The following is a 51,416-nucleotide window of genomic DNA, read 5'->3' as shown; positions in this document are numbered from 1 at the left end:
CTGCAGGGTTGTAGACAGGAAGGTGCTACTGTTAGGGTTGCCAGCTCCAGGTTGGGAAATATCTGGATATTTGAGGGGTGGAGCCCGAAGAGGGAAGGGTTTGGGGAGGGGAGGGGAGGGACTTCAATGGGGTATAATGCTATTGAGTCCACCTTCCAAAGCAGCCATTTTCTCTGGAAGAAGAAGGTGAGTTGGATTTATACCCCACCCTTCACTCGGAGTCTCAAAGCGGCTTAAAGTCTTCTTTCCCTCCTCACAACAAACACCCTGTGTGGTAGGTGGGGCTGAGAGAGCTCTGAGAGAACTGCTCCTGAGAGAACAGCTCTGAGAGAACTGGGACTGACCCAAGTTCACCCAGCTGGCTGCATGTGGAGGAGTGGGGGAATCAAACCCAGTTCTCCAGATTAGAGTCCTCTGCTCTTAAGCACTACATCACACTGGCTCTCTCTCCAGGGGAACTAATTGCTGTTGCCTGGAGATCAATTGTAATCCCAGGAGATCTCCAGCCACCACCTGAAGGCTGTATCAATATAAAGACACTCTGTGAATGAATTGCGAACAAAAGCAGAAAGATTATATTGTGCAAAACAGTTCAAACAGTTTTAAATCTTTGTTAAAGTTCAACAAACCCTTATATATTCTTAAGGAGCTAGGATCAAAAAGTGCTTGATACAAAGGGAAAACTCAAAGTCCACAAATCCTTTGTATAAAGACAAACTTCAGGAGAGCAAAGGTGCTACGTCTTGTATGAGCAGCAGCTATACACAGCTGGCTTCCCGGCCGCGTTCACGTTTTGCTCCTTCAGATAGCTGGTACTCTTTAGCTGTGAAACTGAAAATATACTTTTATGTCACATCCACTAAATTACAACATAAAAGTTTCAACAATTCTCCTTCAACTAGTTCTCCATTCACTCCACTCTCCTTTTGATATACCACCTGAAGGCTGGCAACCTTAGCCACTGTTGCTTGTATTAACCCTGATTTATACTGATTTCCAGTTGTTTCCAAACACAAGTAAAAATGCTGGTTTTGACCTATATAAAAGTTGATCTATAAACAGCCTGGACCCAGGACATTTCCTCCCAGGCTAACCTCCCCATGCACTAAAGGCCCTTTTCTGAGGCCCTGCTGTGGATTCCCTTAGCTGAGAGTCAGTTTGGTGTAGTGGTTAAGAGCGTGGACTCTAATGTGGGAGAACTGGGTTTCATTCCCTGCTCCTCCACATGCACCTGCTGGTGTGACTTTGAGTCAGTTACAAGTTCTCAGAGCTGTTCTCTCAAGAGCTGTTCTCAAAGGAGCTCTCTCAGCCCCACCTACCTCACAGGGTGTCTGTTGTGGGGAGGGGAAGGGAAAGGAGTTTGTAAGCCACTCTGAGGGAAGGGCGGGGTATAAATCCAATATCATCATCTTCTGTGAGGCAAGGCAAATTTTATTTCTGTCATATCCCTGCCCTTCTCCCCTACGAGGACCAAAAGTAGCTTACATCATTTTCTCCATTTTATCCTCACAACAACCCTGTGAGGTAGGTTAGACTAAGGATGTGCGACTGTCCCAAAGTCACCCAGCAAGTTTCTACAGGTGAGTGAGGATTCAAACTTGGGTTTCCCAGATCTAAGTCCAGCTCTCTAACTGCTACATCACTCTGGCCAATATGGAGAGGGCCTTTTCAGCTGTGGCACCATGTTTTCAGACTGTCTAACCATCTCATCCTTTGCCGTCCCCGTCTTCTTTGACCTTCAGTCTTTCCCAGCATCAGGGTCTTCTCCAGTGAGTGCTCCCTTCTCATTTGGTGGCCAAAGTATTTGAGCTTCAGTTTCATTATCTGGCCTTCCAGGGAACAGTCAGGGTTGATTTCCTTTAGGATTGACTGATTTGATCTTCTTGCAGTCCAAGGGACTCTCAAGAGTCTTCTCCAGCACCATAGTTCAAAAGAATCTATTCTTCGGCACTCGGCCTTCCTTATAGTCCAACTCTCGCAGCCGTACATGACTACTGGGAATACCATTGCTTTGACCATATGGACTTTTGTTGGCAGGGGAGATAGATGAATCCGCATAAAGGGGCCAGTCACACCTATGATTTAGGGATCTGCAAATTGGGGGGGGGGGGAAATCCCTGATTTGAAGAAAAACCTGGCTTTCTACAAAGTTAATAGTGGCATCTATTCATGTGCAGATTCTTTCTTCTTCTTCTTTTGGCATTAGTAATAACATGAAAAAGCTGACAGTGGCCAGCAGAAGGAAATGACCGTGGCTGTTAGAAGGCACAGGCTAGAATGGGGGGGGGGGGCAGTGTTTCCTCTAAGCTGAGTTAGTGTGAGCCAGCTCACAGTTTTTTAGCCTCTGGCTCACACATTTTTGCCTCAGCTCAGGCAGGAGGGCTCCAGAGCAGACTCATTTATGCAGGAGCCAAATCATTCGCTCACAGCTTTAATGCCAGTAGCTCACAAAGTAGAATTTTTGCTCACAGGACTCCACAGCTTAGAGGGAGCATGGGGGGGGCGAGCTGGCAGCAGAGATCTGGCACAGGAACTGCTGGCACTGGGGGGAGGCGAGCTGGTGGAGGGACAGAGGTGACCCAGATGTAGTGAATGTGACCCACACCTGAGGGATGAGAGCGCATGGGATTTCCCTTCGCTCCAGGCATCCTGGCAGGTCCTCTCTTGTTACTGTCTGGTTTGTTATTTTTATTCCATCCTGATTTCCTTTTACATGTGACCTGGAGTATTTCCCCCCCCCTAGCAAAAAAGGGCAAGAAAGAATATGTTGAGGAATAGCAAACCAAGAATGGTATTTTTTAAAAAAGCCAAGTTCACAATTTAACTGCTACTTTTTTTTCAAGGCCAGCCAGAAAAGCTTTCAGCTGTGCTAAATGCCACTTAGATCTGTAACCAGAGACAATAAGGGTTTGGTGTCTGTTGAAAGAAAAAGAAGACTTTGGCTGGCCAAAAATAGCCGCCTTTCTCATTGTCCCTTATCTTTCCAGACTTTTTTTCCCATGCATCAACTATATCCTTATTATTTATTTGGTTACTGGCAATCCAGACATGTTTCCTTGAAGAGCTTTTTTTTAGTAAGGACTCAACCCTGATTTCCCGTGCCCCCCCCCCCATTGCTGGGAAAATGTGGTTTCCACTACCAGTTTGGTGTAGTGGTTAAGAGTGCGGGAGAACCAGGTGTGGTTCCCCACTCTTCCACATGCAGCTGCTGGTGTGACCTTGGGTCAGTGACAAGTTTTTTCAGAGCTGTTCTCTCAGGAGCAGCTCTTGAAAGAGTTCTCTCAGCCCCACCTACCTCACAGGGTGTCTGTTGTGGGGAGGGGAAGGAAAAAGAGATTGTAAGCTGCTCTGACACTCCTTTGGGTAGGGGTATAAATCCAATCTCTTCTTCAGTGTGTCCATTGCAGTTTTATCTGCTGTGTGTTGTATACTTGAGTGTCACAAGCACCTATTGGACGTCTGTAAAGGGGGAAACCTGCCCTAGCCATAAAAGCTCAGTGAATCTTCCAGTGTTCAGAGGCACTATTACCTCTGAATACCACCTGTTCAGGGGGAAGCTGCTGCCTCTGTGGTCTGCTTGTAAACTCCCCAGGGATATCTCCATTGCCGCTCTCCGGAACAGGATGCTGGATTAGATGGATCCTCAATTCAATCCAGCAAAGCTCCTTTTAAAAGCAACATTCAGCGTTCTATGTTATCTCTTTTCAAAGTGTTACTGTCCATTGTTTTAGAGACTGAATGCTTATCTGCTGGACTCACTCCATTAGGCAAGTGCTTAAGAGTACCCTTTTCTAAAGAAAAAAAGACTGGCTGAATGCCAACAAGACTACACCATTGTGTAAGCCCTGTTCTTGATTTTTGATGCCTACGCAGTACTCTCCCAGCTCTCCAGCACTGAAGCTCACAATTTTCCCTGATTTCTCTTCAAGAAGCAGAGCAACTGGAGTGGGGGAGACGAGGGAACGAAACTCCATAGGCCCTGACTGTACATCCTTCTTTTATATTTATATTTATCCTTCTTTTATATTTATATTTATTTTATATATATGTTAAAATATATATATAAAGGAAAGCGATGGCGAACCTAAACAGCATGATAAAAAGTAGAGACATCTCCCTGCCAACAAAAGTCCGCATGGTCAAAGCAATGGTATTCGCAGTAGTCATGTATGGCTGCGAGAGTTGGACTATAAGGAAGGCCGAGCGCCGAAGAATAGATTCTTTTGAACTATGGTGCTGGAGAAGACTCTTGAGAGTCCCTTGGACTGCAGGAAGATCAAATCAGTCAATCCTAAAAGAAATCAACCCTGACTGTTCCCTGGAAGGCCAGATAATGAAACTGAAGCTCAAATACTTTGGCCACCAAATGAGAAGGGAGCACTCACTGGAGAAGACCCTGATGCTGAGAAAGATTGAAGGTCAAAGAAGACGGGGACGGCAAAGGATGAAATGCTTTGTCATCGATGCAACGAACATGAAATTGAGCCAACTTCAGAGGACAGCGGAAGGAGGGCCTGGCAGGAGCTGGTCCATGGGGTCGCGAAGAGTCGGACTCGACTGTGCGACTGAACAACAACAAAATATATAAATCTGTAAGACCAGGGAACCAACACAAGAAGAAGAGGCAAGGTGTGACCTTGGGCCTGTGACAGGGTTGTTAGAATAATGTGCAGGGGACCATGTGTTCTCCCCAGAGCTCCTTGAAAGAAAGGACAAAAATGTGAGGAATGGAATTTCTAAAAAAACTGAGTACTCTGAGAGAGCCGGATGTTAGACTGGGGCAGTGCAGCTAGGAAGAGAGCCAGTTTGGTGTGGTGGTTAGGAACTTCTAGTCTGACACAGTAACCACTACACCACGCTGGCTCTTTCTTTGGATGGGTCCGTGGCTCAGTGGTAGAGCATCTGCTTTGTGTGCAGAAGGTCCCAGGTTCAATCCTTGGCTCAAAAGGACCGGGCAGGAGGTGACGTGAAAGGCCTCTGCCTGAGACCCTGCAGAGCTGCTGCCAGCCTGAGTAGACAATACTGCCCTTGATGAGCTGACGGCCTGATGTGTTCATGTGTTGAACTGATGGCAGCTTCCTGTGTTCATGTGTATCGCAGCAAGAGTGCAGTATCCAACTGTGTGTGGAGGCACTTGATGGGGAGGGGGAGGTCCCACGGGGGTTCCTTGCAGCCCTGTCAGGAAGCTGGTAATAGGATATGGCTATCACCCTAAAAGGTTGCCTCTCCCATTTATTACGTAGGGCTAGAAGAAGAAGAAGAGATTGGATTTATACCCCGCCCTTCACGTGGAGTCTCAGAGCGGCTTACAAACTCCTTTCCCTTCCCCTCCCCACAACAGACACCCTGTGAGGTGGGTGGGGCTGAGAGAACTCTGACACAAACTGCTCTTTCTTTCTTTCTTTCTTTCTTTCTTTCTTTCTTTCTTTCTTTCTTTCTTTCTTTCTTTTTTAATTTTTTTTCATATTTTCAACTCACAAGAAAATATACATAGATCTATTTAGTATTTATACAATTCTTAAAAATAATGTTCCTCTTTCTCGTTCCTAATCTATTAATTTTAACTAGCATAATCTCAGAACTATTCTATCTTCTTCAGTTTCAGCCAGGCATAGATAATCTTCCATCTGTCCCAAAAGATGTCCTCTGGCTTGTTGTTCAAAGCTACACTCAATTTGTCCATTTCCGCTATATCCAGAATCTTGTATTTGAGTTCTTTTATAGATGGTATGGCTTTCGACTTCCAACGTTTAGCTATCAAAATTCTTGCTGCTGTTAATACATAGATTATTATATGCTTGTGGTCTTTTATATTATCCAGAAACTGCTCTTTCAAGGACAGCTCTTGTCAAAACTATGGCTTGCCCAAGGCCATCCAGCCAGGTGCAAGTGGAGGAATGGGGAATCAAACCCGGTTCTCCCAGATTAGAGTCCGCACACTTAACCACTACACCAAACTGGCTCTCCTTTGGTTATCTCATTTGGGCTAGGCTATCATTTTCCTGTTGGCAAGTGAGTCTGCTACATTTGGTAGAAAGGGCTGTGAGGTCGCAGCCGGCTTATGGTGACCCCATAGGATTTTCAAGGCAAGGGTGTCCCTGCTGTGGAAGTGGAGCTCCAGATAAGCCACAGCCCCATCGGAGTTCCTTGCATCTTGGAAGGGAGTGCTTCACTTTGGACGGAGAGAGGAGGCGCCGCCGTGGCATCTTCTCATCAGAAGAAGGTGATTCACGCCAGTTTGGTGTCGTGGCTAAGTGGGAGAACCGGGTTTGATTCCCCACTCCTCCACTCGCAGCTGCTGGATGACCTTGGGCAAGCCTTAGTTCTGGCACAGCTGTTCTTGAAAAAGAGCAGTTTCTCTCAGAGCTCTCTCAGCCCCACCTACCTCACAGGGTCTCTGTTGTGGGGAGGGGAAGGGAAAGGAGATTGTAAGCTGCTCTAAGACACCTTTGGGTAGTGAAGGACGGGGTATAAATCCAATCTCTTCTACTTCTTCTTCTAAAAAGGGCCAGGGAGCGTGCAGCTTTTTAAAAAATGTTGGGAAATGATATTAAAATCAATTTTGAGGGGAATCTGGTGGGGCTGTCCCTCTAAGGGAGGGAGCAGAGCCCCCAATAGTCCCACCATAGCCACAGGCCAGCTGGTGCTTCCTGGGAGAAGGGTGGGATCAAAAGGAGCAGATGTAACATGTTTAGCCCCTGTACCCGTTACTGCCCCCAGGCCCATGCTAGTGAATGGTTGCCAGTGTTCCCTCTAAGCTGTAGAGTCATGTGAGCAAAAATTCTACTTTTTGAGCTACTGGCATTAAAGTTGTGAGCGAGTGATTTGGCTCCTGCATAAATCAGTTTGCTCTGGAGCCCTCCTTCCGGAGCTGAGACAGAAATGGGTGAGCTGGAGGCTAAAAAACTGTGAGCTAGCTCACACTAACTCAGCTTAGAGGGAACACTGGTTGCCACTCATTTTTATGTGGGAAACCCAACAGATAGGAGTCGCCATTCCTATGAGAAACCTACCGTTTACTTCTGGGTGGGTTACCAAGAGGGGGCCATAGGGTAGGCTTAGCAGAAAGGGGATACTTTGTATGCCTGCTAACTTCATGTCCTGTCCTTCCCACAGCAGAAAGTCACGGCCATTTTGCAATGTGCTGTGGGAACAGCCACTCGTGGCTCAATTTTAAAGGCCTGGCTTTATTCTTAGAAGTCACCGTGTTCTGTTTGGTGCTTAATGGTCCCATCATTCTTCATTGCTGTCCCCAAACTTCACCTAAATCCTCCCGTAGAATGTATATATAGTGAGCCCAGTCAGTTCAAGGTACACTGCTCCTGGAACTCTCATTAATCTCAGTGCCTACTGTTGCGCCGCTCTGCCTTTGCGGGAGCACAGAAACTGACAAATCAACTTTGTTGTGCCATCTTCCAAAGAACTAGGGGTTCCCCCCCTTTTTTTTAAACGACTGAGGCCTCGTCTTCTACAGTCCTGAGATCCCAAATGGCACAGTCTCCTGGCATTTGCTAAAGTATTTGTAGAATATCAGTGTGAAAGACTTATCTTTTAAAAGTATTAGAAAAAACAGTGACCTGACTTGGATGGCCGAGGCTATGCCTGATCTCAGAAACTCAGCAGGGCTGGCCCTGCTTGGTGCTTGGATGAGAGACCAGCAAAGAAGTCCAGGGGTTCCACGCAAAGAGCAAGAAATGGCAAACCACCTCAGTCATCTGGCACATGGTATTTCTGGCCACTGTGTGACACAGGGTGTTGGACTGGATGGGCCTTTGGCCTGATCCAACATTGGCCTACTTCTGTATCAGTCCACCCAAACTTCAGCCTCTGTTTTGGGGAGCCTTGCTGAGGGGTCCCCTGCCTTTAGGAATTAGGTGTTTGTGGAGTGGGGAACAGAGCCTTCTCAGTGGTGGCACTAGTGGAAAGTATTTAGGTAGCAGGTAAAGGCAGTTTTATTCTCCTGTACTTTTCATTGAATTATATATTTGTACCTGTGTGTGTGATTTGGGGGGGGGGGCTATGTTTTTGCTATGATTGTTGTATTAATGGTGGGCATGCTGCATTATTTTGTTGTTGTTTAATTCCTCTTGTTTAGCTGCTTGGGAACTAAAGGTGAAAAGTGGGCTGGAAATTAGTACATCAAGAGCATGAGGCCTCCCCTGAGGAACACAGGGAAATGACTGTCTCCACTAAAGTGGCCTCATTTTTCAATGTGGATCTTCTCTCTCCTACTGCCACACCATTTGAGACTCACTGAACAAGATGTGGAAGTGTGAACTCTAGCCCTGTCACAGTGAACGCATGTATATACATCTATCTGTTTGGAAGAAAGAGCCAATGGATGATCACCTTACAAATAAAACTGGGGGGGAAGAAGAAAAAGAAGAAGAGATTGGATTTATACCCCGCCCTTCACTACCCAAAGGAGTCTTAGAGCGGCCTACAATCCCTTTCCCTTCCCCTCCCCACAACAGACACCCTGGAGGTAGGTGGGACTGAGAGAGCTCTCCCGAGATCTGCCCTTGAGAGAACAGCTTTGAAAGAACTTATGACTGACCCAAGGTCACACCAGCAGCTGCATGTGTAGGAGTGGGGGGATCAAATTCGGTTCTCCCAGATTAGAGTTTGTGCTCCTAACCACTACACCAGACTGGGAGGGGTAAGTACCTGGATAAATGTAGGGTTGGAATCACACTTCAGCTACATATGCATTGAAGTGAGCTAAGAATTATTCAACACATGTGTAAAGAAAAATCAGGCGTACAACGTATGTGGACTGTACGTGTGCTTATTGGCACATGTGAACAGCTGGTAGGGATGCCAGCCTCCAGGTGGGACCCGAGGATCCCCCGGAATTACAGCTCATCCATAGACTACGGAGATCAGTTCCCCTGGAGAAAATAGATGTTTTGGAGGGTGGGCTCTGTAACATTATACCCCACTGAGTTCCCAGTCCTTCCCAGGCTCTGTACCCAAATCTCCAGGAGTTTCCCAACCTGGATCTGTCAGCCCTACCCCCCCCCATCTCCTGGCAGTGGCCAGGGGGGACCTGGCAACCCTAGGAGCTGAAGGGCATAGGCATAAACTCCGGAAAGGCTTTGTGTACTGCAGACTGGCAAAGGCTGTGGGAGTCGTACACCCTGTACCCATGTTAAGAACATAAGAACATAAGAGAAGCCAATGTAGGATCAGGCCAAAGGCCCATCCAGTCCAACACTCTGTATCACACAGTGGCCAAAAACGCCAGGTGCCATCAGGAGGTCCACCAGTGGGGCCAGGACACTAGAAGCCCTCCCACTGTTGACCCCCCCCCCCAAGCACCAAGATGACAGAGCATCGCTTGCCCCAGAGTCCCTGCCAGTTCAAGCCATGCTTTAAAAGCTCCCGTGTAAAAAACACACTCTTGACTCAGCCGTAACAGGCCTCAGAAATACAAGTGGAATGGAGTCCTCTAGGATTTACACGGAGCAGCTGCAACAGGCAAATCCACATTAGGCACTGCATTGGGAGTGCGCCGTCAAGTTCATTCTACTGTGGGCCTCGGGCAGCGCACGTTACCATCCAGTCGTTTCCTTCTTCGGGGTTTGAACAGCCAAACCTGCTGTCAGTGAACCCCAGTTTGTCTCCGAAGCATGCTTCCCCCCTCCCACCTTGGGGTGAGGGAGCAATTTTGCTCCAGACCAGTTTGGCCAGGGATGGTGGAGATTTTTTTTCATCTTCCAGAGCAGGAGTCACTGGGGGTATGAAGGGTGAATTTCCTGCATTGTGCAGGGGACTAGATCAGTATTCCCTCTAAGCTGAGTTAGTGTGAGCTAGCTCACAGTTTTTTAGCCTCCGACTCACACGTTTTTGTCTTGGCTCAGGAAGGGATGGCTCCAGAGCAAACTGATTTATGCAGGAGCCAGATCGCTTGCTCACAACTTTAATGCCGGCAGCTCGCAAAGCAGACCTTTTGCTCACCAGATGCCACAGTTTAGAGGGAATATTGGACCAGATGACCCTGGAGCTCCCTTCCAACTCTATGATTCTGTCTCAGCCAATTGACAGTAACTAACATTACGGGCATTTCTGTAATCTGTGTCCGTGAAACATAGCCAGCCCTCTTTGCATCCTGCTTCTTTAAGCCCTTTCTGACTGAAGCGTCATTAAGGTGGATTCCAGAGGATCTTTTTTCCCCCAAGCAGTCACTAAACAGTGTGAGAAGATAAGCTGGTCGTCTGAGCCCATGCAGGCAACCAACTTTGGGACAAGCTCACCGTACCATAACCTGGTCATCTATCAGCTTCCTACCCACTGATAAAGAGGATTTGCTTTGCAGATGGGTGGTCAACTTGTGGTGAGTTTTAGAGCTACTGTTTATTTCAGGACACTGAGGTGTAAAACGGTTGGCCATGATGTCTTAGAGAGGACAGGAGTCCTGTGTACTCTTTCAGCTTGAAGTTTCTCACACCAAAAATTGACAACTTGTAGTTGTGCAAGATCAGTACTTATCAATGGACCTTTGTTTCAGAGGAAGTGTGCTCCCCAGTAGAGACTATCATAGATGGAACTCATAAAATATAATCCGATGCCTCTTGGCCCATAAAAGTAGCCGGGGGGAGGGATATAAACAGACATCTCGAATAAGTTAGTGGTCCTCAACTCATCCCAAGCTTGGTGAATAAGCAAGCTATTGACCTATGGTTTTGTTGATTAAGGTTACAGATAGCTACGATCATTCAAAGCAAAATCCAGATACAGAAATCATGTACTGAGGTGATATGAAATCAGTGTGCAAACTCTTGAGTTTGCTGGAATTGTTCTTTAGGTGGGTTATTAAGCTGCTCAGCTGTTAATTGTCTCCGTAACCTATAGAAAATGGGCACCTATGGCATCCAAAAAAAACATAATCCAGCAACCTGTGAAAAGAAAAATACCAGAAACTACATATATTAAAGGACCTTTTACACAGTTTTAGTGGCCAGGTTCAGCTTGTTTCTCCTGGTGTTAGAACAGACTTTAGCTCACTCACATACTTTAGTTGATTGTACCTTCCAGAGTGTACTGCTTTGTACCTTTGGTACACCAAATCAAGTATACCTTACCAAACAGGGTACAGTAGCAGTACATAGCCATGTCGATGGCCCGAAGAATCCAAACAGCTATTGTTTTGCATAGAACAGTATTTGTACAGTGCCCAAGACTTGAATTCCTCCCATTCATGGTTAGCTCAATGAAGATATGTCTACAGGAGGCCTTGCCCGACATGGCCTGTGCCTTCAGTAACAGTGGATGGTCACTAGGGACATGGCCTTTTCTGTAGGGGCCCCTCACCTCTGGAACGTTTCTATCTACAACTGTTCACCTAGCCTAGGTATCAAGTGAAAGCCTTCCTTATTTGCCTAGGCTTGTTACCAACTTCTCTTTCAAATAGTCCATGTTTTTGCTCATCCACTTACGTAGAAAGCTGTAAGGAATTACAGAGGACAGAACACAATTTCTGGGTATCAAGAAATGTATCAGCAGGAACCATGTTGCTCCACAGATACTAGACTGGAGATCTCCAGCCAAGGTTTTTGCTCATCCACTTAAAGCAGAAAGCTGTAAGGAATTTACAGGGCACAGGACCCATTTTCCAGGCACCAGGAAATGCATCCGCAGGAAGCATGTTGCTCAACAGATTGGATTGGTGATCTCCATCCCTAAAAATGACTGACAACTGGAGACTTGTGTTAAAAAGCAGCCACAAGGTCATACCAGACATTAGCTCACTTGGCCCACTGAGTTCTTTGGGGAATGAACTGTGGCTTAGTGGAAGACCATCTGCTTGGCATGCAGAAGGTCCCAGGTTCAAACCCCATTAGCTCCAGACCCTGGAGAGTCACTGCCAGTCTGAGTAGACCATCCTGAACTTGATGTACCAAGGATCTAAGTTACCATAAGGCAGCCTCATACATTCATGTGATGAAAACAGCTACACACAGCCATGTTTGGACCTCTTCCCTCCCACACAAGGCCCCAGTCCAAACCAGGACTGTGTGTGATTGTATGTGGGCTTACAAAGTCACGGGGAAGATCTGCTGACGGGTCATCCAGTATCTTTTCCATTTGAGCTTGTAACGTAGCTCTGTCTCTCGTCATCCCCCAGAATCCAGTTCTTCCACATGCACACAAAAACACACCCTTTTAAGAATCCACTGCAACTTTTGGGTCAGGCCAAACAATGTTTTTTATTTCAGTTTTGTCAGTGACATCTCAGCCATCAAAAAAATAAACTCTAACACATATGGATGGAAGACTTTTCTACAAGTGTTACTAAGTGGACGTTTTCTTCTCTTTTTTTGACTCCCAACAGGTGTTTGTTTATTGGAGCATTTCATTTTCTTTTGATTATTCATCCAATAAGTTAGGAAGAAGCATGGGCGGCGGCGGAGGGGGGGGCAGGAGGGGTTAAAGTGCTTTTCATTTCTGAGCTGGGATGAGGTCATCGATGGGCTGGCCCTTCTCCAGGCATTTCTCCATCTCGATCAGCAGCTTCACCCCGTCGACCACCATCTGTACTAGCTCTACCTCGGAGAACCCAAGGCGGTCGGCATTCGAGACGTCGAAAACACCTCCTACGGCAGCTGTATCGACACCGCCTAAAAAGGGGGGGGGGAAGCAAGCCAGAATACAGATCAAGTTGACAGGCAGAGTCATTACCATATACAGCTGTCTCTAGAGACTCTTTGCGAGAGGTGGTGGAGGGGAGAGAAATACGCAGCCAAGTTTTAGAACCAACATTCCGAGTCAGAAGAGTTTTGGCAAGATTAGCGGGATCTCTGGGGGGAGTTTTATATGCTCCTGTCGTCCTGCTTGCAGATATATTTTTTTCTAACAAGGCAGAGATCTGAGAGGAGGGAGATGGCAGATGGAAAAAGATCTTTTTCACAGCCCCGAAGCTTATCTCCAGAACCTATTGATTGCCAGAAATTAGCTTTCGGTTACATTGAAATTAAGACAGCTAAGAACATATGAAGAGCCGTGCTGGAGGTTCATCTAGTCCAGCATTCTGATAACGCAGTGGCCAAACAGCTGCCTCTAGGAAGCCCGGGAAGACTGCAAGAGCATCATCTTGCCTGTGCTCCCTACCAACTGATTTAAGGAGGTATACGCCCTCTGCTACTGGAGGGAGTAGAGATCCATCACAATTAGTAGCCATCGATGGCCCAGTCCTCCGTGAACTTGTCCACTCCTCCTTTTAAAGCCCTCCAAGCTGGCGGCCAGGACCACATCCTACGGCAGCAAGTTCCACAAAACAACTCTGTGCTGTGTGAAGGAAATACGTCCTTCCAGCTGGCTCCTGAGTTGGCCACGCCCAGCAGGAACTTGTTAGCATAATAGGCCACGCACAAGCCAATCATTAGGATTGGCTACATTAGGGGTGTGTGGCTTAACATGCAAAGAAGTTCCTGCTACAAAAAAAGTTCTGGGTTTTGACAACAAACAAGGTAAACAGAATAAGAAGCAAAAGATGCGTGTGGCTGGATAACCACACTTCTGGTGACGTGGGGGTGCCTATTATGCTAATGAGTTCCTGCTGGGCTTTTTCTACAAAGAAAGCCCTGCGTCCTTCTGTAGCAATTCATTGTGAGATTGTGCTACTTTTTTTCTGCAGGGGCAATCTCAACTTCATGGCTCCCCCACTGGGCATTTATGATTACCATTATGATTCCACCAGGCGTTCAATTGCCATCCCCCCGGGGGGGGGGGGGGGTTGCCTTGTTCCCTGAAATATTGAGGCAGCCTGAACCACGCACACAATATCAGAGCGAGATCGACCACCAGGACGGCACGGAAGGCTGAGCGCCATCTTAAATGCAATCTGTTCGATGGTTTTACTTTTATTGTTAGCACCTTTTAACGTATTGTCACATGGTTTTATTATTATATTTGTCGCTGGTTTGTCCTGTTGTGAGCCAGCCATGGCTAGGAGGGCAGGGTATAAATGTAATATATAAATAAATACATGCTCCATGGGTCTGAGAAACACCACAGCGACCACAAAAAGCTATGGTCAATGTTCCTTGAGGAACTGGGAAAGAATACTCCTGCTAGCCAATGCTCCCTTTAAGCTATGGAGTCTTGTGAGCAAATACGGTAATCTACTTTGTGAGCTCCTGGCATTAAAGTTGTGAGCGAGTGATTTGGCTGCTGCATAAATTAGTTTGCTCTGGAGCAATGCTCCCTCTAAGCTGTGGAGTCTTCTGAGCAAAAATTCTACTTTGTGAGCGACTGGCATTAAAGTTGTGAGTGAGTGATTTGGCTGCTGCATAAATTAGTTTGCTCTGGAGCAATGCTCCCTCTAAGCTGTGGAGTCTTCTGAGCAAAAATTCTACTTTGTGAGCGACTGGCATTAAAGTTGTGAGTGAGTGATTTGGCTGCTGCATAAATTAGTTTACTCTGGAGCCATCCTTCCTGTGCTAAGACAAAAATGTGTGAGTCAGAGGCTAAAAATCTGTGAGCTAGCTCACACTAACTCAGCTTAGAGGGAACACTGCTGCTAGCCATCTTGAAAAGAAAAGGCAATGAGCTTTTCAGGTGAAAGAAGCTCTTAAGAATATTAAGAGTCCTGCTAGTTCAGGCCAGTGGTCCATCTAGCCCAGCATCCTGTTTCACACAATGGCCAACCGGCTGCCCTGGAGGACCAACCAACAGGGCATAGAGGCTGAGGCTTCACCCAAAAATCCCTCCTAGCACTGGATTCCAGAGGATTGTTACCTCCACGTATGGATGTTCCCCTTATTTTATTTTTCATATTTATAGCCCGCCCTTCCCACAAGCGGGTAACAGCATATCGGCAATACAATAAACAGAATTTAAAATTTAAAACACCATCGTACAACATTAAAATGGATAGACACAGCCCAAGTCAGAAATTGAGTCGTTGGGAGAGGTTCTCTGGCCAGTTGGTACAAATAAGTATAGACTGGTATTAATGGACGGAAGGTTGGAGACACAGACACCTCAGAGAGGTCATACATGAACGGCTCCATCTTACAGGTGTGCGGAATTGAAGATGATCGCACAGGGCCCTGATCTCAAGGGGGAACATATCCCATCAGGCAGGGGCCAGGGCAGAAAAGGCCCTGGTCAAGGCAAGACAGACATCCTTTAGGCCAGGGACCAGCAGGAGTCGTTGATCCATAACCAACATGGCTAGTAGCCACTGATGGGGCAGTTCTTAAGGACAGCTCATCCTATTATTCAGATAAAGCAGTACATCTTTTAATGCACCACCCACATAAATAAGAGCTTTTTGTAGCTAGTTAACTGGCACAGTGCAAGAAAGCACACACGTATCCAGTCTGGAGAAGCACAGACAATAATTCCCCCTTTTCTATCCAGGGAATGTACAGAAGAGCTCCTAATGAGTTTTACTGACAGGATATCCCCAAGCTGAAACCTGGTGGCTTGGTCCCAGCCGTTCCGTGAGTTCAAGGCAAAGCCAAGGTTTGAACGGGGGTGGGGGGTTCCAGTTCTGAACCTATTAGGATACACCAGCGCATCTTGCAGAAAGCAGCATAGCTCTTTCGTCTCAGGCCCAGGTACTAGGCCACTTGACTGATGCTCAACAAGAGCTTCCCGACAGATACAGAAATTAGATACGGTGCTAAGATGGAAAGCAAATGGCCCACACAAGTGCCGCATGGAAGCATGACAAAAGCTCTTCAGTCTTACTGTTTTGGCTAGCGTCTGTCAAAGTCCCACACAGCGAGGACGACGGCCACACCACCAAGAAGGAGCATTAAGCTCCTCGCAAAATATCTAATCATCTCTGAAGGGACTTCCGTTCGAAGACAACTGGGGTTTAACCTGCTTTTGTCTCATTAAAGCTTCACCCTCTTTGTCTCTTACGCTGGCAATGTGGAGCCCGTTAGCTTCATGTAACTTGTTTTTTTAAAGGATCATTTATGTTTGCCAGCTTTAACAAGTATTAACTCTTTATTCCCTGGCTAGTCCAACCTCACCAGATTTTAGAAACTAAGCAGGGGTCCTGGTCAGTACTTTGACCGGAGACCAACAAGGAACACCAGAAGAAGAGATTGGATTTATGCTCCACACTTCACTTACAAACTCCTTTCCCTTCTCCTCCCCACAACAGACACCCTGTGAGGTAAGTGGGGCTGAGAGAGGTCTTTCCAGAACAGCTCTGACAGAACTATGGCTTGCCCAAGGTCATCCAGCAGCTGCAAGTGGAGGAGTGGGGAATCAAACCCGGTTCTCCCAGATTAGAGTCTGTGCACTTAACCACTACACCAAACAGGGTCCCTAAGCAGAGGTAGGCAATGGCAAACCAGCTCCAAAGGTATCTTTGCCTTGAAACGCATACAGGGTCACCATAAGTCAGCTGCAACTTGACAGCAAAAAACAAACAAAACCCCAAACTCTGCATCCACCACACACCACGGCCACATCTCAGATATGCTTTCATTTTTGCGCTTTGTGTCTCAGGTATGTATCATGGAGCAGAGGTCCATCAGTGGCTATTAGCCACAAGGTATAGATAGGGACTCTGGGGCAAGGGATGCTCTGTCTTCTTGGTGCTTGGGGGGGGGGTCAACAGTGGGAGGGCTTCTAATGTCCTGGCCCCACTGGTGGACCTCCTGATGGCACCTGGTATTTCTGGCCACTGTGTGATACAGAGTGTTGGACTGGATGGGCCTTTGGCCTGATCCAACATTGGCATCTCTTATGTTCTTATGGCCAAGAGGTGCAAGCCAGAAGGCGCTTGGTCCTTAGATCTTAGCCTGTGGCCCTGAAAAGCAGCCAAGAACATGCTATTGAAGCCACAAGAAAGTGTGCACAAGATGGCGGATGGATGTTTTGGGAAGTTTCTAGAACCTTTGCTGTTCTGGTCTAGCTCTGCCTTCTTATCAGGCTCTGCTGAGAGCAGGCAGTTTTGCCATGTCTCTGTGTTCAGAATCTGCCACACCCTAACAGAACCACAGGAGCAAGGCCTAGTCTCTGGAAGCTGCCTGTTGTGTCTCTGGTCCATGGGGCCAAGAGGTGCCCATCCAGATCAATAGTTCCTGCAGCAACACTAGTGGAATGAGAGCAATCGTGGCCTTTGCGGCCTGGATAATTTGCTTCTACAGTGTGAGAGAAACAGGCCTCCCATTTTTTTTTAGTTACAAAAACACGCACTGGAAAGCTTGGGAAGCAGTCCAGAAACAAAAATCCATCCATGCCTTTTAAGCATCTCCAGCACTGAATCAACCAAAGCCCAAAATAAACCATCTCCATGGTAATTTACTACACTGGTCTGTAGGAATCCACCCCTGTGTTTATGCAACGTCCTTGCAAACACCTCTTAGGTTCCATATTTATCTCTGTTAGTAAAATTAGCATTGTCCTGATGAATTTCGTGTGTCCTTCTCTGAGCTGAACGGATTGGCCCAGCTAGGCTCCACTTCTAGAAGTGAAACAATTTCACAGCACTTTTCCAGATGCCTGAAGGAAGGCTTCTCTTCCTCAACTGAAGAAGAAGAGAGGAAGAGATTGGATTTATACCCCACCCTTCACTACCCGAAGGCGTCTCAGAGCAGCTTCCAATCCCTTTCCCTTCCCCTCCCCACAACGGACACCCTGTGAGGTAGGTGGGGCTGAGAGAGCTCTTTTGAGAATTGCTCATGAGAGAACAGCTCTGAAGGAACTTGTTAACTGACCCAAGGTCACACCAGCAGCTGCACATGGAGGAGTGGGGAATCAAACCCGGTTCTCCCAGATTAGAGTCCGCGCTCCTAACCACTACACCAAACTGGCTCACTGGAGCAATACAGGTGGGGCCTTCAACTTGAAAGCGAGAAGGTACCTTTAGGCATTTTACAGATAGCAAAACTACATCCAAGAGCGGGGGGGGGGGAAGCCTCTTTGAGCCTGTGGGCACCTTTGGAATTTTGACCTAGTGTGATGGGCACAACCCCAAAATGGGTGCTGCAACTTCCCTTCAGTCACACAGCCAGGATCCCTGGGCTGTAATGGCAGCTGCTGCCAAAGCAGGGTTTCAAAAAACATGCATGACCATCAAATTTCCAATGGCCAATCAGAAGCCTTGCTGGGCAAAAGCCCCACCCACTCGTGCCCACTTTCTAAAGACACTTGAAGAGTGCCAGGAAAAGTGTGGGTGGGCACCATGACACTGTGGGCACACAGGCACTGTGTTGAGGACCCCATCCAAGAGAAACTTTGTCACTAGACCTATGGTGCAGGCAACGTCTTAACCCAGGTCTCCTGATACAAGACTGTAGCCACCAAGCTTACAAAAGTAAATGAACCACCCTTAGAGAAACAATAAGACACAGCAGCCTCTCTGGACATTATTTAACACACTGGCAGAAACATAAGAACATAAGAGAAGTCAATGTTGGATCAGGCAAATGGCCCATCCAGTCCAACACTCTGTCACACAGTGGCCAAAAATACCAGGTGCCATCAGGAGGTCCAGCAGTGGGGCCAGGACACTAGAAGCCCTCCCACTGTTGACCCCCCCAAGCACCAAGACTACAGAGCATCCCTTGCCCCAGAGTTCCTATCTATACCTTGTGGCTAATCGCCACTGATGGACCTCTGCTCCATATGTTTCTCCAATCCCCTCTTGAAGCCATCCATGCTTGTAGCTGCCACCACCTCCTGTGGCAGTGAATTCCATGTGTTAATCACTCTTTGGGTAAAGAAGTAGTTCTTTCTATCTGCTCTAACCTGACGGCTCAGTAATTTCATTGAGTGGTCGTGCTACCTCCGTGCAAAGCACCCCGGTTCTTTTCACCCTGAAAGGCCACGCACAAAGTGGGCAGAACCCCCCCCCCCGGATGTCCGACGACTCACCTGTGCCCCGTTTCTGCAGCCTCAGCCGCTTCAGGATGTCACCAAACTTCTCATGCTTGCCAAGGTTGGGTAACTTAATGTGAACGCCGGCGCGGAGGCCCGTCCCGAGGTTGGAAGGGCAGGTTAAGACGTAGCCAAGGTGGGGGTTCCACATGAATTCATAGTTTTTGGACTTGAAGAGCGTTTCGATCTAGGCCCAAAGGGAGACACACGAGTGTGAAGAACCAGTTCCTTTCCCCACAGACGGACCCAGAGATCCTCCTTGTTCAGTTTACGGCAATTTAAACTCCACCTCAGCCCCAGAGATTTTAGGGGGGGAGGGCAGAGTTGCTGCCCCCCTTTGAGAACAAGGCAGCCTACATTGTGGAATCAAGACACATGCTGCAGTTCTCCTGAAAACAGCTTGGGAGCCAACTTATTTCTCCTACTGTGCAGGTGCAGTTTGATGCTCCAAGTTAGGAATACCACTGGAATGTTTAGTCAGTATAGAATCATAGAGTTGGGAGGGACCTCCAGGGTCATCTAGTCCAACCCCCAGCACAATGCAGGAAATTCACAAATCCTCCCCCCACACTCCCAGTGACCCCTGCTCCATGCCTAGAAGATGACAAAAAAAAAATCCCTCCAGGATCTCCAGCCAAACTGGCCTGCAGAAAAATTGCTTCCTGATCCCAAAGTGGCAATTAGTAATTCCCTGGGCATGTAAGAAAAGGCCCTACAGCAGATGATGTATAAGCCAAGGTAGAAGAAGAAGCCATCCGAGCTAAAGCCAGCTGGTTTAGCCAATGCCCTGATAGCCCAGAGGCCACACAGGCAGAATGCTAAACTGGAAACTTGAAAGGACGTCATCCCTTGTTGAATAAGGCAACTTCTTACACCTTCCTGATAACCCTAGCAATGTGGGGGGAGGGAGAGTATGGCTTTGCAGGCCGTTGGTGGTCCCCGATCTTTGGCACCAATTGCTAGGAACAGACCAATAGAAGAAGAGGTGATTGGACTTATACCCCATCCTTCACTCAGAGTGGCTTACAAACTCTTTCCCTTGCTCTCCCCACAACAGACACCCTACAAGGTAGGCGGGGCTGAGAGAGCTCTGAGAGAACTGGTCTTGAGAGAACAGCTCTGAGAGAACTTGTGGCTGACCCAAGGTCACCCAGCCGGCTGCATGTGGAAGAGTGGGGAATCAAACCCGGTTCTCCAGATTAGAGTCCGCCACTCTTAACCACTGCACCAAACTATTGATGCAAAGTCTGGCAAAACGTGTCAAACATGCCAGTGTGGCTTAGTTAGAGCACCAGACTATGATTAGGGAGACCCGGATTCCAATCCCCATTCCACCATGGAAAGTTTGCCGGGTGACCTGGGGCCAGTCACACATGCTCAGCCTTACCGACCTCACAGGATTGTTGTGAGGATACAATGGAAGAGAGGAGAACAATGGAAGCCTCTTTGGACCCCCTTACGGGGGCAGAAGTGTGAACATAAACAATGCAGATAAATTATCCTTCGTGGACATGTGCCTTAGGACAACTGCTTCTGTGCACTGAATGGGTATATACAACAGGGGTCACTGGGGGGGGGGGATAGCTGTGAATGTCTTGCATTGTGTCGTGGGTTGGACTAGATGACCCCTGGCTTCCCTTGCAGCTCTATGTTTCTCTATATACATGCGTCTTACTCTAGCAAGGAGTGCTATACAACTCCATTCCTTAAACCTGCAGAATATGCTATAGTGGCTGTTTCAAGATTAAAAACCCAACAGGGAATTCAAGGCAAAATTAATTTATTTGTTAACAGGAAGATACATGGCCAGTGTTCTTTGATCTCTGCTGCTCCCAATCCAAACGGGACAGAGAAGACACAAAGGTCAGTATTCCCACGTCTCTGCTCCTCCCAGTACAAACGGGACAGCGATTCCAGTCCTAACGGCCAGGCTCTGTTGACCGGGAAGATCCCCTTTGGCTCACTGCAAGCGCAGTGCACCAAAAGCTCCATCCAAAAACACAGCAGCTTCAAATCCCCAGTTATTTTAGAGTTGAGACTAAGTCAGCATTTTAAAGGCTGCTGCAGGCAGCTCTGCAATGCACAACTGAGCCCTGGAATGCGCCTTCCCCGCCCGCCCCGCTCCGCTCACCTGCGTTAGTCCAGTGCAGAAGCGGTTGAAGACTTCCTTCATGTTCCCCCCTTTCTGCATGGAAATAACTCTAATGTGGTCCTCCTCGTTGATCCACACAAGGAAGGTCTTGTTGTCGTTGTGCCTGGAGGAGAGAGAAACCGAGACAGCTGTAGATCTCCCCCGAGTGCTTTTTATCCAAGCATTTTAATATCCATACCAAACAGGTTTCCTCTTTTGAAATGTCTTCTAGTCTGGCATTCTTACCTTGCAGTAGGGGTGTGCAAAAAAAAAAAATTGGCCCGTTTCGGATTCGGCCGAATTGGGCAGAATCAATTTTGGCCGGCAGAAAGACTCCCACATGTCAGTTTTGGCAGTTGGGGTTGACTGGGGAGTCCAATGTTTTTGACACTTGGTGGGTATCTTGGGGAGAGGCTCCAGCAGCTACCCTGCAAGTTTGGAGCCTCTCCCTCAAACCCCCTTCCCTCCAGCCCCCAGAATATACCTTATGTTTTTGCCATTGACTTCAATGGCCCACAGGATATAATGGGGCCGAATTGCTGCCGAAATTCGGAGAATCTGAATCAGCCTGCAGCAGTCTGAAAGGGGCCCGAATGGGCCATTTTCGGGGGTGCATTCGGTTCATACGAACCGAATACACATCCCTACCTTGCCGTAACGGTAGCCCAGTGGAACCATCCCAAACAGTTTTGAGCTGCCTTCCTTAACCAGAATGTTGCGCTGGCCACAGGTTTCAACACTCTGCTATCATTTCCCAGCACAGAATAGGTTTCCTAGCGCTTGACCCATTTGGACCCATTCAGTGTTGTAACGGTGAGAGTCAGAGACTAGGACTGCTTTAACCCACGCTGGATAATGCACTCTCTTTTTTCTTTGGGGGCAATTACTTTGTGAGTGTGTGCATGCACTGACATGCCCGCAAGTCTGGCGACCACTAGTGCAGCAAAGATGTTTCAGATGGATGACTTGATGTTGCCTGCCTCCGCCTCCCAGCCCTGGTATTCTCTGGAGATCTCCCATCCAAGTACTTGCCAGGGCTGGCTCTGCTTAGCTTGTCTGAGCTATCCAGGTCACAGTTTTTTGGGGGGTGAGTATTGTGTGTGTGTGTGTGTGTATAAGCTTGTGTGCTTGAAAGTCATGGAGACTTCTGGTGACCCCCTAGTGGGGCTAGGATGTTTCAGAGAGGTGGCTTGATATTGTCTGCCTCTGCAACCTGGCCCTGGGATTCCTTGGCAGTCTCTCATCCAAGTACTTGCCAGGGTCGGCCCTACTTAGCTTCCAAGACCTGACGAGACTGGGCTTGCCTTCTTAATTGGGGAGTTAGCATTGTGTGTGTGTGTGCGTGTGTGTGTGTGTGCGCGCTTGCGTGCCTGGAAGTCATGGTTGACTTCTGGCAATGCCTAGTGGGGCTTGGTCATTTCAGAGAGGTGGCCTGATATTGCCTGCCTTGGTATTCCTCAGCAGTCTCCCATCCCAAGTATTTGCCAGGGTCGGCCCTGCTTAGCTTCCGAGATAGGACAAGACTGGCCTTGCCTGAGCTACCCAGGTCAGGGCCTACTGGACTTTCAGTGCACTCCAGCAATCCTTTGCAAGTGGATTTTCCTGTTTCACACAGGAAAATTGAGTCACAAGCCATTCCTAACATGCACTGAAAGCGCATTATCCAGCATGGGTTAAAGCAGCCTAGGATCCAGAAGACCCACATTCGAATCCCCACTTGGCCATGAAAGTTCACGGGGTGGACTTGGGCTGGTCACTCCCACAGCCTAGCCTACCTTGCAGGGTTGCAAAGACAAAGGGGGGGTGACAATGTAGGTCACAATGGGTCCCCAATGGGGAGTGAGGCAGAAGGAGGAGGAGGAGGAGGAGGTGATTGGATTTATATCCCACCCTTCACACAGAGACTCAGAGTGGCTTACAAACACCTTTCCCTTCCCCTCCCCACAACAGACACCCTGTGAGGTGGGTAGGGCTGAGAGAACTCTGGCACAAACTGTTCTTTCAAGAACAACTTTTCCAGAGCTTGTGACTGACCCAAGGTCATCCAGCCAGGTGCAAGTGGAGGAGTGGGGAATCAAACCCGGTTCTCCCAGATTAGAGTCCGCACACTTAACCACTACACCAAAATAGCTACTAAATAAATGCCAACCTTATGATTCCAAAGGCAATCCCCTCCTGCCTCAGTACGGTGACAATGAAGTTACTTCCGTGGGACAAAAGACTGGCAATCAGCCATTGGGCTGTCAGCCAAGGCCCACCCATCTGGTCTCTGTCATCCATCAGTAGTGCATGGCCCATCTGATCCCACCAGGAAATGAGCAGTTGCCACAAATAGGGTGACCTCCCCTTCCTTGGAGGGAAGTCCACAGCGATTTTCGATCACCTTAGACTTGCAGGGACCCAGCTGACAAGCGTTCAGTGCCCCACTGGTGGACCCTCCTGATGGCACCTGGTATTTTTGGCCACTGTGTGACACACAGTGTTGGACTGGATGGGCCACTGGCCTGATCCAACATTGGCTTCTCTTATGTTCTTATGGGCCAGCAGCACCGTGCTGGAGGGGGGAGGGAAGATCGGCTCCCCAGCATCTCTCCAAAAACCAGAGACAGCCCCAGGGTTTGCACAACATTCCCGATGATGCTTCTAGCACAGCTCAGTGCAAGCAGAATACAGGTAAACAAGGAAGGCGCACATCGTTTGGCCCCACTGAGAAACCCTGAATTCAGAAAGTTCTCAGACTACTTCCAGCTCCTCAGACCACCCCTTGTGCCTTGGCTTAGCCAGCCTGTGGGTCCTTCAGACATGCCTATCGCTGCTTGCGAACACCAGAGGTGGATCTTGAAACTCTCTAGTATCCGAAGCTCAAATACTTTGGCCACCAAATGAGAAGGGAGCACTCACTGGAGAAGACCCTGATGCTGGGAAAGACTGAAGGTCAAAGAAGACGGGGAGGGCAAAGGATGAGATGGTTAGACAGTGTCATAGATGCAACGAACATGAAGTTGAGCAAACTTCAGAGGACGGCGGAAGACAGGAAGGCCTGGCGAGATCTTGTCCATGGGGTCGTGAAGAGTCAGACTCAACTGTGCGACTGAACAACAACAAAGCCCTTTCCTGGGATGCTGCTGAAGCTGGCCTCCCGCTCTGTAATTTCAGCTACCATGGACAGCACTTGCCAGCACACTAGCTTGGTGCTAGAGAGATAAAGTTACCAAGGAGCACACTGGAAAAATTACACCCAGGCAATGAGAGAGATTGCCAGCTAAGGATCTCGTACAGGGTGGTTGCATAGTTACAGAACCATCTAGAGCCTAGATTCTTGGCTTTCCCAGAATATATATATTTTTTATCATATATATGGCCAGGGAATCAAAGGCTTCAGATAGGAGGCAGCCTGAAACTCCTTTATGTATTCAGAACCAGAGCCAGCATGGCATAGAGGCGTGGGGCTGGACCGGAGCCTGTATTCAAATCCTGAATAGACAGCTAGATTAGAGTCCAGTAGCGCACCTTAGAGACCAACAAGATTTTGAAGGTATGAGCTTTCGAGAGACAACGTTCACACCTCAAAAATCTGGCTGGTCTCTAAGGTGCTACCAGACTTGAGCATTTCAGCCAGCAAAATATAGAAGGCTATTGCATCTAGTTGGAGAAGACAAGAGTTGGCTTGAAATAGAACCAGAAGTTAAAAATCATATTATTATTTTTAAATTTAAATGTATTAAGTTTAAAAAAGATTAAATTATAAAAAACAATATTCCATTCAGTTTCATGTTGCTTTTCATTTTAGATAACCAGGGCTTTTTCCCAGGACAATTTGAAGAAAGTAAAGAAGTTAAGCACTGCTTTGTTCCTAACAAAATAATGAGCTGTAGCAAGAGGCTGACGCCTTTCAATATAACAGGGTTACTCCTGAGGAAGACTGGGACGAAATGAACTTATATCCAGGTGCTCATTGAGAATGATGGACTTTTCCTTGTAATATTGTAAAGTTTCATTTATAATATAATATGATGTTTATCTTGGAAAGATTTACTAAATGTCCTAGTGGTGTCAAACTCACTGGAAATGTGTTAAAGTTTTTAAAAAATCTTTAATTGTGTTTGTCTGTGTCCTTTATAAAGTTTATATCTCTGCTACCTGGCATTACCTTTTATGACACGCATGGCCCAGCCCAACAAGGACTCATTTATGTCAGATCCAGCCTCCATAACAAATGAGTCCGACACCCCTGTTAGTCATTCACATCACTGTATCTGCTTGTTTGGTGTTATTTCCTATATGGATAACTGTGATCCCTTCTTGGTTTAAAGGTAAAGGTTCCTTTGCTCGAAAGCCAGTCGAATCCGACTCTAGGGTTGCGGTGCTCATCTCCGTTTCAAAGCCGAAGAGCCAGCGCTGTGCGAAGACATTTCCGTGGTCATGTGGCCGGCATGACTAAACACCAAGGCACACGGAACGCTGTTACCTTCCCACTGAAGTGGTACCTATTTATCTACTTGCAATTTCTTGCTTTCGAACTGCTAGGTTGGCAGGAGCTGGAACTAGAGACGGGAGCTCACTCCATCATGCGGCACACTCGGGTCTCGAACTGCTTAACTACCGACCGTCCACAGCCTGCAGTTCAGCGTCTTAACCTCTTGAGCCATCGCAGCTTCTTAGTTTACTCAATCGCAAAAGGGTAGTTGAAAAGGGGTGAGGGCTAAGTAAGTAACCGTTTGTATGCCAACCCAAATCTTAGTACCATTTTTAGTCTTGTAATCTTTCCCCCCCAATATTCACGTGCCATTGCCAAGTCACAACAGATCAGTGCTAGACGAAGCACCGCCCCTGCCCCCATGATTGGGATACAAATTCCTTTGTGCCTGGAACCGGTATTTCTGGCTACAGACTTAACTAGACATTGTACAGATCAGGTTGGAACCAGGGAAGTGTGACATGCGAAAACAGTCTCGTCAAGCAAAAACACAAGAACAGATTTAGAGTCCAGGGGCACCTTTAAGACCAACAAAGGTTTATTCGAGGTATGAGCTTTCGTGTGCATGCACACTTTGTCAAATGCTATTTGGAAAAACTGGGTATTACTGGATGGGACCATTTGACAGTAGACACCATTTTAACTACCCAAAACACCCAAACCTACTAAAACTAACTACTGAATTCAGCGGCCACTCCTGCAGATGTATCCACTTTCAACAGGGAGGGATTCTTCCTGAGGAATGTTACTCACCAGATGCCCCGGGCATCAGGCCAGTCCCGTGCCATCCCAGAGGCCAAGAGCAGAGGGGAAACGGGCTTGTCGAAGAGGAAGTGGTCGTCGATAAGCTGCTGCTGCTCCGCATCTGTCATGTTCTTCAGAGCATAATACTTCCCGTTGAGATCTCCTTCCAGGCTAGCCAGAGCTGAAAGGAGGACAGAGAACGTAACATCCAAATCACAAGATGTCATAGTCCCGCTCAATGTTCCCTCTAAGCTGTGGAGTCCTGTGAGCAAAAATTCAACTTTGTGAGCTCCTGGCATTAAAGTTTTGAGCGAGCGATTTGGCTCCTGCATAAATCAGTCTGCTCTGGAGCCATCCTTCCTGAGCTAGGGCAAAAATGTGTGAGCCAGAGGCTAAAAAACTGTGAGCTAGCTCAGATTAACTCAGTTTAGAGGGAACACTGGTCCCGCTGTACACTGCATCGGTCAGGCTGCACCTGGAATACTGTGTGCAGTTCTGGAGGCCTCACTTCCAAAAGGATGTGAACAGAATGGAGCGGGTGCAGAGGAGAGTGACGAGGATGATCAAGGGCCTGGAGACCAAGCCCTGTGAGGAAAGGCTGAGGGACTTGGGACTGTTCAGTCTGGAGAAGAGGAGGCTGAGGGGGGACGTGATTGCTCTCTTGAAGTCTTTGAAGGGCTGTCACTTAGAGGAGGGCATGGAGCTGTTCCTGTTGGCAGCAGAGGAAAGGACTCGCAATCATGGGTTTAAATTAAGGGCGGGAAGGTACCAGCTGGATACTGGGGAAAACGTTTTGACAGTAAGAGTTGTGCAGCAGTGGAATCAGCTGCCAAGGAGGTGGTGAGCTCCCCCTCTCTGGCAGTCTTCAAGCAGCGGCTGGACAAACCCTTGTCAGGGATGCTCTAGGCTGACCCTGCATTGAGCAGGTGGTTGGACTAGATGGCCTGTATGGCCCCTTCCAACTCTGATTCTAAGATTCTAAATTGAGGTTGGTTGGTTGGTTTTCAATAGTTTGCCTACAGAAGGGCACAAGCAAAGCCCTAGTTTCAGTCCATGGGCTTGTATACCAGGAATGTGGCACAATGAAGCTCAAGTATGCCTCCCAAGAAGTTCTGCATCTTAGGATACCTCTGCAGGGGCATTCACCAGTCAGCTCCAGACCCAGTTTATCAGCAGCTTCCTCTCCAAGAACTCCATAAATCAAATCAGCATGACTTCTTAAGGCTCTCTCACCCCTCTAGCATGGAAAGGGTGCTGGTCAGTTAGCCATCTGTTCGTTGACTATAGGCAAGTATTCCATGAACCTAATGATGCCACTTGTTTTGGGTGGCATTTTAACTTTTTGATTTAGAAGTTACCATTCAATAGCAAGGGCAGGAAGGGGTCCCGTATTTACCAGCCCTGTGACATTCAAGGGTAGACCTAACAGCAAAGGTTCTTCTACTGGTTGTAGCATCAGGCACTACTCCAAAAAGGATAAACTGGCCGGCAAATATTTGTAACCAACCCTTCCCTTGCTTTATTCAAGTTCTAAATTCCATTCCCTCACACACACACACAGAAACATTTGAAACTGTCGGTGCTCCTAGTGTTTCAGGACAAAAACAACAGAAAACTATCCAGCAGGTTGTTTCCATTGATAAAATAAACACCGAAAGCTGTTAAATTATTTAAGGACATTTGTTTTGTAACTTGCTTAAGTCTCATATCCATTGAGGTTTTAAGAACCATTCTATCAAGAGGAGGAGGAGGAGGAAAAGGAGGGGGATTTATACCCCGCCCTTCACTACCCAAGGGAGTCTCAGAGCAGCTTACAAACTCCTTTCCCTTCACCTCCCCACAACAGACACCCTGTGAGGTGGGTGGGGCTGAGAGAGCTCTTGACAGAAACTGCTCTTTTTTCAAGAACAGCTGTGCCAGAACTATGGCTTGCCCAAGGTCATCCAGCAGGTGCAAGTGGGGAATCAAACCCAGTTCTCCCAGATTAGAGTCCGCGCACTTAACCACTACCCCAAACTGAAACATCCTTTTGCTTTTTATGAATGGCTGTAAACATATTTTCTCTTTGTATTAAGTTGCTATGTACAATAATTGTCTGCAGTACTTAGAATGAAAATTTGAAATGGTTAACTTAATAGAATAATGAAATATGTTTGAGCAATATTTGACTGGTCAAGTCGTTTGACAGTTGTGCAACGATGCCCAAAACAAAAGATACTTTTTGCCTTCTGCCAGGAGGTGGAAGTTCCCAGTGGAACACGTGCTGACCTCTCCCAACACACGTACAAATACAAGCCAAGAATGACTTCTTTCTCCTAACGGGAGCCCCACGGCCCAACTCCTGGCCCGGATATTGCTTGGATTGCTCCATGTTAGCCTTTACTGAAAGAGAAACTTCATCTATCACCCTCTGAATATTAAAGATGCCGATTAAAGTGCCTTGGATTAAGTACATACCAGAATTTTCATCTTTATTTAAGACGCTTGGTCCGGCTGGAGTAATAAAACAGCCAGACCAAATATATTACACAGGAATATTTATAACCCACTTTCCCCCATGGCTCAAGGCAGTTTACAACCCCAGATTTCAAATATACACTAAGCCCCCTAAGTAAGCCCTCCCCCTAAAAATTGCCTGCTTCTGGACACCCCATTAAGAGCCCTGGCAAAGGAAGAGGAGGAGGAGGAGGAGATTGGATTTATACCCTGCCCTTCACTCGGAGTCTCAGAGTGGCTTACAAACTCCTTTCCTTTCTCCTCCCCACAACAGACACCCTGTGAGGTAGGTGGGGCTGAGAGAGCTCTTTCCAGAACTGTTCTTTCAAGGACAGCCCTGACAGAACTATGGCTTGCCCAAGGTCATCCAGCAGCTGCAACTGGAGAAGTGGGGGATCAAACCCGGTTCTCCCAGATTAGAGTCCGCACACTTAACCACTACACCAAATCACCTTTGCAGGGGCACCTAAACATCCCTAGAGGTAGCACCTCCTCCATGCACACAGCCCATTTCACCTCCTCCCTTTTTTGCCATTGGGTTGCAGCCAACGTATGGTGACCCCCTAGGCTTTTCAAGGCAAGAGACATTTAGGGTGACTTGCCACTGCCTGCAAAGCACTTCCATGATAGATCTGAGTGTCCCTATCCTGAAGTGCTTGTGGACCACGAATATGTTAAAAGCCAGTTTGGTATAGTGGTTAAGTGCGCGGACTCTAATCTGGGAGAACCGGGTTTGATTCCCCACTCCTCCACTTGCAGCTGCTTGGATGACCTTGGGCAAGCCATAGTTCTGATAAGAGCTGTTCTTGAAAAAGAGCAGTTTCTGTCAAGAGCTCTCTCAGCCCCACCTACCTCACCGGGTGTCTGTTGTGGGGAGGGGAAGGGAAAGGAATTTGTAAGCCGCTCTGAGACACCTTTGGGTAGTGAAGGGTGGGGTATAAATCCAATCTCTTCTCTTCTTCTTCTGTATAGCAACCCTGGACTTCCTTGGTGGTCTCCCATTCAAACACTGACCAGGGCTGGCCCTGGCTTAGCTTCTGAGTCCTGAGGAGACTGAGGAGGCTATTGTCATGGAATTAGGGCATGGATTGAGCCTCAGTTCTCTGTTAAACCTACGTGACTTTAATTTCTATAGCAATTGACCTCTAAAGTTGAATCTTTGGTTCTGTTTCCCAGGAGGCTTCAGGGCTCTGCTAAGCGCTGTGGCCTTCTGGTACCAATAACCCTATACGTGATTTTTGCCTCACACGGCTTTTACCTTTTGGAGTGTTTATACATTATCAAATTCTAAATAGATCTGTAACTAGTTTGACTCTGTTGAGTGAGCCTGACTTAACCCAGCTGTCCTCAACTTTCCTGATCCCAGACATAGAAAGGGCTGAGCTTTGCTGTATACATCAGAGACGTCTCTCAAATGCTTGTCACAGACTTGACTGACAGTTACATTAGCATCTGTGGTTGGGAAAGGGTACTTAATGTCTGAGTTGTTCTGGCTGGCCCCCCTTCCGTTGTTGCCCTTGCCAGAGCAACCAAGGATATCCTTTCTAGAATTAAAAGTGCCCTGTTTTACGCATTGGGGGGTTGTGCTGAAATATCCTGTGTTGAATACTGAAATGCTGTAGAAGTGTTTTCTGATTTAAGAGTGTGTAACGGAATTGAGCTTCGGTTTAGAACAACCGACTGTCTCTCTCTCTCGATGCGATTGGGAAGCCAGCTTCTCTCCCTCCCAAAATGAACACAGTCGGGACGGGAGTGCGTGAAAAGGTTCCCGCAGCCCTCATTTCCCCAACAGCTGACTTATGGAGACTCCGTAGGGTTTTCAAGGCAAGAGATGTTCAGAGGTGCTTTGCCATGGCCTGCCTCTGCATAGCAACCCGGGACTTCCTTCGTGGTCTCTCATCCAAACACCAACCAGGGCTGACCCTGCTTAGCTTCCAAGTCCTGACGAGACTAGTCTGGGCTATCCAAGTCAAGGCATTCCTCATTCCCCGCCCCTGTGAACCTTCAAGCATCCAGTCATCCCCAAGGTTACACAGCCACATTTGCCACAGAGAGCAAGCAACGGCGTCCTTTACCTTCCACACACAGCTTCTCGATCGCACGCCTCTCTCCCCGGCTGCAATGGGGGGGCAGACAGTAGCCACGGATGCTCCTACCGGTTCGAACTCGTGAGCTGAGGACATAGTTGGGGTCCAGGTCATCACCCCCCTACAAGAGAGAAAGGGGGGGAAACTTGAAGCAGCGCCACCCCAAGACTCAGAACCACATCCTTCCCCTGAGCCAGCTACTCGTGGGAGGCTCTGGGGAAGGGAGCCAAGGAGGATTTGGCAAGGCCTGAAGTCACCCGGCTCAGCTTTACGGCTGAAGATTCCCTCACGGCTCATTAAATCGCAGGTCAGGTGGCAGAGCCCTCAGCCCACGGCTCACAAGTTCACCACTGACTTCTCGGGCTAGGGTCGCTTATGAGGGAAGAAAAACCTAGTATTTTGCCAGCAGCAGAGCCAGGTTGCGGGTAGGGGACCCTTCCCTTCCAGAGCCTTTAAAGCAAGGCCAGCTTCTAGCCAGTGCTAGGTATGTAGTCCTGCAGAAGGCCACATTCCTGAGCAACTTTGTTTATATTCCCACAGAAGGGGAAGGACATAAGAAGAGCCCTGCTGGATCAGACCAGTGGTCCATCTAGGCCAGCATCCTGCCTCTCACAGTGGCCAACCAGTTCCTCTGGAGTGGCATCAACAGTTCACAGAGGCTGAGGCCTTCCCCTGATGTTGCCTTCCGGACATGGGATTCAGAGGTTGACTGCCTCTGAATGTGGAAGTTCCCCTCAGTCACCACGGCTGGTAGCCACAGACAGACTTATTCTCCCAGATTAGAGTCCGCACACTTAACCACTACACCAAACTGGATCACTCCTGTGTTTCTTCTATGCAAACAATGACATCAGCCTTCCAGGACTGCTCTTCCTTACAAGCCAACTACACTTGGGGGCAGGGGAAGAATCAATGAGTTGGAAGGGACCGCCAGGGTCGTCTAGTCCAACCCCCTGCACAACGCAGGAAATTCACAACTACCTCCCCCACACATACCCCGAGTAACCAAACTGGCCTGGAAGGAATTACTTCCTGCCCAAGGCTTCCTCTAAGCTGTGGAGTCTTGTGACCAAAAATGCTACTTTGTGAGCTACTGGCATTAAAGTTGTGAGCGAGCGATTTGACTACTGCATAAATTAGTTCGCTCGGGAGCCATCTTTCCTGAGCTAAGGCAAAAAATGTGTGAGCTGGAGGATAAAAATCTGTGAGCTAGCTCACGCTAACTCAGCTTAGAGGGAACACCGTTCCTGACCCCAAAGTGGCGATCGGCATTTCCCTGGGCGTGTAAGAAAGGGCCATGAGAACTAAGCACTGATGCAACCCTTCCTGCCCTCCCTTCTCGTGATCTGCCCACATTCACACAATCAGCATTGCTGTCAGATGGCCATCTAGGCTCCGCTTGAAAACCTCCAAAGACAGCCCACCACCTCCTGAGGAAGCCCAAAGACAATGGTTCATGTTGCACCCAGTGTTTGTTAACAGAAGAGTCCAACGCAAGGAGGCTTCACTCCCTCCGGTCTCTCTCCATGGGCATCACATGCCCATTTAAGAGGAACTATTCAGGGAAGACGGCGACCAATGGCCCCTGGCCAAGCACCCACACCACAGACAACGCAAAGACCCAGTATTTGCACCCACCCTTGTCTGCTGACCTAGGTCAGGGATTTGGTCTCGTAGACTGGTGATCCTGGGGGCAGACTCAGAGGTGAAAGATCAGTTGTGCTAACTGGTGACGGCCTCGGCCCCCCCGCACCTTTCGACGGGGTTATTTCCAGCCAACCTAGATGCTGATGAGATCAGCTAGGCGTTGGTACGGATGCACCGGAGCACTGCTGCAGATAAAAGGAGCTCTGCTCACAGAGTACGGCTTTCTTGCCTGCTCTTCTCCCCCCCCCCATTGCAGCCCCAGAGGCCCCCCAAATGCTGCTCTGGGGAAAGAACTGCCCTCTGCCAGCAGAAATCCTTCCATCTGCAAAACATCCCCCCGGCAGGCCTAAGCCACACTATACAAAACTAAGGCCAGAACAAAGTTTGAGGCCAGTGGCACCTTTAAGGCCAATGAAGTTTTATTCCGGGTCTAAGCTTTCCTGTGCGTGCCCACTTCTTCAGATACCATGCACACACAAGCTTATGAGAGCCAGTTTGGTGTAGTGGTTAAGTGTGCAGACTCTAATCTGGGAGAACCGGGTTTGATTCCCCACTCCTCCACGTGCACCTGGCTGGATGGCCTTGGGCAAGCCATAGTTTTGACAAGAGCTGTCCTTGAAAGAGCAGTTTCTGTCAGAGCTCCCTCAGCCCCACCTACCTCACAGGGTGTCTGTTGTGGGGAGGGGAAGGGGAAGGAGTTTGTAAACTGCTCTGAGACTCCCTTGGGTAGTGAAGGGCAGGGTATAAATCCAATCTCTTCTTCTTTTTCTATTATCTCACAGGGTGTCTGTTGTGGGGAGGGAAAGGAGTTTGTAAACTGCTCTGAGACTCCCTTGGGTAGTGAAGGGCAGGGTATAAATCCAATCTCTTCTTCTTCTTATGCCCAGAATAAAACTCTGTTGGTCTTATGAGGTGCCACTGGACACAAACATTGTGCTGCTGCTTCAGGCCAACACGGCCACCCACCTAAAGCCAAGGCCTGTCTCGTGCTTGCCGAAGAGCAAAGCACTGACGGTTTGTGCCATACAGGACTTTGCCAGAAGTCAGCCGTGTTACTAGAAATTGCAGACAGGAGCAGGACTAGCCAAGATTTTGTTAAGCGCATGCTATTTTTCCTGCGGATCAAACATGCACAGCTTTTCAAAGAGGCCTCTCTACCTTCAGGTGATCAGGATTCAAGTCCGTCTTATGCTGGTCCGAAGGCTTGTATCCCCCGTGGCGGTCCTCGATAATGGGATCAAAGAGTTCATGAAACACTTCGTAGCACTCTTCGTCGCCAGCCACACACCCAACGGTCATAATGTAGGGATGGCCTTTAGGAAGAACAACCCAGGAGAGAAGGATTTGGGTAGATGCTCAGGAACAAGTCAGGAGGACGCTCCATTCCCAGAGGGTAACACCACCAAGTGACAGACACACCACACTTTATACAACTGACACAATTTACAGTTTTTACATTAGAAGCCTTACGAAGTGCAAATAAGCCACAATCTGGTCAAGTAAAAGCCCAGTCTGGTAAGATTTTGCCATCAGAAAGTCCATTTAGGACTGAGATTCTTGGAAAACTGTTTTGTTTTGAACAATGAAAAAATGTTAAAGCAGCAGAAGGCTCTAGATAGCTATACTGGATAATGTTCAAGCCCCACAATTTTGAAGATGCTTCCTGTTCCCACCATACTAGCTTGCTCATGTTGACAAGAATCTTTTGCTTTTGGGCAAAAGGAAGGGCTTTGTAAGGTCATTTGGACAATTTGTCCACACAAGAGGCTATGATCTGGTAAAAAGACATTACTCAGCTTCCAAAAATCCCATAAAGGCTTCTTTTCACAATTTCCCCCAAAAGCCTTTTGCCTGCTTGTGCATATCCAGGGCTACATACACTCTGCCAAGAATACAGTTCTGCCCTGGACGATCCAAGTTCCTCCGCTAGTACACATTATACAAGTAGACCAAGACTCATCCCCCACCAAAATCTGGTTTTTTTGCAAAATAGTAAAAATGGCAAAAAGAACAAAGATGGGAAGGGAGCTACACCACCAGGCACGAAAGCCTTCTGAGATTTCAGCAGATATGGCCATACGGACTAGAAGCTTTACTCGTTTTATTTTTTGCCGTCAAGTCACGGCTGACTTCTGGTGAGCCCATGAGGTTTGCAAGGCAAGAGACTGCCAGAGGTGGCTTGCCATCGCCTGCTTCCACACAGTGACCCTGGACGTCCTTGGCGGTCTCCCATCCAAACACTAACCAGGGCCGACCCTGCTTAGCTTCCGAGATTTGATGAGACTGAGCTGACTGCCCAGGTCTCAAGCCTGAAACAAACTAGCCAAGTTCCTTAGAATTCCACTCTCGGTTCTCTACTAGGTACATTTTCTGCGCTCGCACAGAGTTGTGGTGTTCCTTAAAACTCCGCTCTGGTGAGGCAGGGCTCTGAGGGGGACTCGCTTCTGTTGGGAATCCACAAGATCTCATTTACACAGAACTGTTCCACAACCAGGATGGTAACTTACAAGAAGGCTTCTTTGGGAAGCTGAACGTCTGGAGGCCCGTTCGGAATTTTGACTCGGCAGTGATCTGACTACAAGACAAAGTCTCTCCCACCACCACACAGTGGTGTGGGTCGGGGTTCAACCCCCCCCCCCCGCTCACACAATTCCCTGTGCATGACCATGCCCAGGGCTTTTTTTGTAGAAAAAGCCCAGCAGAAACTCATTAGCATATTAGGCCACACCCATGACAGCACAGCTCATTAGCATATTAGGCCACACCCCCATGTTACCAGAAGTGTAGTCATCCAGCCACACCCACCTTTTGCTTCTTATTCTGCTTACCTTGTTTGTTGTCAAAACCCAGGGCTTTTTTTATAGCATGTTAGGCCACACACCCCTAATGTAGCCAATCCTAATGAGTTCCTGCTGTTGGGTGTGGCCTATTATGCTAATGAGTTCCTGCTGGGCGTGGCCAACTCGGGAGCCAGCCGGAACTCCATTCCTGTGCGTTCCTGCCCAAAAATAGCCCTGACCATGCCAATGCCTACAGGCCAAGGCAGACAGGGTCCATTTAGCTTACCATCTTCTTTCCAGTACTCATGACATCAAGATAACATTCCATCCCCTACTCCTTTCCTTGGTAGTGGTGTAAAGTACCATCAAGTCGCAGCCAACTTATGGCAACCCCCATAGGGTTTTCAAGGCAAGAGGTGTTCAGAGGTGGCTGGCCATTGGCCTGCTTCTGAGTAGCAACTGCGGTATTCCTTGGCCACCTCCAGTGTTCCCTCCAAGCTGAGTTAGTGTGAGCTAGCTCACCGTCTTTTAGCCTCCGGGCTCACACATCTTCGTCTTCGCTCAGGAAGGGATGACTCCAGAGCAAACTAACGTACGCAGCGGCCGAATCACCTGCTCACAACTTTCATGCCAGTCGCTCACAAAGCAGGACTTTTGCTCACAGCTTGGAGGGAGCACTGGCCCGCCTCCCATCCAAGTTCTAACCACGGCCAACCCTGCTTAGCTTCTAAGATCTGACAAACTGAGGCTGGGCTGGGCCATCTCTTTAAGCACGTGTTATTCAGAGTCACACTGCCTCTTGAGAACAGAGGTTCTGTTTAGTTCTCGTGGCAAGTATCAGTGCAGGGATTTAGCCTGCACCTGACTCAGTATCTCTGTGGCCCCTCGTCATCCCTTGTAATATAAAGAGGGGTGGTTTATGACTGTGTGTGGGAGGGGAACAACAAGGAAACGCCCCTATCTACAACTCCATCCATGCCCACACTATCCAGCCTAGGTTTTTTCCTATGGCCATTCTGCTAGCCAGCAGCGAGACCTTCACACAGCCAAGGTCAACCTAAATAAGAAGCCGTGAGGTGCGTCAGCTGGGTCACAGAGGGTTGCTTTTGGGTTTTTTTTTTTTACCAGGATTATCAACCCCCGTCTGAATGCAATCATCCAAGGTGACTCCACTGGGGGTCTGTCTGTCTCTCAGCTTCTGGTACAACTCCGGGGTCAAGACCTTAGCCATGTGATTGTTGTGGGCGCTCAGGTCCGGGTATTCCTCATCAGGAGGCAGTTTCTGGTTATTAAATGGGGCCATTTTGAGATCGCTAGAGTGACAAAGAAAGACACAAATACTGCAAGCATTAAAGACAGACCCACAAAGCCTCGCACCTGTATCTGCTCCCCCTCCCTGCTTAGTTTACCAAAGAAGTGCCACTAAAAAAAAAAGCCATTAAAACAAGCCAGGTTGCAGGTGGAAGGGGATTTTAAAAAGCAGCTTCCTTGTCTCCAAAGCTCGACTCTTTTTTTTTACGAAGCGAAAAACAAATTCTCTTGTCTGGCCTTACAGAGATTTAGCAGAGCCTTTACAGAATTTGGTTGGCGTTTGGCAATGCCTGGACGGTCCATCCATATGGGTGTGTGGGTTTTTCTTGTAAACCATAGCAACAACCTTCTGGTAGAGCAAGATCTTTGTGCCAAGGATTTAAAACAGCTTGGAATTTTTTAAAAAAATATTATTTTTTGGCGGCCCGGCGGAGCTCTTTTTTTCCCCCCCAATGCCATTTTCAAAGCAGCACTTCCTCGTTAAACCACAGAGGGAGAACAGACCCATCCGGTCCTTTTTACCTGGGTTGTCCACCCCAGTCTGAATAGCGTCATCCACGGTAAATCCGCTAGAAGTCTGTTTGCCCCTCAACTTGCGGTAGAGGTCCAAGGTCAGGACTTTAGCCATGTGATTGTTGTGGGCGCTCAGGTCCGGATACTCGTCCTCCGCGGAGTTTTTCATCTTCATGAGGTTGTGGCTGTTTGAGAATGGCATGGTGGGCACCTGACTGCAAGGAGCTGGGGGAGAAGGAACAGAGAGGGGAAATCTATCACCTGGCTCGCTCCGAGGCATCAGCTTGGCAGGCCGCCTCCGGAAAGGATCCGGGCCACAAAGCAAGGTCACCTTGCCAGCCACCGGCCCTGCCCACCTCGACACTGGGAGCTGGCGTCTCCGGCAGGTGGAGCGGACTGGCAGGTGCTTGGCAAACATAGCTCTCCTGGCCTCCTGCTGACCCAGGTGACGACACACCTGCACACCCCAGCTAGGAAACACACCCCCAGAAGCCAAAAGGACCCAGGGAGTTAAGAGACTTGCCCAAGGTCAGCGCCATCGAGCAGTGGCAGCGCCAGGCACAGAAAGCGGCTCCGACGCGCGTCCTTTCCCTTTTTCCCCTTCGTCTCAAGGGGTCACCTTCAAGGCAAGGGCATTTTCCTTGCGGCGAGGGCGGGCTTTCTGCAGCAGGCACCTCGAAGGCTGCCCGGGGCTCCCGTTTGTTTGCACAGAGAGAGAGAGAGCGCGGCGCGTTCCCAGGAGACTCGAGCTCCAGAGACCGCCCCTCGGAGCGCCGGGCTGGGCGGCCGAGAGACGCCGCGTCTCCGTCTCTGCAAGGGGCCTGGCTGCAGGAGGGCAGCTTCGCTGGGGGGGAAGGCGAAGGGCTGGGGCCGGCCTGCGTGCCGCGCTCAGCCATTACCCCCTATATATGGGTGGTGGCTCAGCGGCGCAGTCGCCAGGAGCAGGTGACCGGCTCTGCATCTCTCGGCTCCAGGCGCCAGAGGGGAAAGCGAAAGAGAGAGAGGCGGCGGGAGAACCGCCCGGGCTCCAAGCGCAGACCGTTGCGCCTCGCTCGGCCGGCCGGAGGACTCGCGGTCCCCTTCCCGCCAAGCCCGGCGGCGGCTGGAGAGCCCCGCCTCGCCGTCCTTGCACGCGAGGAGACCGGGAGCGAATGGCAACCCGAGTCCTCGCCCGAGGGGAGGCTGCACGGCTCCAGTCGACCGCCTCTCCGAGCGGAGCGCTGTCGGCCAGGGAAGGGGGACCCGATGCCCGCAGCCTTCCCTTCCAGCCCACCTCAATTATATAACGAATTCCTCCGCTGGTTTAAAGCCTTGGCCGCGGAGCCGTCCCCTGCAAACACCCTGCTAAATGCCTGCTAATCTGGATTTAGAGGGGCCGCCTCACGCGGACCAGATAACCACAGTGGGGGGGGGGGAGAAGAGAAATACAGCCCCCCCCTTTCTCCTTATGCTCCAGGCGTCCATATTATAAGCTGGTCTACTCTGATCTCCTCCTCCCCATAGCAAAAAGAGCTTTCACACCCGATCATCTCCCCCATCACCACCAAAAATGGTACTTCGAAAACGCAGAAGGAAGTCCTCTTTTCCCCCCTCCTGGATTTTTTTTTAAACGGGGGGGAATCCGACCGGTCTTTCTCCTAAGCAACCCCATAACATCCTCCTCCTCCTCCCCTCAAACTAAAGAGAGCTGCCGCAGCTGGTCCCAAACACTTACCGGGAGCGTCAGAGAAACCGCAAGACTAGCCCTTATTATTACAATTTTCCTTCCCCCTTAGCCTCTTGCAGCCCCACCGCGCTCCCAGAAAGACCTGCCCGGAGTGGAACCTCTCCCCCCGCCTTCGCATCCCTTTTATACACCGCCAAAGCCGGCTTCCCATTGGTTGATAATCCAGTTGCATGAATCTGTCACTGCTGCTAATAATCTGTTTTTGAATCCTATTTCAGGGGGGGGGGGGGGGGGGTTTTCTCCCCTTTGCTCTTGCCCACTTTTAATGCCCCCCCCCTGTTTTGCTGTCAGGTCTCCCGGTCAGATGTTTAGGGTAAAGGGGGGGGAGGCGACTGAGTCCCAGAGCCCAACTCTGGACAGGCAAAGCAAAAGACCTTCACAGGGGTTCTGCTGCGAAGGGGCTGTGAGGGATGCTGCGATCCAAGCATGCTTACTTGGGAGGAAATTTTTCTTGGATGCTGCAGCGGGGCTGACTTCTGAGTAAACGGGTCCGGGATCCAGCGGCATGTGATATCAGATTCCACAAATGGGTTTGGGGTGTTTTTTTTAGAAAGCTCTAAATTGCATCTTCGACATTGAGGTATGGACTTTTACCTGGAATCCACTTCATCAGATGCATGAAGTGTCACTTTCGATTGGCATATATGCATAGAGCACAGAGTGCAAAAACTGGGAATGAAGACTGCCGGCTTTAGGAGCTGATTTCTTCCAAGGGCTTTTCCCCTTCTCTAATTTTTGGGTCTATTACCAATTTAACAATTACTTTTTTTTTTAAGGGCTGAAATATGAACGACCTTTAAGGGACTGGAGCGAGCCTGACTTAACAATCATGTGAGCGATGAACTTCCTCTGGGTATGAACGTCATCGAGGCAATAAAGCAGGGCATTTCTGGCTCAAACCCAGCTCCCGGCGAGTTTATCTGACATCTGCCAGGACCCGTGATCCCAATGGGACTTTCTCTCAAGTCACGGTAGACTGCAGTCTTAAATCCGCACAGAAGAAAGATTGATCGATCGATTGCTTTTTAGCGTGGTTCAAAGACTGCCTGGTTTTTGTCTTGGGTCTTTAAGATCCCCCCCATTCTCCCCGTGAAAGCTTTGCATTGTACGAGCGGCGGTGGTTTTTGAAGCGGTCACTGCGGTTGCTTGAAACGGCTCCTGTCTCTTTAAGGGCCGCACAGAGAGACCAACAAAAAAAAGCGCTTCTGAATTTTAATAGGGAAGAAGGCATTTCGGCAGGTGCAGCCGAGACCGGGTCAGCAACTAATTTTTAACAGCGGACAACTTTCTTTTAACTCCTTCCGCTGCAAGCCAAAAGCGGTCAAGGTCTTCTCAGAATTCTTCTTGCCTGTATCAGAGCCTCTTCTCGCTGCTGTCTGTAACCCTTGGCTTATGCATCATAAACAGTCCCCCCCCCAAAAAAAACCCACATTTGTTGATGTTCAAATGGACGAGGAGAGAATTAAGGAGCCCTTTGTGCATCTCTGGAAAAAGTGACTAGAAAGAAGAATCAGGGTCTTTGCTATCGAGGAAAAGTGGAGGTTTAGCTACAGGCATTAGCAGAGGATAGCCTTTGTGAGCTCTACCCACTCATTGCTGCTGCCCATTGTTAGCCACACTGGGTGGTTCAAAAGCTGGTAAGTATACTGGGCCACTGATGGCCAGGATACCATCCAGCCCTCTTTTCATAAGCAGAATGATCAGATGTTAAGGGGGATGGAGAGAAATAGAGTTCTTATGCCTTTAAGAGCCTGGAACAGAGAATCTTGCCAGATGTCTATACAGCTATTAAAGGTACAGGAGCCCTGGCCCCTTCTGGTTTTGGAGACGGGCATAAGGAAAGCTGCACAGCATCAAAACAGTGGTCCATGTAGCCCAGTGCTTGGGTTCACAGAGTGGCCAACCAGCTGCCCTGGACGGACCACCAGAAACCAGGGAGAGAGAAGAAGAGATTGGATTTATATTCTGCCCTTCCACCGGAGTCTCAGAGCGGTTTACAATCTCCTTCCCTTCATCTCCCCATAACCGTAAGACACCCTGTTGAGGTAGGTGGGACTACTCTTGAGACAACAGCTCCGACAGAACTTGTGACTGGCCCAAGGTCACCCAACAGCTCTATGTGGAGGAGGAGTGGGGAATCAAACCCAGTTCTCCCAGATCACAGTCTGCACTCCTAACCACGACACCAAACTGGCACTGTAAGCTGGGGGGGGGGGAGAGAATGTCCTGTCCTTTTAATGGAGGCTTAAGGCATGGAAACTTTGTGGCCTGGAGGTAAAGCACCTGGCAAATAGCCTCCCTAGTTTGGATCTCTATTAAGGGGAGGCAGGACATTTCATTTTAACCCCTTCTGTTCCATTTTTCTCCAGGTTTTCCTTGACCAGTCTGAATGAGCAGCTAGGGATTTAACAGAAGAGAATGAATGTTTCCCGGAAGTTCAGCTTTGGAATGCAACACCCACTAGAGTTTGGGAAGGTGACCCCCACCGGCTAATGAGAGAGGATGCAGCTGATGCAAGATTAGCTGCTAGAGTTACTGTTTGCTTCCAAAATGCTCTGCTTGTATGTTAAGTAAATAAAGAAGATATTAGGAAGGCTCCAAGTGCTCTTTCATCTGAAGGAAACTAACCCTGCAGTGCTGACTCTGGAATTTCTTGTTGTGGGGAACTCATAGCAATACAGAGAGAAGTAGGACAGGTACCTTCCTCTTTCCATCTGTAGAAATTCGACAGGTACAGCATTCCTTGTTCCTAAGCCTGCACCTTGAAATCCACAGCTGCATCTGATTTTTTTTTTAACCCAAAGGCTTGTTTAGTACAGACCCTTATCTGTGTTGGATGGAACGCCGCATGGTGTAGCCCAAACTTGGAAGTTGCACATGGTCAGTATTTATTTATTTATTTCATTAGGCTTCTATACCACCCTCCCTGCGAGCGTACTTGGATGGGAGACCACCGAGAAAGGCTCTGTAGAGGAAGGCAGTGGTGGGCCACCTCTGCTTCTCAATTCCCTTTGGCCAGTCATAAGTTCTTTCAAAGCTGTTCTCTCAAGGGCCGTTCTCTCACAGCTCTCTCAGCCCCACCTACCTCACAGGCAGTGTTCCCTCTAAGCTGAGTTAGTGTGAGCTAGCTCACAGTTTTTTAGCCTCTGGCTCACTCATTTTTGTCTTAGCTCAGGAAGGATAGCTCCAGATCAAACTAATTTATGCAGCAGCCAAATCACCTGCTCACAACTTTAATGCTAGTAGCTCACAAAGTAGAATTTTTGCTCACGGGGCTCCATAGCTTAAAGGGAACATTGCTCACAGGGTGCCTGTTGTGGGGAAGGGAAAGAAAAGGAGATTGTAAACTGCTCTGAGACTCCTTTGGGTAGTAAAGGGTGGTGCACAGATCCATCTTCTGGTTTACACTGTGTTTACTAGGATACAAGCCCCACTGAGTTGGGGGGGGGTGTCTCTCCCGAAGGGTTGTCAACAGCACTGGAGGAAAAAGTCCTGTCCCTTTAAGAGATGCTTGTTTGTGTGTGTTGCTGTCAAATTGCTTCCAATATGGCAACCCTATGAATTAATGGCCTCCAAAACATCCTACCTACCATTATTACCTTTCCAGTGACTCTTGTCTTCTCATGATGTGACCAAAGTATGATAGCACAAACAGATGCTTACCGGGATGTTAAATACCAAGTGATGTTACTCCCCTCCACGCCCTGCCCATTTCCACACATTAAGCCTCTGTTAAAGGGACAGGACACCCCTCTAAGCCTGTTAGCCATTCTATCCTCTCCCACAGGTGTGTGTTTTCCTGGCCCCTGTAGAGCAAACTGGTTTGCACCCCATGGTATGATGAACTGAACGAAGCACTGAACAGCGGCAATAAGGAAGTATACCTGTAGGTGTTTGCAAGACTCAGCCGTCCTTTGACATTTAGATAGGAACATAACAATAATGCTTTTGTCAGCTGCTCCATTGAATCAGATCTAGTTGCATCTAAAGTTACAAAGAAACGCAAGCCCCGATGGGATGGTAGATAAAAAGTATCTTCAGAATCAGGCCAACAGCTTCCTAGTTCCCTTCAGATACAGGGCAACATGGCCTCAAGTTTGGTTCCCGTGTTTCAAAGAATATCAGGCTTGGTCTCCAAGGCCTTCTGCAGTTTTAAGAATTGCAGAAGGTAGAGAAGTTTTGCCCAGCAGACATGATGACCCATGAACAATTAAAACAGGAGCCCAGTGCGGCCTTGAAGACGAACAGAATTTATTCCGGCTTCAGCTTTCTTCAGTCACAGCACAGTTCATCAGATGAACCGATGTGTATGTCCACAGTAGGTACAGACATCTGTATTCCAGTGCATCTGATATACTCCTGAAAGCTGAAGGTGGCATAAATATTGCTAGTCTTTAAGATGCCACTCGACCTCTGTTCTACTTTGCTGCAAGGGGATAGCAGTGTTAGGCTGTTATAGCAGAATTAAACAAAAATCTAGCAGCATCTTCTTGTTTAGTGTTTAAGGAACTGCTAGATTTTCGTTTCACCTTGCTGCAACAGGCTAACACAGCTAACCCTCTGCTATTGAAATCGTTATTAGGTTAATGATGCACATGGGGACCGTTTTTAATATTTTAAAACATGATTTCATTTTCTTGAAAGAATTATTACAGCGGTTTTGGTTTAGATTCAGGTGGGTAGCCGTGTTGGTCTGAAGCAACAGAGCAAAGTTTGAGCCCAGTGTAGGGTTGCCTGGTCCATCTGCATCCCCAGTGGGGGACTTTGGGAAGTGTTACTGGAGGGGGCGGGGCATCCCCAACGTGATGATGTCACATTGGAGATGCCCCAGCTCCAAGCTCCTCCCCCGCGGGGATGGTCCCACCAGCTGCGTGCACTTAAAGGGGTCCCTTTCAGTGCCCGCAGCCGGAGGGCCTCACCCACCCAATCTCTGAGAGGGGTGGCTGCAGGTGTTGGGTCTTCAGGCGAGGCTTCCCCAGCTGGCCAGGCAGCAGGTAGAACCCCCCAAGAAGTGGGTAACCCCCGCCAAACCAGGGGGTCTGGCAACCCTACTCCAGTGGCACCATTAAGGCCAACAAAGTTTTAACTCTGGGTATCAGCTTTCGTGTGCTTCGTATCTGAAGAAGCGGGCATGCACGTGAAAGCTTATACCCAGAATTAAACTTTGTTGGCCTTAAAGGTACCTCTGGACTCAAACTTGGTTCTGTTTTGTTTTCGTTATTTGGGTCACTTCCTGTTTGAGCAGGAAGTACTTTTACACCACTGGCGCCCCCTAGCATCCACTTGGGATGAAATTGTCAGGGATTCCCCCACTCTCGTTCCCTAACAAAAAGTTTGTTTATTTAATTCCCTAATTTATATCCCCACCCTTCTCCCCAGTGAGGACTGTTCACATAGTTCTTTTCTCCAGTTTATCCCCACAACTCCCCTATGAGGGTTAGGCCAAAAATATGTGAGTGGCCCGGATCACACAGCAAGCTTCCATGGCAGAATGGGAATTTGAACTTGGGTCTACCAGATCCTAGTCTGACACTCTAACCAAGACCCCACACTGGTTTAGAGTGATAGGAGGAAGCATCCTGGCTTTATATGAAACCAATAGTGTGTTCCTATGCAGAATTACACCCTCAAACACCAGAGGCCTCCTTAAATGGAATCAGACCCTTGGTCCATCAAGGTCAGTATCGTATACTCAGCGTGGCAGCAGATCTCTATGGTCACAGAGAGAGGCCTTTCACATCACCTCCCTCCTGGTCCTTTGAACTGGAGATGCCTGGGATTGAACCTGGGACCTTCTGCATGCCAAGCAGATGTTCTGCCACTGAGCCACAGCCCCTTCCCAATGGGGAGTCAATGAGTTTTAAAAGGTAAAGGTTCCCTTGCTTGAAAGCCAGTCGAATCCAACTCTAGGGTTGCGGTGCTCATCTCCGTTTCAAAGCCGAAGAGACAGCGCTGTCCGAAGACATTTCCGTGGTCATGTGGCCAGCATGACTAAACACCAAGGCACACAGAACGCTGTTACCTTCCCACCAAAGTGGTACCTATTTATCTACTTGCAATTTCTTGCTTTCGAACGGCTAGGTTGGCAGGAGCTGGAACTAGAGACAGGAAGAAGAAGAGAGAAGAGATTGGATTTATACTCTGCCCTTCACTATCCAAAGGTGTCTCAGAGCGGCTTACAAACTCCTTTTCCTTCCCCTCCCCACGACAGACACCCTGTGAGGTAGGTGGGGCTGAGAGAGCTCTTGACAGAAACTGCTCTTTTTCAAGAACAGCTCTTATCAGAACTACGGCTTGCCCAAGGTCATCCAGCCAGGTGCATGTGGAGGAGTGGGGGATCAAACCCAGTTCTCCCAGATTAGAGTCTGCACACTTAACCACTACACCAAACAGGCTGGGGGCATAAATAGTATATAAGAATGGATAGAGGCAGGCCCATAGCCAGGAGATGTTTTTAGCTTGGGGGGGGGGGATTTAAATTTTTAAGGGGGCAGTTAAATTACAGTTAATTAAATTAATCTGAATGCCTGTCTTTAAAGCCCCTCCTTTCAAGGGACAGGGCAGCAAGCGTGTCAGTTCCTAGGGGAAAAACTGCTCAGAGGGCATTTAATTGCCTTCAGGAGGCATTTAAATGCCTTTTGAGTTGCCTTCCACAGGGCAAGAAAGCTTATAAGGGCACTCAGGAGTGGCATCTCCGACAACCCCCTTTCTGCTAGCCCAGTACCACCTAGGTCATGGTCAAAAATAAGTTTTCTGGTATGGCTATTTGTGGGGCGAGGCTTTTAATTAGGGAGGCAGGGCCCCAAAGTGCCCCACTGTAGTTATGGGGCCTGGATAAAGGGATCCTTGTGTATGTACATAAAACTGCCTGTACAGGTGTCAAGAAAGCAAGGGGTTGGGTGGGGGATCAATTTTTGAACAAAACTGGAGCACGTGGCCCTAAACCTGTCCCTTACCTGCCTGTGCCCCAGTGTTGTTTACCTTTTTCTTCCTACACAGCTCAGGCACAGGGAGTGACCCTGGCTGAGAAAGTGAAGCTGAATGCAAAGGAGTGAAGCTGGATATAGGGTTACCGGCAAGCTGGGGGGGGGGGATGTCCTCTGGCTTTGTTCTCTTCCTCTCCCAACCCTGCGGCAACCTGCATTGAAGGGAGTACAAGCAAAATGTTTTATCTCTGTGCTTGAGGGCAGGCACCACCGCAGAGCAAGGAACGGAACAGCAAGGGGGCAGAAGCAACTCCTGCTTTGTAATAGCATGAAGAAACCTCTCCCCCCAAAACAGCACAATGATTGGAAATGTTGTGCATAGAAAAATGTGATCAGAGTAAGCCTGTCTGGTGGGGAAATAAAATAGATGCCCAGCGGCACCGTGAAGACTAACTACATCCCACCTGTTTGGTGGGAACATCTGCTAATTGCTTTGGTTGGAAGACATCCCTGTCACTTAGATTTGTCTGCTTTCCCCCCTAGTTGCCTTGCACGGCTGTGAAAAGTACTCAGCCCAAGCTCACACCAGCTATTTCCAGAAAATATCTGGGAATGAATAAGTTTCATAATGTGAATGATCAGAGGCAGAACACTAAAGAGGGGATTCTGTTTGGATAGACACATAAACCATAGCTACATGCAGCGCTTTTTTTCTGGGGAAACAGGCCGGAACAGAGTTCTGGAACCTCTTCATTCTTAAAAAAAAAAAATTTAAAGTCTTTTTTAAAAGTGTTTAAAAGTTCTTGATTTTTCAGTATACAGATTAAAAACTTTATTTCCCTCTTGAGAGTTCTGGCACACACATACCCCCCCCCCCCAAAAAAAAGCCCTGGCCACATGGAACTTTAAATCTTAATCTCTGACCATACATCCCTCAAAGATGGCAATTCTATGGTTCTAATACCTCGCTGTCCCAGCGTATTAAAAGGTATCAAAGCTCCATCCGCCAGCAAACTTGCAAACTCCCTAAGAGCATCTGCAGAATCCGCAGCCGGCCCACCTTCTTCTCTTGCATCAGCCCATCTTAGTGTCCCCCGTGGTTTAATTATAATTGTTGTGCATTACAGTCCCTGTATATCAAGGGCCGTGATAGTTTGGCTGTTTCGTCTGGGGCCTCTGCTGAGATGGGACGCTGCCTTTTCCGATGGCTATTAGTAACAAGTTGCTACTAGAAGGTGGCATTATATTGCCTCGGCCGGCTGTCCTGTTGAATTATAGAGCAGGTGGAGCTGAATTATAGAGCAGAATGCAGGTTTGCAACCAAATACAGAGTCTTCGGGTAATTGTTCCAAAGATTTCTAACGCTGAGCTGGAGGAGGAGAGAAACCATAGATGTTACTCATGGGCCAGGCCATTAACTTCCCAGGTGGCTTAATTATAAATGTTATGCAATGCTGCAGGTAAAGAGGTGTTGCTGGCGTCTTTGCAATGGTGCTGGAGAATCTAACTGACCCTCTCCTGTGCAGAATTTGGTGTCTCCAGGCTGGGGTTGCCAGCTTTGAAACTGGTCCCTCAAATATCCGTTTGATCGGCAGGAATTATCAGGTGATGTTTTTTCGCTTCATCCCATGAAAAGCTTCAACTGCCCTTTTCAGCATATTAAACCTCAGTCATTTATGCACTTATTTCATATATACTACCACCATTACCATTCTCCCCTGCGGAGACCCAAAGTGGTTTACATTGTTCTCCTCTGCTCCATTTTATCTCACAACAACCCTGTGAGGAAGGCTAGACAGCAGACTGTGGGTGTATGGCTGGCCCAAGGTCACCTAGCTACCATGAAGAGTGGGGATTTTAACTTGGGTCTCCCAGATCTTCACCTGACACGCTAACCACTACGCCACACTGGCAATGAAAGCTACAGGACTTTTTTTCTTTCCTGTCCAGTTGGCAACATTTTTCCGAGCCTATTGTAATGAATGGATTAAGGCATCTGCAAAGGAATTGGCTGCCGTAATAAAGTGGAACGTTTATGAACAGTCCAATCAACAGCCTAGGTCAGCCTCCCAAGACGTTTTATCAGCTCTACGGAGATCTGCCCAGTTTCAATCCCATGTTCTACATTTTTGCTCAGTGAGTAGGGGCTAGATGGCCATCTGACAGCAATGCTGATTCTGTGAACGTTGGCAGATCATGAGAAGGGAGGGCAGGAAGGGTGGCATCAGTGCTTAGTTCTCGTGGCCCTTCCTTACATGCCCGGGGAAATGCCGATCGCCACTTTCGGGTCAGGAAGCAATTTTTCTCCAGGCCAGTTTGGCCAGGGATCCTGGAGGGGGTTTTTTTGGGGGGGGGCCATCTTCTGGGCATGGAGCAGGGGTCACTGAGGGTATGGGGGGAGGTAGTTGTGAATTTCCTGCACTGTGCAGGGGGTTGGACTAGATGACCCTGAAGGTCCCTTCCAACTCTGTGATTCTATGTGAAAGAAGTACTAGGACTGCGTAGGTTGGAAGACTGTCTGAACAGTTTAGGGGAGGGGCCATGTCTCAGAGGCAGAACATGTGCTTCACATGCAGAAGGTCCCAGCCCAGGTTCAATGCCCGGCATCTCCAGGTCAAAGGATCAGGCAATCGGTCATGTGAAAGATCTTCACCTGAAACCCCGGAGAGCCACTGACAGTCTGAGAAGATGATATTGACCTTGACAGAACAAGGGGATGACTCAGTATAAGGCAGGATCACGTGTTCAGCAGGCAAATACATTTGGCCAGAAGTATCTGGGAATAGAGGCAGATGGTTTCCTACCACTTCCACGGGTATACCCCTACCCAAGGTCATTCTTCCGTGACAGAACAAAAACATGGAGCAGACCTGTGCCCAAATTAGGATTTTTCCAGACATAGGCTGCAGTCACACGGAGCAGTAGCCACGCTATTGCGACGGAAGATAGGCGGATTTTCCGGGTGCGATCTCACCGCCACATCTGGGAAGCGTAGAGCTCCTGTGGCGAACCCGAGGCTTTCCTCCGAAGATGAGCGGTTAAAAACTAGTACCTCGGAGGTACTAGTTTCCGGAAACCGCGGGGCAAGGGCGGGCGTCTGATCGCGTTTCCGGTGGCATCCGGCGCCCGCCCATGCCCCATTGCAAAAAGGTTTTTTTCCCCCGAAGTCTCCAAGGATGCGCACAAGCACCCAACGGGGCATGCGCATACTTCAGGTTAAAAAAAACCAACAACCCCGTTTGCCGTGCCGTGCCGCTTCTTTGGCGCATCGTGTGATCGGCATCTCCCCCCTAACCATGGGACCTCGACGGGACCGCGAGGGGACCCCTGATCGCGCAGTCACGCGTTATTTCACTGCGGGGCAAACAGCCATGCCTCTCCCCCACGATATCCGTCCGTGTAACCGGGGCCATACTCAATCTATGGCAACCCTTTCCTGAGGTTTTCAGGGCAAGAGACATTCAGAGGTGGCTTGCCATTGCCTGCCTCTGCGTAGCAACCTTTTTTGTATTTTTCATGTGTAGAAGAAGAAGAAGAGATTGGATTTATACCCCGCCCTTCACTTGGAGTCTCAGAGCGGCTTACAAACTCCTTTCCCTTCCCCTCCCCACAACAGACTCCCTGTGAGGTGGGTGGGGCTGAGAGAACTCTGACACAAACTGCTCTTTTTCAAGGACAGCTGTGCCAGAGCTTGTGACTGACCCACGGTCACATCAGCAGCTGCAAGTGGAGGAGGGGGGAATCAAACCCGGTTCTCCCAGAGTAGAGTCCGCACACTTAACCACTACACCAAACTGGTGTACGTGTGTGTACACCTGGAAGTCATGGCGACTTCTGGCGACTGACCCCTACTGGGGCCCTGGAGGATAGTCAGAGAAGTGGCTGAACAAAGCCTGCCTCGCTCCTCCAAAACGGCTGGTGTTCCAAGGAGGTCTCCCATCCAAGTACTTGCCAGCGTCCACCCTGCTTAGCTCCCAAGATCTGATGAGATCGGGCTTGCCTGGGCCGTCCAGGTCAGGGCTACAACTCTGGACTTTCTTCGTGGTCTCCCATACAAACATACGGACCAGGGCTGACCCTGCTTAGCCCCCAAGATCTGAGGAGACTGGGCAGAAGTGGTTTGCCATTGCCTGCCTCAGCAGCATGACCCTGGACCTCCTTGCTGATTCCCCATCCAAATACTAAACTGGGCCAGCTCTGCTTAGCTTCTGAGATCAGTACGATCTGGCTAGCCTGGGAGATCCAGGTCAGGGCACTCCTTTGATGTAGAGGGGTGATTATTGGAGAATGTCTTTGAACCAGAATGGAATCCCGTGTGAAAATCGTACATGGGACTCTTTCTCCATGCTTGCTAGTTTTAATTTTGTTTTTAAGCACTGATGAAAGGCAGATGCATGTAATCACATAGAAGAAGAAGACAACGACGATGACAAGACTGGATTTATACCCCACCCTTCACTACCTAAAGGAGTCTCAGAGCGGCTTACAAGCTCCTTTCCCTTCCCCTCCCCACCACAGACACCCTGTGGGGGTAGGTACATACAGTTTTAAGATTGAACAATTAAGTGATCCCTGGTTCCACCTGAAAAGTGATCCCTGGCTCCCCCTCCAAATTCAGTATTTCACTACATTCCTGAGCTTTAAAAACTGTTTTTGAGAAACCCTGCATTAAGAAACCTTGACTTCCAGGACCCCTTTGGTGTATTATTGTTAAAGGTAAAGGTTCCCTTGCTCGAAAGCCAGTCGAATCCGACTCTAGGGTTGCGGTGCTCATCTCCGTTTCCAAGCTGAAGAGCCAGCGCTGTCCGAAGACGTTTCCGTGGTCATGTGGCCGGCATGACTAAACGCCAAGGCGCACGGAACGCTGTTACCTTCCCACCGAAGTGGTCCCTATTTATCTATTTGCAATTTCTTGCTTTCGAACTGCTAGGTTGGCAGGAGCTGGAACTAGAGACGGGAGCTCACTCCATCTTGCGGCACCCGGGTCTCGAACTGCTGAACTACTGACTTTCCACAGCCTGCAGTTCAGCGTCTTAACCACTTGAGCCACCGCAGACACAAATAGCCTTATACCCAGTCAGACTATTGTTTTGTCTAGGTCAGTATTGTCTGCTCTGACTGGTGGTGGTTCTCCAAGGTCTCAGGCAGAGGTCTTTCACATCCCCTCCTGCCTGATCCTGTTTCAATTGCAGAAGCCAGGGATTTGAACCTGGGAGTTTCTGTATCCAGAGCAGATGCACTGTTGTTAAGCCACAGACGCTCACTGGGAACATAAAAGTGAAATTATATCCAACAATGACCAGCTGGAGTACATATCTGTTGAAGGGAGCTTTGAATCTCCAAAGCTCATAACCTGGAAATCTTGTTGGTCTCTAGATGGTATTGGATTTGAATCTATGGCCCCAAGGTGACAACTGTTACACTGAGAGTAGTGTTAAAGCAAAACACGGTATACAATACCGACAGGGCTTTTTCCCCCCTGGGGGGGATGCGGTGGAATGGAGTTCCAGAACCTCTTCCTGGAAACAACGTTCTAAAAAAATGTTTAAAAGTTCATAATTCCTTTCTATTTACTCCACCATTTCCTGTGACTGCCGGCACCCATTGGTGAGTGCAAAAGGGGATTGTCCCAGATGAACCTGCTTGCCACTCAAGAAAGGTCCTTCCTGCCAGTCAAAACCATAACAGCTATATTGTTTCTAAACATTGTTGGACCGCCCCCCCCCCCC

At 48.7% G+C, this 51,416-nt stretch overlaps 1 protein-coding gene across 4 annotated transcripts; it reads right to left on the bottom strand.

Moving 5' to 3' along the window:
• Window positions 1-12,194: 12,194 nt before the first annotated feature.
• On the bottom strand, window positions 12,195-38,844 carry CKB (creatine kinase, brain). 4 transcript variants are annotated; one of them, XM_015417797.1, is made up of 9 exons: window positions 38,750-38,844; window positions 37,044-37,260; window positions 36,337-36,515; window positions 33,590-33,744; window positions 30,773-30,905; window positions 26,211-26,382; window positions 20,981-21,104; window positions 18,847-19,036; window positions 12,195-12,620 (listed from the first exon to the last, which is right to left on the bottom strand). In XM_015417797.1, exons 2-9 carry the CDS (start codon window positions 37,235-37,237, stop codon window positions 12,442-12,444), a joined length of 1,326 nt encoding a protein of 441 aa, XP_015273283.1. In that variant the 5' UTR covers window positions 37,238-37,260; window positions 38,750-38,844; the 3' UTR covers window positions 12,195-12,441. The 4 variants fall into 4 exon arrangements, with proteins under 4 accessions (XP_015273283.1, XP_015273280.1, XP_015273281.1 ...); XM_015417794.1 differs by lacking the exon at window positions 36,337-36,515 and having other exon boundaries at window positions 37,045-37,260; XM_015417795.1 differs by lacking the exon at window positions 37,044-37,260 and having other exon boundaries at window positions 36,337-36,524.
• Window positions 38,845-51,416: the final 12,572 nt, after the last annotated feature.

This window comes from Gekko japonicus, unplaced genomic scaffold, assembly GCF_001447785.1.
Source record: "Gekko japonicus isolate JY-2015 unplaced genomic scaffold, Gekko_japonicus_V1.1 scaffold270, whole genome shotgun sequence".
Classification (NCBI taxonomy): Eukaryota; Metazoa; Chordata; class Lepidosauria; order Squamata; family Gekkonidae; genus Gekko; species Gekko japonicus.
This window is presented reverse-complemented; position numbering and strand designations above follow the sequence as displayed.

Excerpts from the sequence above, each read along its gene's own strand:
- CKB (XM_015417797.1), bottom strand. The coding sequence starts at position 37,237 with ATGCCATTCTCAAACAGCCACAACCTCATGAAGATGAAAAACTCCGCG. Across the intron at positions 26,383-30,772 it reads CGAGAAGCTGTGTGTGGAAG|CTCTGGCTAGCCTGGAAGGA; the intron begins GTAAAGGACGCC and ends TCCTCCTTTCAG. Across the intron at positions 19,037-20,980 it reads TCTGCACTGGACTAACGCAG|ATCGAAACGCTCTTCAAGTC; the intron begins GTGAGCGGAGCG and ends CTTTGGGCCTAG.